Source organism: Balaenoptera ricei, unplaced genomic scaffold (assembly GCF_028023285.1).
Source record: "Balaenoptera ricei isolate mBalRic1 unplaced genomic scaffold, mBalRic1.hap2 scaffold_448, whole genome shotgun sequence".
NCBI classification, from domain to species: Eukaryota; Metazoa; Chordata; class Mammalia; order Artiodactyla; family Balaenopteridae; genus Balaenoptera; species Balaenoptera ricei.
Genome location: NW_026777643.1, coordinates 7,272 through 79,360, shown reverse-complemented (window position 1 = coordinate 79,360; position 72,089 = coordinate 7,272). Strand labels below are relative to the sequence as shown.

Below are 72,089 nucleotides of genomic sequence, written 5' to 3'. Positions count from 1 at the left end.
AGCTCTCTCCGCATCACAGGTATGTGACAGCCCCCAGCTGTCTCAGCATCACAGGTATGTGACAGCCCCCAGCTCTCTCCCCATCAAAGGTGTATAACCGTCCACAGATGTCTCCATATCACAGGTGAGTGACAATGCCCAGCTCTCTCCCATTCACAGGTGGGTGACAGCCCACAGCTCTCTCCCCATCACAGGTATGTCACAACGCCCATTGTCTCCACATCACAGGTATGTGACAACCACTAGCTGTCTACGCATCACGGGTATGTGTGAGCCCCAGCTCTCTCCCCATCACAGGTGTGTGACAGCCCCCAGCTATCTCCCCATCACAGGTGAGTGATAGCCCCCAGCTTTCTCCCCCTCACAGGTATGTGACAGAGCCCAGCTATCTCCGCATTACAGGTACCTGACAGACCCCAACTTTCTCCCTATAACAAGTATGTGTCAATCCCCAGCTGTCTCCACATCACAAGTATGTGAAAGACACCAGTTGTCTCCACATCATAGGTAGGTGACAGCCCCCAGGTCTCTCCGATCACAGGTGTTTGATAGTCGCCATCTATTTCCCTGTCACAGGTTTGTGACAGCCCCCAGCTCTCTCCCCATTTCAGGTGCGTAAGAGCACCCAGCTCTCTCCCCATCACAGGTAACTGTAAGCCCCCAGCTCTCTCCGCATCACAGGTATGTGACAGCCCCCAGGTGTCTCCATATCATAGGTGCCTGAGAGCCACCAGCTCTCTCCCCATCACAGGTGTTTGACAGTCCCCAGCTCTCTCCCCATCACAGGTGTTTTACAGAAACCAGCACTGTCCCCATCACAGGTGAGTGACATCGCCAAGCTCTCTCCCCATCACAGGTCTGTGACAGCACCCAGCTGTCTCCGCATCACAGGTGCCTGACAAGCCCCAACTCTCTCCCAATCACAGGTATGTGACAGCCCCCAGATGTCTCCACATCTCAGGTATATATGAGCCCCCAGCTCTCTCCATATCACAGGTGTTTGACAGTCCCCATCTCTCTCCCGATCACAGGTTTGTGACAGCCCCCAGCTCTCTCCCCAACACAGGTGACTGACAGCCCCCAGCTCTCTCAGCATTACAGGTATGTAACAGTCCGCATCTCTTTCCCCATCACAGGTAAGTGACAGCCACCAGCTCTCCCCCCATCACAGGTATATTACAGCCCTCAGCTATCTTCGCATCACAGGTGCCCGACAGCCCCCAGCTCTCTCCTCATCACAGGTGAGTGATAGCCCCCAGCTTTCTCCCACTCACAGGTATGTGACAGCCCCCAGCTGTCTCCGTATCACAGGTGCCTGACAGACCCCAACTTTCTCCCTATCACAGGTATGTGTCAATCCCCAGCTGTCTCCACATCACAGGTATGTGAAAGACACCAGCTGTCTCCACATCATAGGTAGGTGACAGCCCCCAGGTCTCTCCGATCACAGGTGTTTGATAGTCGCCATCTATTTCCCCGTCACAGGTTTGTGACAGCCCCCAGTTCTCTCCCCATTTCATGTGCGTAAGAGCACCCAGCTCTCTCCCCATCACAGGTAACTGTAAGCCCCCAGCTCTCTCCGCATCACAGGTATGTGACAGCCCCCAGGTGTCTCCACATCACAGGTGAGTGAGAGCCCCCAGCTCTCTCCCCATCACAGGTATCTGACAGCCCCCAGCGGACTCCTCATCTCAGGAGCCTAACAGCCCCCAACTCTCTCCCCATCACAGGTGTGTGACAGACCCCAGCTCTCTCCCCATCACAGGTGAGTGAGAGCCCCCAGCTTTCTCCCCATCACAGGTATGTGACAGCCCCCAGGTGTCTCCACATCACAGTTGCCTGACAGCCCCCAACTCTCTACCCATCACAGGTATGTGACAGACCCCAGCATCTCCACATCACAGGTATGTGACAGCCACTAGTTATCACCGCATCACTAGTGTGTGTGAGCCCCAGCTCTCTCCCCATCGCAGGTGTTTAACAGTCCCCATCTCTCTTACCTTCACAGGTGTGTGAGAGGCCCCAGCTCTCTCCCGATCACAGGTGAGTGACGGCACCCAGGTCTCTCCCCATCACAGGTGTGTGACACCCCCAGCTGTCTCTGCATCACAGGTGCCTGACAGCCCCCAAATCTCTCCCCCTCACAGGTGTGTGACAGCCCCCAGCTCTCTCCCCATCACAGGTGAGTGACAGGGCCCAGCTCTCCCCAAGATAGGTATGTGACAACCGACAGCAGTCTCCGCCTCACAAGTGCATGACAGCCCCCAACACTCTCCCCATCACAGGTATATGACAGTCCCCAGCTGTCTCCACATCACAGGTATGTGACTGCCCCCAGCTGTCTCCCCATTATAGGTATGTGACAGCCCCCAGTTGTCTCCACATCACAGGTGTGTGACCATCCCCAGGTGTCTCCATATCACAGGTGAGTGACAATGCCCAGCTCCCTCACCTTCACAGGTGGGTGACAGCTCCCAGCTCTCTCCCCATCACAGGTGAATGACAGCCCCCATTTCTCTCCCTATTACAGGTGAGTGACAGCCCCCAGCTCTCTCCCCATCACAGGTGAGTGACAGCCCCCAGCTCTCTCCCCATCACAGGTATCTGACAGCCCCCAGCTCTCTCCCCATCACAGGTATCTGACAGCCCCCAGCTGACTCCGCATCTCAGGAGCTTGACAGCCCCCAACTCTCTCCCCATTACAGGTATGTGACAGCCCAGATTGTCTCCACATCACAGGTATGTGACTACCACTAGCGGTCTATGCATCACAGGTATCTGTGAGCCCCAGCTCTCTCCCCATCACAGGTGTTTGACAGTCCCCATCTCTCTCCCCATCAGAGGTGTGTGACTGCCCCCAGCTCTCTCCCCACCACAGGTGAGTGACAGCCCCCAGCTTTCTCCCCATCACAGGTATGTAACAGCGCCCAGCTGTCTCTGCATCACAGGTGCCTGACAGCCCCCAAATTTCTCCCCATCACAGGTATGTGTCAACCCCCAGCTCTCTCCACATCACAGGTATGTGAAAGACACCAGCTGTGTCCACATCACAGGTATGTGACAGCCCCCAGGTCTGACCCCACCACAGGTGTTTGACAGTCCCCATCTCTTTCCCCATCACAGGTGTGTGACAGCCCCCAGCTCTCTCCCCATTACAGGTGAGTTACAGCACCCAGCTGTCTCCCCATCACAGGTGATTGTAAGCCCCCAGCTCTCGCCCCATCACAGGTATGTGACCACCTCCAGGTGTCTCCACATCATAGGTGCCTGACAGCCCCCAACTCTCTCCCCATCACAGGTATGTAACAGCCCCCATCACTCTCCCCATCAGAGGTGAGTGACAGCCTCTAGCTCTCTCCCCATCACTGGTATGTGACAGCCCCCAACTGTCACCGCATCACAGGTGTGTGACAGACCCCAGCTCTCTCCCAATCACAGGTAGGTGAGAGCACCCAGCTATCTCCACATCACAAGTATTTGACAACCCCCAGGTGTCTCCCCATTTTAGATATGTGACAGACACCAGATGTCTCCACATCACAGGTATGTGAAAACCCCAAGCTCTCTCACCATCACAGGTGTGTGAAGACCTCAGCTCTCTCCGCATCACACGTGAGTGATAGCCCCCAGCTCTCTCCCCATCACAGGTATGTGACAGCCCCCAGCTGTCTCCACATAACAAGTATGTGACAGCAACTACTTGACTCCGCATCACATGTATGTGACTGGCCCCAGCACTCTCCCCATCAGAAGTGTTTGACACTGCCCATCTCTTTCCCCTTCACAGGTGAGTGACAGCCCCAAGCTCCCTTCCCATCACAGATGTGTGACATACCCCAGCTCTCTCCCCATCCCCGGTGAGTGACAGCCCCCAGCACTCTCCCAATCACAGCAGTGTGACGGCCCCCAGCTGTCTTAGCATTACAAGTAAGTGACAATCCCCATCTCCCTCCCCATCACAGGTGTGTGACAGCCCGAAGCTCCCTCCCCATCACAGGTGTGTGATATCCCCCAGCTCTCTCCCCATCACCGGTGAGTTACAGCCCCCAGCTCTCTCCCTATTACAGGTATGTGACAGCCCCCACCTGTCTCAGCATCACAGGTGCCTGACAAACCACAAGTCTCTCCCCATCACAGGTATGTGAGAGTCCCCAGCTGTCTCCACATCACATGTAATTGACAATGCCAAGCTCTCTCCTCATCACAGGTGTGTGACCATCCCCAGCTGTCTCCATATCACAGGTGCCTGAAAGCCCCCAGCACTTTCCCTTCCACAGGTGGGTGACAGCCCCCATCTCTCTCCCCATCACAAGTGAGTGACAGCCCCCAGCTCTCTCCCCATCACATGTGTGTGAAGGTCCCCAGCTGTCTCCATATCACAGGTGCGTGAAAGCCCCCAGCTCTCTCCCCATCACAGGTGTGTGACCGTCCCCAGGTGTCTCCATATCACAGGTGAGTGACAATGCCCAGCTCTCTCCCATTCACAGGTGTGTGACTGCCCCCAGCTCTCTCCCCATCACAGGTGAGTGACAGCCCCCAGCTCTCTCCCCATCACAGGTATCTGAGAGCCCCCATCTGTCTCCGCATCACAGGAGCCTAACAGCCCCCAACATTCTCCCCATCACAGGTATGTCACAACCCCCATTGTCTCCACATCACAGGTATGTGACAACCACAAGCTGTCTACGCATCACAGGTATGTGTGAGCCCCAGCTCTCTCCCCATCACAGGTGTGCGACAGACCCCAGCTCTCTCCCCATCACAGGTGACTGATAGGCCCCAGTTTTCTCCCCATCACAGGTATGTGACAGCCCCCTGCTGTCTCCACATCACAGGTGCCTGAGAGCCCCCAACTTTCTCCCCATCACAGGTATGTGTCAACCCCCAGCTGTCTCCATATCACAGATATGTAACAGCCACCCACTTTCTCCGCATCACAGGTGAGTGACAGCCTCCAACACCCTTTCCAATCATAGGTATCTGACAGCCCCCTTCTCTCTCCCCAACACAGGTGTTTCACAGTCCCCATCTATCTTCCCATCACAAGTGCGTGACAGCCCCCAACACTCTCGCCATCACAGGTATGTGAGAGCATCCAGCCCTAAACCAATCACAGGTATGTGAGAGCCCCCAGCTGTCTCCGGATTACAGGTGCCTGACAGCCCCCAACTCTCTCCCCATCACAGGTATGTGACAGCCCCCAACTCTCTCCGCATGACAGGTACCTGACAGCCCCCAACTTTCCCCCCTTCACAGGTATGTGACAGCCCCCAGGACTCTCCCCTCACTGGTGTTTGACTGTCCCCATTTCTTGCCCCATCACAGGTGTGAGACAGCCCCCAGCTCTCTCCCCATCACAGGTGATTGTAGCCCCCAGGTCTCTCCCCATCACAGGTTTCTGACAGCCCCCATGTCTCTACACATGACAGGTGCCTGACAGCCCCCAACTCTCTCCCCATCACAGGTATGTGACAGACCCCAGTATCTGCACATCACAGGTATGAGACAGCCACTAGTTTTCTCCGCATCACCAGTATGTGTGAGCCCCAGCTCTCTCTCCATCACAGGTGTTTGACAGTCCCCATCTCTCTCCCCTTCACAGGTGTGTGACAGACCTCAGCTCTCTCCCGATCACAGGTGAGGGACAGCCCCCAGCTCTCTCCCCATCACAGGTGAGTGACAGCCCCCAGCTCTCTCCCCATCACAGGTATATGAGAGCCTCCCGCTGTCTCCGCATCACAGATGCCTGACAGCCCTCAACTCTCTCCCCATCACAGGTATGTGACAGCCCCCAGCTCTCCCCCATCACAGGTGGGTGACAGCCCCCAGCTCTCTCCCCATCATAGGTGTTTGAGAGTCCCTCTCTCTCTCCCCATCAAAGGTTTGTGACTGCCCCCAGCTCTCTCATCATCACAGGTGAGTGACAGCCCCCAGCTCTCTCCAAATGATATGTATGTGAAAACCCACAGCTGTCTCCGCCTCACAGGTGCGTGACAGCCCCCAACTCTCTCCCCATCACAGATATGTGACCGCCCCCAGCTGTCTCACCATTATAGGTATGTGATAGACCCCAGTTGTCTCCATATCACCGATATGTGACAAACCCAAGCTCTCTCCCCATCACAGGTGTGTGACGGTCCCCAGCTGTCTCCATATCACAGGTGCGTAACAACGCCCAGCTCTCTCACCATCACAGGTGAGTGACAGCCCCCAGTTCTCTCCAAATGATATGTATGTGAAAACCCACAGCTGTCTCCGCCTCACAGGTGCGTGACAGTCCCCAGCTCTCTCCCCATCACAGGTACCTGACAGCCCCCAACTCTCACCCCATCACAGGTATGTGACAGCCCCCAGCTCTCTCCCCATCATAGCTGTTTGACAGTCCCCATCTCTCTCCCCATCACAGGTACCTGACAGCCCCAAACTCTTTCCCCATCACAGGTGTTTGACAGCACCCAGCTCTCTCCCCAGTACAGGTGAGTGACAGCCCCCAGCTCTCTCTCCATCACAGGTGTGTGACAGCCCCCAGGTCTCTCCCCAAGACAGGGGGGAGAAAACATCCAGCTCTCTCCTCATCACAAGTATCTGACAGCCCCCAGCTTTCTCCACATCACAGGTATGTAACAGCCACCAGCTGTCTCCGCATCACAGGTATGTGACAGCCCCTAGCTCTCTCCCCATCACAGGTGTGTGACAGAACCCAGGTCTCTCCCCATCACTGGTTCGTGACAGCCCCCAACTCTCCCCCCATCACAAGTATGTGACAGCCCCCAGCTGTCTCAACATCACAGGTATGTGAGAGACCCCAGCTCTCTCCCCATTACAGGTATATGATAGCTCCCAGCTGTCTCCACATCACAGGTATGTGACAACGCCAAGCTTTCTCCCCATCAGAGGTGTGTGACTGTCACCATCTGTCTCCATACCACAGGCGTCTGACAGCCCCCAGCTCTCACCCCTTCACAGGTGGTGACAAACCCCAGGTCTCTCCCCATCATAGGTGATGGACAGCCCCCATCTCTTTCCCCATCACAAGTGAGTGGCAGGCCCCAGCTCTCTCCCCATCACTGGCATGTGACAGCACACAGCTATCTCACATCACAGGTACGTGACAGTCCCCATCTCTCTGCCCATTACATGTTTGGGACAACCCCCAGCTCTCTCCCCATCACAGGTGAGTGACTGCCCCCCAGCTGTCTCCGCATCACAGGTATGTGACAGCCCCCAACTCTCTCCGCATGACAGGTACCTGACAGCCCCCAACTTTCCCCCCTTCACAGGTATGTGACAGCCCCCAGGCCTCTCCCCATCACAGGAGTTTGACTGTCCCCATTTCTTGCCCCATCACAGGTGTGAGACAGCCCCCAGCTCTCTCCCCATCACAGGTGAGTGACTGCCCCCCAGCTGTCTCCGCATCACAGGTGTGAGACAGCCCCCAGCTCTCTCCCCATCACAGGTGATTGTAGCCCCCAGGTCTCTCCCCATCACAGTTTTCTGACAGCCCCCATGTGTCTACACATGACAGGTGCCTGACAGCCCCCAACTCTCTCCCCATCACAGGTATGTGACAGACCCCAATAGCTGCACATCACAGGTATGAATCAGCCAATAGTTTTCTCCGCATCACCAGTATGTGTGAGCCCCAGCTCTCTCTCCATCACAGGTGTTTGACAGTCCCCATCTCTCTCCCCTTCACAAGTGTGTGACAGACCTCAGCTCTCTCCCGATCACAGGTGAGGGACAGCCCCCAGCTCTCTCCGCATCACAGGTGTGTGACAGCCCCCAGCTCTCTCCCCATCACAGGTGAGTGACAGCCCCCAGCTCTCTCCCCATCACAGGTATATGAGAGCCTCCCGCTGTCTCCGCATCACAGATGCCTGACAGCCCTCAACTCTCTCCCCATCACAGGTATGTGACAGCCCCCAGCTCTCTCCCCATCACAGGTGGGTGACAGCCCCCAGCTCTCTCCCCATCACAGGTGTTTGAGAGTCTCCATCTCTCTCCCCATCACACGTGTGTGAAAGCCCCAGCTCTCTCGCCGTGAAAAGTGAGTGACAGCACCCAGCTCTCTACCCATCACAGGTGTTTGACAGTCCCCATCTCTCTCCCCATCACAGGTGTGTGACAACCCCGAGCTCTCTTCCCATCACCCATGCGTGAGAGCCCCCAACACTATCCCCATCAGAGGTATTTGACAGCCCAAAGCTGTCACCGCATCACAGTTGCATGTCAGCCCCCCACACTCTCCCCATCACAGTTGCGTGACAGACCCCAGCACTCTCCCCTTCACAGGTATGTGACAGCCTCCAGCTCTCTCCCCATCACAGGTGACTGACATCCCCCATCTCTCTTCCCATCACATGTATGTTACAGCCGCCACCTGTCTCCACGTCACAGGTATGTGACAGCAGCAAGCTCTCTCCCCATCATGGCTGTTTGACAGTCCCCATCTCTCTCCCCATCACAGGTGTGTGACTGCCCCCAGCTCTCTCATCATCACAGGTGAGTGACAGCACCCAGCTCTCTCCAAATGATATGTATGTGAAAACCTACAGCTGTCTGCGCCTCACAGGTCCTTGAGAGCCCCCAACTCTCTCCCCATCACAGGTATGTGACCGCCCCCAGCTGTCTCCCCATTATAGGTATCTGATAGACCCCAGCTGTCTCCATATCACCGGTCTGTGACAACCCAAGCTCTCTCCCCATCACAGGTGTGTGACGGTCCCCAGCTGTCTCCATATCACAGGTGCGTAACAACGCCCAGCTCTCTCACCATCACAGGTGAGTGACAGCCCCCAGCTCTCTCCAAATGATATGTATGTGAAAACCCACAGCTGTCTCCGCCTCACAGGTGCGTGACAGCCCCCAGCTCTCTCCCGATCACAGGTGAGAGACAGCCGCAGCTTTCTCCACACCACAGGTATGTGACAGTCCCCAGCTTTCTCCACATCACAGGTACCTGACAACCCCCAACTCTCTCCCCATCACAGGTATGTGACTGCCCCCAGCTCTCTCACCATCACAGGTGAGTAACAGTCCCAACTCTCTCCCCATCACAGGTGTGTGACAGGCCCCAGGGCTCTCCCCATCACTGGTTCGTGACAGCCCCCAACTCTCCCCCCATCACAAGTATGTGACAGCCCCCAGCTGTCTCAATATCACAGGTATGTGACAACGCCAAGCTCTCTCCCCATCAGACGTGTGTGACTGTCACCATCTGTCTCCATATCACAGGTGCGTGACAGCCCCCAGCTCTCACCCCTTCACAGGTGGTGACAAACCCCAGGTCTCTCCCCATCATAGGTGATTTACAGCCCCCATCTCTTTCCCCAACTCAAGTGAGTGGAAGCCCCCAGCTCTCTCCCAATCACTGGCATGTGACAGCACACAGCTATCTCACATCACAGGTATGTGACAGTCCCCAACTCTCTGCCCATTACAGCTTTGGGAAAAACCCCAGCTCTCCCACATCACAGGTGATTGAAAGACCCCAGCTATCTCCCCATCACAGGTGAGTGACAGCCCACATCTCTCTCCCCATCACAGGTGAGTGACAGTACCCAGCTCTTTCCCCATCACAGGTGAGTGACAGCCCCTAGCTCTCTCCCCATCACTGGTATGTGACCGCCCCCAGGTGTCTCCCCATTATAGGTATGTGATAGACCCCAGCTGTCTCCATATCACCGGTATGTGACAAACCCAAGCTCTCTCCCCATCACAGGTGTGTGACTGTAGCCAGCCGTCTCCATATCACAGGTGCGTAGCAACGGCCATCTCTCTCACCGTCACAGGTGACAGCCCCCAGCTCTCTCCAAATGATATGTATGTGAAAACCCACAGCTATCTCCGCCTCACAGGTGCGTGACAGCACCCAGCTCTCTCCCCATCACTGGGGAGAGACAGCCGCAGCTTTCTCCCATCACAGGTATGTGACAGCCCCCAGCTGTCTCCGCATCACCGATGCCTGACAGGCCCCAACATTCCCCCCTTCACAGGTATGTGACAGCCCCCAGGTCTCTCCCCATCACAGGTGTTTGACAGTCCGCATTTCTTTCCCCATCACAGGTGTGTGACAGCCCCCAGCTCTCTCCCCATTACAGGTGAGCGACAGCCCACAGCTCTCTCCTCATCACAGGTGATTGTAGCCCCCATCTCTCTCCCCATCACAGGTCTGTGACAGCCCCCAGGTGTCTCCACATCACTGGTGCGTGACAGCCCCAAACTCTTTCCCCATCACAGATGTGTGACAGGCCCAAGCTCTCTCTCCGTCACAGGTGTTTGACAGTCCCCTTCCCTCTCCACATCACAGGTGTCTGAAAGCCCCCAGCACTCCTGTCATCAAATGTGAGTTACAGACCCCATCTGTCTCCCCATCACAGGTGTGTGACAGCCCCCAGCTCTCCCCCCTTCACAGGTGCGTGACAGCCCCCAGCTCTCTCCCCATCACAGGTATGTGACAGCCCCCAGCTGTCTCCACATAACAGGTATGTGACAGCCGCCAGCTGTGTCCACTTCACAGTTATGTGACAAACCCAAGCTCGCTCCCCATAACAGGTGTGTGACCGTCCACAGCTGTCTCCATATCACAGGTGCGTGACATCGCCCAGCTCTCTCCCCTTCACAGGTGGGTGACAGCCCCCGCTCTCTCCCCATCAGAGGTGAGGGACAGACCCCATCTCTCTCCCCATTACATTTGAGTGACAGCCCCCAGCTCTTTCCCCATCACAGGTGTTTGACAGTCCTCATCTCTCTCCCCATCACCGGTGTGTGACAACCCCCAGCTCTCTTCCCATCACAGGTGCGTGAGAGCCCCCAGCACTCTCCCCATCAGAGGTATTTGACAGCCCCCAGCTGTCACCGCAACACAGTTGCCTGACAGCCCCCCACACTCTCCCCATCACAGGTGTGTGACAGACCCCAGGTCTCTCCCCATCACTGGTTCGTGACAGCCCCCAACTCTCCCCCCATCACAAGTATGTGACAGCCCCCAGCTGTCTCAACATCACAGGTATGTGAGAGGCCCCAGCTCTCTCCCCATTACAGGTATATGATAGCCCCCAGCTGTCTCCACATCACAGGTATGTGACAACGCCAAGCTCTCTCCCCATCACAGGTGAGTGACTGCCCCCCAGCTATCTCCCCATCACAGGTGAGTGAGAGCCCCCATCTCTCTCCCCATCATAGGTGAGTGACAGTACCCAGCTCTCTCCCCATCACTGGTATGTGACAGCCCACAGCTGTCTCCGCATCACAGGTGCGTGACAGATCCCAGCTCTCTCCCCATCACAGCTGAGTGACAGAACCCAGCTCTCTCCCCATCACAGCTATGTGACAGCCCACAGCTGGATCCGCACAACAGGTGCCCGACAGCCCCCAAATCTCTCCCCATCAAAGGTATAGGACAGAACCCAGCTGTCTCCACATCACAAGTATCTAACAGCCACTAGCTGTCGCCGCATCACAGGTATGTGTGAGGCTCCAGCTCTCTCCCCATCACAGGTGTGTGACAACCCACAGCTCTCTCCGCATCACAGGTGAGTGACAGCCCCCAGCTCTCTCCCCATCTAAGGTATGTGAGAGCCCCCAGCACTCTCCCCATCACAGGTATGTGTCAGCCCGCAGCTATCTCCGCATCATAGGTGCCTGATAGCCCCCAACTCTCTCCCCATCACAGGTATGTGACAGCCCCCAGCTGTCTCCACATCACAGGTATGTGACAGCCACCAGTAGTCACCGCATCAAAGGTATGTGACAGACCCCCGCTTCTCCCCATCACAGGTGTGTGACAGCTACCATCTCTCCCCGATCACAGGTGAGTGACAGCCCCCAGCTCTCTCGCAATCACAGGTGAGTGACAGAACCCAGCTCTCTCCCCATCACAGGTGATTGTAGCCCCGTGCTCTCTCCCCATCACAGGTTTGTGACAGCCCCCAGGTGTCTCCACATCACAGGTGCCTGAGAGACCCCAACTCTCTCCATCACAGTTATGTGACAGCCCCCAGCTCTCTCCCCATCACAGGTGCGTGACAGCCCCCAGTCCTCTCCCCATCACAGGTATGTGACAGAACCAAGCTCTAGCCCAATCACAGGTATGTCAGAGCCCCCAGCTGTCTCTGGATTACAGGTGCTTGACAGCCCCCAACTCTTTCCCCATCACAAGTATGTGACAGCCCCCAACTGTCTCCGCATCACCGGTGCCTGACAGGCCCCAACTTTCCCCCCTTCACAGGTATGTGACAGCCCCCAGGTCTCTCCCCATCACAGGTGTTTGACAGTCCCCATTTCTTTCCCCATCACAGGTGTGTGACAGTCCCCAGCTCTCTCCCCATTACAGGTAAGTGACAGCCCACAGCTCTCTCCTCATCACAGGTGATTGTAGCCCCCAGCTCTCTCCCCATCACAGGTTTGTGACAGCCCCCAGGTGTCTCCACATCACTGGTGCGTGACAGCCCCAATCTCTTTCCCCATCACAGGTGTGTGACAGCACCCAGCTCTCTCCCCATTACAGGTGAGTGACAGCCCCCAGCTCTCTCCCCATCACAGGTGTGACAGCCCCCAGGTCTCTCCCCAAGACAGGGGGGTGAAAGCCTCCAGCTCTCTCCCCATCACAGGTATGTGACAGCTCCCAGCTTTCTCTACATCACAGGTATGTAACAGCCACCAGCTGTCTCCGCATCACAGGTATGTCACAGCCCCTAGCTCTCTCCCCATCACAGGTGTGTGACAGACTCCACGTCTCTCCCCATCACTGGTTCGTGACAGCCCCCGATTCTCCCCCCATCACAAGTATGTGACAGCCTCCAGCTGTCTCAACAACACAGGTATGTGAGAGACCCCAGCTCTCTCCCCATTGCAGGTATATGATAGCCCCAAGCTTTCTCCTCATCACAGGTATGTGACGCCAAGCTCTCTCCCCATAAGAGGTGTGTGACTGTCACCATCTGTCTTCATATCACAGGCGTCTGACAGCCCCCAGCTCTCACCCCTTCACAGGTGGTGACAAACCCCAAGTCTCTCCCCATCATAGGTGATTGACAGCCCCCATCTCTTTCCCAATCACAAGTGAGTGGCAGCCCCCAGCTCTCTCCCCATCACTGGCATGTGACAGCACACAGCTATCTCACATCACAGGTATGTGACAGTTCCCATCTCTCTGCCCATTACATGTTTGTGACAACCCCCAGCTCTCTCCCCATCACAGGTGAGTGACTGCCCCCCAGCTATCTCCGCATCACTGGTATGTGACAGCCCCATGTGTCTCCCCATCACAGGTGAGTGAAAGACAACATCTATTTCCCATCACAGGTGAGTGACAGCCCCCATCTCTCTCCCCATCACAGGTATGTGACACCCCCAGCTCTCTCCACATCACAGGTGCCTGAGAGCCCGCAATCTGTCCCCATCATGGCTATGTCACAGCCCTCAGCTGTCTGCACATAACACCTATGTGACATACACGCGCTGTCTCCGCATCACAGGTCTGTGACAGCCCCCAGCTCTCTCCCCGTCACAGGTGTTTGACAGTCCACATCTCTCTCCCCATCACAGGTTTGTGATAGCTCCCAGCTCTCTCCCCATCGCAGGTGAGTGACAGGCCCAAGTTCTCTCCACATCACTTTTGTGTGACAGCCCCCAGCTCTCTCCCCATCACAAGTGTGTGAATGTACCCAGCTCTCTCCCCATCACAGGTATGTAACAGCCCCCATCTCTCGCCCCATCACAGGTGAGTCACCGCCCCCAGCTCTCTACCCGTCACAGGTGACTGACAGCCCCTAGCTCTCTCCCCATCACTGGTATGTGACAGCCTCTAGCTGTGTCCGCATCACAGGTGCGTGACAGCCCCGAGCTCTCTCCCCATCACTGGTATGTGACAGCCCCCTGCTGTCTCAACATCACAGGAATGTGACAGCCCCCAGCCCTCTCCACATCACAGGTATGTGACAACACCAAGCTCTCTCCCCATCACAGGTGTGTGACCGTCCCCAGCTGTCTCCATATCACAGGTGCGTAACAGACCCCAGTTCTCTCCACTTAACAGGTGGCTGACAGCCCACAGCTCTCTCCCTATCTAAGGTGTGTGACAGCCACCAGCTCTCTCCCCATCTCATGTATGTGACAGCTTCCAGTTGTCTCCCCATTATAGGTATGTGACAGCCCGCAGCTATCTCCGCATCATACGTGCCGGACAGCCCCCAACTCTCTCCCCATCACAGGTATTTGGTAGCCCCCAGCTCTCTCCCCATCACAGGTGTGTGACAGACCCCAGCTCTGTCCCCATCACAGGTATGTGACAGCCCCCAGCTGTCTGCATATCACAAGTATGTGACAGCAACTACCTTACTCCGCATCACAGGTATCTGACTGGCCCCAGCACTCTCCCCATCAGAAGTGTTTCACAGTCCCCATCTCTTTCCCCTTCACAAGTGAGTGAGAGGCCCAAGCTCCCTTCCCATCACAGGTGTGTGACATCCCCCAGCTCTCTCCCCATCCCCAGTGAGTGACAGCCCCCAGCTCTCTCCCAATCACAGCAGTGTGACAGCCCCCAGCTCTCTTACAATTACAAGTAAGTGACAATCCCCATCTCTCGCCCCATCACAGGTGTTTGACAACCCCAAGCTCTCTCCCCATCACTGGTATGTGACAGCCCCCAGCTGTCCCCGCATCAGAGGTGCCTGACAAACCCCAAGTCTCTCCCCATCAAGGTATGTGACAACCCCCAGTTGTCGCCACATCATAGGTATGTGACAACGCCAAGCTCTCTCCTCATCACAGGTGTGTGACCATCCACAGCTGTCTCCATATCACAGGTGCGTGAAAGCCCCCAGCTCATTCCCCTTCACAGGTGGGTGACAGCCCCCAGCTCTCGCCCGATCACAGTTGATTCACAGCCCCCATCTCTCTCCCCATCACAAGTGAGTGACAGCCCCCAGCTCTCTCCCCATCACAGGTGTGTGACCGACCCCAGCTGTCTCCATATCACAGGTGCGTGAAAGCCCCCAGCTCTCTCCCTTTCACAGGTGGGTGACGGCCCCTAGCTATCGCTCCAACACATGTATGTGACAGCCCCCATCTCTCTCCCCATCACAAGTGAGTGACAGCCCCCAGCTCTCTCCCCATCACAGGTGTGTAACCGTCCCCAGGTGTCTCCAAATCACAGGTGAGTGACAATGCCCAGCTCTCTCCCATTCACAGGTGTGTGACAGCCACCAGCTCTCTCCCCATCACAGGTGAGTGACAGCCCCCAGCTCTCTCCCCATCACAGGTATCTGAGAGCCCCCAGCTGTCTCCGCAACACAGGAGCCTAACAGCCCCCAACTCTCTCCCCATCACAGGTATGTCACAACGCCCATTGTCTCCACATCACAGGTATGTGACAACTACTAGGTGTCTACGCATCACAGGTATGTGTGAGCCCCAGCTGTCTCCCCATCACAGGTGTGCGACAGACCCGAGCTCTCTCCATCACAGGTGAGTGATAGACCCCAGCTTTCTCCCCATCACAGGTATGTGACAACTCCCAGCTGTCTCCACATCACAGATGCCTGACAGCACCCAACTTTCTCCCCATCACAAGTATGTGTTACCCTTAGCTGTCTCCACATCAGAGGTATGTGAAAGACACCAGCTGTCTCCGCATCACAGGTATGTGACAGCCCCCAGGGCTCTCCCCATCACAGGTGTTTGACAGTCCGCATGTCTTTCCCCATCACAGGTGTGTGATAGGCGCGAGCTCTCTCCCCATTAGAGGCGAGTGACAGCCCCCAGCTCTCTCGCCATCACAGGTGTGTCAGTCCCCAGCTCACTCCCCATCACAGGGGAGTGACATTCCCCATCCCTTCCCCTTCACAGGTGTGTGACAGCCCCCAGCTCTCTCCTGATCACAGGTAAGTGACAGCCCCCAGCTCTCTCCACATCACAGGTGTGTGACAGACCCCAGCTGTGTCCGCATCACAGGTGCCTGAAAGCCCCCAACTATCTCCCCATCAGAGGTATGTGGCAGCCCCCACTTGTCTCAACATCACAGGTATGTGACAGACCCCAGCTCTCTCCCCATCACAGGGGTTTGACAGTCCCCATCTCCCGCGCCATCACAGGTGTGTGACAGCCCCCAGCTCTCCCTCCATCACAGGTGTGTGACCGTCCCCATCTATCTCCATATCACAGGTGCGTGACAACGCCAAGCTCTCTCTCTTTCACAGGTGGGTGACGGCCCCTAGCTATCGCTCCAACACATGTATGTGACAGCCCCCATCTCTCTCCCCATCACAAGTGAGTGACAGCCTCCAGCTCTCTCTCCATCACAGGTGTGTGACCCTCCCCAGGTGTCTCCATATCACAGGTGAGTGACAATGTCCAGCTCTCTCCCATTCACAGGTGTGTGACAGCCACCAGCTCTCGCCCCATCACATGTGAGTGACAGCCCCCAGCTCTCTCCCCATCACAGGTGTCTGAGAGACCTTAGCTGTCTCCGCATCAAAGGAGCCTAACAGCCCCCAACTCTCTCCCCATCACAGGTATGTCACAACGCCCATTGTCTCCACATCACAGGTATGTGACAACCACTAGCTGTCTACGCATCACAGGTATATGTGAGCCCCAGCTCTCTCCCCATCATAGGGGAGTGACAACCCCCAGCTCTCTCCCCATCACAGGTGTGCGACAGACCCCAGCTCTCTCCCCATCACAGGTGAGTGATAGGCCCCAGCTTTCTCCCCATCACAGGTATGTGACAGCCCCCAGCTGATTCCGCATCACAAGAGCCTGACAGCCCCCAACTTTTTCCCCATCACAGGTATGTGTCAGCCCCCAGCTGTCTCCACATCACAGGTATGTGAAACACACCAGCTGTCTCCGCATCACAGGTATCTGACAGCCCCCAGGTCTCTCCCCATCACAGGTGTTTGACAGTCCCCATCTCTTTCCCCATCACAGGTGTGTGAAAGACCCCAGCTCTCTCCCCATTTCAGGTGAGCAAGAGATCCCAGCTCTCTCCCCATCACAGGTATATGAGAGCCCCCAATTTTCTCCGCATCACAGGACCATAACAGCCCCCAACTCTCTCCCCATCACATGTATATCACAACCCCCATTGTCTCCACATCACAGGGATGTGACAACCACTAGCTGTCTCTGCATCATAGGTATGTGTGAGCTCCCGGCTCTCTCCCCATCCCTGGGAAGTGACAGCCCACAGCTGTCTCCCAATCACAGCAGTGTGACAGCCCACAGCTGTCTTAGCATTACAAGTAAGGGACAATCCCCATCTCTCTCCCCATAACAGTGTGTGACAACCCCAAGCTCTCTCCCCATCACAGGTGTGTGACATTCCACAGCTCTCTCCCCATCACTGGTTAGTTACAGCCCCCAGCTCTCTCCCCATCACAGGTATGTGACAGCCCCCAGCTGTCTCCGCATCACAGGTGCATGACAAACCCCAAGCCTCTCCTCATCACAGGTATGTGACAGCCCCCAGCTCTCTCCCCCTCACAGGTGAGAGACAGCCCCCATCTCTCTCCTCATTACAGGTGAGTGACAGCCCCCAGCTCTCTCCCCATCACAGGTGAGTGGCGGCCCCTGCTCTACCCGTCACAGTTACGTGACAGCCCCCAGCTGTCTCAGCGTCACAGGTATGTGACAGTCCCCATCTCTCTCCCCATCAAAGCTGTGTGATAGCCCCCAGCTCTCTCCACATCATAGGTGAGTGACAGACCACAGCTTTCTCCCAATCACAGGTATGTGACAACTCCCAGCTGTCTCCACATCACAGATGCCTGAGAGCACCCAACTTTCTCCCCATCACAGGTATGTGTTAGCCCTTAGCTGTCTCCACATCACAGGTATGTGAAAGACACCAGCTGTCTCCGCATCACAGGTACGTGACAGCCCCCAGATCTCTCCCCATCACAGGTGTTTGACAGTCCGCATGTGTTTCCCCATCACAGGTTTGTGATAGCCGCGAGCTCTCTCCCCATTAGAGGTGAGTGACAGCCCCCAGCTCTCTCCCCATCACAGGTGTGTCAGTCCCCAGCTCTCTCCCCATCACACGTGCGTGACCGTCCCCAGTTGTCTCCATATCACAGGTGCGTGAAAGCCCCCAGCTCTCTCCCCTTCACAGGTGGGTGACAGCCCCAAACTCTCTCCTGATCACAGGTGAGTGACAGCCCCCAGCTCTCTCCCCATCACAAGTATGTGACAGCCCCCACCTGTCTCCACATCACAGGTATGTGACAGCCCCCAGCTCTCTCCCCATCACAGGTATGTGACAGCCCCCAGCTCTCTCAGCATAACAGGTATGTGACAGTCCGCATCTCTCTCCCCATCACCGGTGAGTGACAACCCCAGCTCTACACCCATCACCGGTGTGTGACAGCCCCCAGCTGTCTCAGCATTACAAGTATGTGACAATCCCCAACTCTCTCCCCATCACAGGTGAGTGATAGACCCAGGCTTTCTCCCCATCACAGGTGTGTGACAAACCCAAGCTCTCTCCCCATCACAGGTGTGTGACATCCCCCAGCTCTCTCCCTATCACCGGTGAGATACAGCCCCCCGATCTCTCCCCATAACAGGTATGTGACAGCCCCCAGCTGTCTCCGCACCACATGTGCCTGACAAACCCCAAGTCTCTCCCCATCACAGGTATGTGAGAACCCCCAGCTGTCGCCACATCATAGGTATGTGACAACACCAAGCTCTCTCCTCATCACAGGTGTGTGACCATCCCCAGCTGTCTCCATATCACAGGTGGGTGACAGCCCCCAGCTCCCGCCCCATCACAGTTGATTCACTGCCCCCATCGCTCTCCCCATCACAAGTGAGTGACAGCACCCAGCTCTCTCCCCATCACAGGTGTGTGACCGTCCCCAGCCGTCTCCATATCACAGGTGCGTGAAAGCCCCAGCTCTCTCCCTTTCACAGGTGGGTGACGGCCCCTAGCTATCGCTCCAACACATGTATGTGACAGCCCCCATCTCTCTCCCCATCACAAGTGAGTGACAGCCCCCAGCTCTCTCTCCATCACAGGTGTGTGACCGTCCCCAGGTGTCTCCATATCACAGGTGAGTGACAATGCTCAGCTCTCTCCCATTCACAGGTGTGTGACAGCCACCAGCTCTCGCCCCATCACAGGTGAGTGACAGCCCCCAGCTCTCTCCCCATCACAGGTGTCTGAGAGACCTTAGCTGTCTCCGCATCAAAGGAGCCTAACAGCCCCCAACTCTCTCCCCATCACAGGTATGTCACAACCCCCATTGTCTCCACATCACAGGGATGTGACAACCACTAGCTTTCTGTGCATCATAGGTATGTGTGAGCACCCAGCTCTCTCCCCATCCCCGGTGAGTGACAGCCCCCAGCTCTCCCCCAATCACAGCAGTGTGACAGCCCGCAGCTGTCTCCACATCACAGGTATGTGACAACGCCAAGCTCTCTCCTCGTCACAGGTGTTCCACCATCCCCAGCTGTCTCCATATCACAGGTGCGAGGAAGCCCCAGCTCTTTCCCCTTCACAGGTGGATGACAGCCCCCAGCTCTCGCCCCATCACCGTTGATTGACAGCCCCCATCTCTCTCCCCATCACAAGTGAGTGACAGCCACCAGCTCTCTCCCCATCACAGTTGTGTGACCGTCGCCAGCTGTCTCTATATCACAGGTGCGTGACAGCCTCCTACTCTTTCCCCATCACAGGTATGTCACAGCCCCCAGCTGTCTCCCCATTATAGGTATGTGATAGACCACAGCTGTCTCTATATCACAGGTATGTGACAAACCCAAGCTCTCTCCCCATCACAGGTGTTTGACCGTCCCCAGCTCTCTCCATATCACAGGTGAGTGACAACGCCCAGCTTTCTCCCCTTCATAGGAGGATGACAGCCCCCAGCTCTCTCCCCATCACAGGTGAGAGACAGCCCCCATCTCTCTCCTCATTACAGGTGAGTGACAGCGCCCAGCTCTCTCCCCATCACAGGTGAGTGGCGGCCCCCAGCTCTACCCGTCACAGGTATGTGACAGTCCCCATCTCTCTCCCCATCAAAACTGTGTGATAGCCCCCAGCTCTCTCCAGATCATAGGTGAGTGACAGACCCCAGCTATCTCCCAATCACAGGTATGTGACAACTCTCAGCTGTCTCCACATCACAGATGCCTGACAGCACCCAACTTTCTCCCCATCACAAGTATGTGTTAGCCCTTAGCTGTCTCCACAGCAGAGGTATGTGAAAGACACCAGCTGTCTCCGCATCACATGTATGTGACAGCCCCAGTTCTCTCCCCATCACAGGTGTTTGACAGTCCGCATGTCTCTCCCCATCACAGGTGTGTGATAGCCGCGAGCTCTCTCCCCATTAGAGGTGAGTGACAGCCCCCAGCTCTCTCCCCATCACAGGTGTGTCAGACCCCAGCTCTCTCCCCATCACAGGGGAGTGACAGTCCCTATCCCTTCCCCTATTCAGGTATGTGAGAGACCCCACCTCTGTCCCCATCACAGGTGTTAGACAGTCCCCATCTCCCGTGCCATCACAGGTGTGTGACAACCCCAAGCTCTCTCCCCTTCACAGGTGTGTTACATGCCCCAGCTCTCTCCCCATCACTGGTGAGTTACAGCCCCCAGCTCTCTCCCCATCACAGGTATGTGCAGCCCCCAGCTATCTCCGCATGACAGGTGCCTGACAAACGCCAAGTCTCTCTCCATCACAGGTATGTGAGAGCCCGCAGCTGTCGCCACATCACAGGTATGTGACAACGCCAAGCTCTCTCTTCATCACAGGTGTATGACCATACCCAGCTGTCTCCATACCACAGGTGCGTGAAAGCCCCCAGCTCTTTCCCCTTCACAGGTGGGTGACAGACCCAAGCTCTCGCCCCATCACAGTTGATTGACTGACCCCATCTCTCTCCCCATCACAAGTGAGTGACTGCCCCCTGCTCTCTCCCCATCACAGGTGTGTGACCGCCCCAGCTGTCTCCATATCAGAGGTGCGTGAAAGCCCTCAGCTCTCTCCCTTTCACAGGTGGGTGACGGCCCCCAGCTCTCGCTCCAACACATGTATGTGACAGACCCATCTCTCTCCCCATCAACAGTGAGTGACAGCCCCCAGCTCTCTCCCCATCACAGGTGTGTGACCGTCCCCAGGTGTCTCCATATCACAGGTGAGTGACAATGCCCAGCTCTCTCCTATTCACAGGTGTGTGACAGCCACCAGCTCTCTCCCCATCACAGGTATCTGAGAGCCCCCAGCTCTCTCCGCATCACAGGTGCCTAACAGCCCCCACCTCTCTCCCGATCACAGGTATGTCACAACGCCCATTGTCTCCACATCACAGGTATGTGACAACCACTAGCTGTCTACGCATCACAGGTAGGTGAGAAACCCAGATCTCTCCCCATCACAGGTGAGTGACCATCCCCAGCTGTCTCCATATCACAGGTGCGTGAAAGCCCCCAGCTCTTCCCCTTCACATGTGGGTGACAGCCCCCAGCTCTCGCCCCATCACAAGTGAGTGACAGCCCCCAGCTCTCTCCCCATCACAGGTGTGTGACCGACCCCAGCTGTCTCCATATCACAGGTGCGTGAAAGCCCCCAACTCTCTCCCTTTCACAGGTGGGTGACGGCCCCTAGCTATCGCTCCAACACATGTATGTGACAGCCCCCATCTCTCTCCCCATGACAAGTGAGTGACAGCCCCCATCTCTCTCCCCATCACAGGTGAGTGACAGCTCCCAGCTCTCTCCCCATCACAGGTATCTGAGAGCCCCCAGCTGTCTCCGCATCACAGGAGCCTAACAGCCCCCAACTCTCTCCCCATCACAGGTATGTCACAACGCCCATTGTCTCCACATCACAGGTATGTGACAACCACTAGGTCTCTACGCATCACAGGTATGGGTGAGCCCCAGCTCTCTCCCAATCACAGGTGTGCGACAGACCCCAGCTCTCTCCCCATCACAGGTGAGTGACAGACCCCAGCGCTCTCCCTATCTCAGGTACGTGACAGCCCCCAGGTGTCTACGCATCACAGGTGCCTGACAGCCCCAGCTCTCTCCACATCTCACGTATGTTACTCCAACTGTCTCCACAGCACAGGTATGTAACAGCCACCAGCTGTCTCCGCATCACAGGTATGTGACAACCCCCAGCTCTCACCCATCACAGATGTGTGACAGCCCCCGGCTCTCTCCCCATCACATGTATGTGACAGCCCCGAGCTGTCTCCCCATCACAGGTATGTGACAGCCCCCAGGTATCTCCCCACTACTATTATGTGATAGCTCCTATCCTTCCCCACATCACAGGTATGTGAACAACCACAAGCTCTCTCCACATCACAGGCGTGTGACCGTCCACAGCTGTCTCCGTATCACAGGTGTGTGACAGCCTCCAGCTCTCTCCCCATCACAGGTATGTGACAGTCCCCAACTCTCTCCCCATCACAGGTATGTGAAAGCCCCCAGCTCTCTCCCCATCACAGGTGTTTGACAGTCCCCATCTCTCTCCCCTTCACAGGTATGTGAAAGTCCCCATGTCTCCCCCCATCACAGGTGTGAGACAGGCCCCAGCTCTCTCCCCATCACAGGTGAGTGACAGCCCCCAGCTCTCTCCCCATCTCAGGTATATGACAGCCCCCAGCTGTCTCCGCATCACAGGTGAACGACAGCCCTCAACTCTCTCCCCATCACATGTATGTGACAGCCCCCAGCTGTCTCCGCATCACAGGTATGTGTGAGCCCCCAGCTCTCTCCTCATCACAAGTGTTTGACAGTCCCCTTCTTTATCAGCATTACAGGTATGTGACAGGACCCAGCTGTCTCCGCATCACAGGTATGTGACAGCCATCAGCTGTCTCCGCATCACAGGTATGTGACAGCCCCCAGCTCTCTCCCCATCAAAGGTGTTTGACAGTCCCCATCACTCTCCCCATCACAGGTGTGTGACAGCCCCCAGTTCTCTCCCCATCACAGGTGAGTGACAGCCCCCAACTCTCTCACCATCACAGGTATGTGACAGCCCCCAGCTCTCTCCCCATCACAGGTGTGTGACAGCCCCTACCTGTCTCAGCATTACAGGTATGTGACAGTCCCCATCCCTTTCCCCATCACAGGTGAGTGACAGCCCCCAGCTCTCTCCCCATCTCAGGTATGTGACAGTCCCCAGCTATCTCCGCATCACAGGTGCCTGACAGCCCCCAACTCTTTCTCCATCACAGGTAAGTGACAGCCCAAAGCTCTCTCGCTATCTCAGATGTGTGACAGCCACTAGCTGTCTGCACATCCCAGGTATGTGACAGCCTCCAGCTCTCTCCCCATCACAGGTATGTGACAGCCCCCATCTCTCTCTCCATCACAGCTGAGTGACAGCCCTCATCTCTCTACCCATCACAGCTGAGTGACAGCCCCCATCTCTCCTCCCATAACAGGTAGGTGACAACCCCCAGCTCTCTACTCATCACAGGTGTCTGAAGCCCCCAGCTCTCTCCCAATCACAGGTGAGTGACAGTACCCAACTCTCTCCCCATCACAGGTATGTGAGAGCCCCCAGCTGTCTCCACCTCACAAGTATGTGTGAGCCCCCAGCTATCTCCCCATCACAGGTGTTTGACAGTCCCCATCTGTCTCCCCATCATAGGCATGTGAAAGTCCCCAGCTCTCCCCCCATAACAGGTGTGTGACAGCCCCCAACTCTCTCCACATCACAGGTGAGTGACAGCCCCCAGCTCTCTCCCCATCACAGGTGTGTGACAGCCCATAGCTGTCTCAGCGACACAGGTATGTGACAGTCCCCATCTCTCTCCCCATCCCAGGTGTGTGACAGCCCCCAGCTCTCTCCACATCACAGGTGAGTGACAGCCCCCAGCTCTCTCCCCATCTCAGGTATCTGACGGCCCCCAGCTGTCTCCGCATCACAGGAGCCTGACAGCCCCCAACTCTCTCCCCATCACAGGTATGTGAAAGCCCCCATTTTCTCCACATCACAGGTATGTGACAGCCACTGGCTCTCTTCCCATCACAGGTGTTTGACAGTCCCCATCTCTCTCACCATCAGAGGTGTGTGACAGCCCCCAGCTCTCTCATCACAGGTGAGTGACAGCCCCCACGTCTCTCCCATCACAGGTGTGTGACTGCCCCCAGCTGTCTCCTCGACACAGGTGCCTGACAGTCCCCACCTTTCTCCCCATCACAGGTATGTGTCAGCCCCCAACTGTCTCCACTTCACAGGTATCTGAAAGACACCAGCTGTCTCCACATCACAGGTATGTGACAGCCCCCAGGTCTCTCCCCATCACAGGTGTTTGACAGTCCCCATCTCTTTCCCCATCACAGGTGTGTGACAGCCCCCAGCGCTCTCCCCATCACAGGTGAGTGACAGCCCCCAGCTCTCTCCCCATCATAGGAATGTGACAGCCGCCAGCTGTCCCCGCATCACAGGTGCCTGACAGCCCCCAACTCTCTCCCCATCACAGGTATGATACAGCCCCCAACTGTCTCCACATCACAGGTATATGACAGCAACCAGCTGTCTCCCCATTATAGGTGACAACCCCCAGCTGTCTCCACATAACAGTTATGTGACAACCCCAAGCTCTCTCCCCATCACAGGTGTGTGACCTTCCCCAGCTGTCTCCATATCACAGGTGCGTGACAACGCCCAGCTCTCTTCCCTTCACAGGTGGGTGACATCACCCAGCTCTCTCCCCATCCCAGGTGAGGGTGAGCCCCCATCTCTCTCCCCATTACAGGTGAGTGACAGCCCCCAGCTCTCTCCCCATCACAGGTGAGTGGCAGCCTCCAGCTCTCTCCCCATCACAGGTATGTGACAACCCCCGGGTGTCTCATCGACACTTGTATGTGACAGTCCCCATCTCTGTCCCCATCAAAGGTGTGTGACAGCCCACAGCTCTCTCCACATCACAGGTGAGTGACAGCCCCCAGCTCTCTCCCCATTTCAGGTATCTGACGGCCCCCAGCTGTCTCCGCATCACAGGAGCCTGACAGCCCCCAACTCTCTCCCCATCACAGGTATGTGACAGCCCCCATTTTCTCCACATCGCAGGTATGTGACAGCCACTAGCTCTCTTCCCATCACAGGTGTTTGACAGTCCCCATCTCTCTCACCATCAGAGGTGTGTGACAGCCCCCAGCTCTCTCCTCATCACAGGTGAGTGACAGCCCCCACCTCTCTCCCATCACTGGTGTGTGACTGCCCCCAGCTGTCTCCTCGACACAGGTGCCTGACAGTCCCCACCTTTCTCCCCATCACAGGTATATGACAGGCCCCAGCTGGCTCCATATCACAGGTATATGACAGCCCCCAGCTGTCTCCCCATTATAGGTGACAGCCCCCAGATGTCTTCACATAAGAGTTATGTGACAACCCCAAGCTCTCTCCCCATCAGAGGTGTGTGACCTTCCCCAGCTGTCTCCATATCAGAAGTGCGTGACAACGCCCAGCTCTCTTGCCTTCACCGGTGGGTGACAGCATCCAGCTCTCTCCCCATTCCAGGTGAGTGAGAGCCCCCATTTCTCTCCCCATTACAGGTGAGTGACAGCCCCCAGCTCTCTCCCCATCACAGGTGAGTGGCAGCCTCCAGCTCTCTCCCCATCACAGGTATGTGACAACCCCCAGCTGTCTCATGGACACATGTATGTGACAGTCCCCATCTCTCTCCCCATCACAGGTGTGTGACAGCCCCCAGCTCTCTCCTCATCACAGGTGAGTGACAGCCCCCACCTCTCTCCTATCACTGGTGTGTGACTGCCCCCAGCTGTCTCCTCGTCACAGGTGCCTGACAGTCCCCACCTTTCTCCCCATCACAGGTATGTGTGAGCCCCCAACTGTCTCCACTTCACAGGTATCTGAAAGACACCAGCTGTCTCCACATCACAGGTATGTGACAGCCCCCAGGTCTCTCCCCATCACAGGTGTTTGACAGTCCCCATCTCTTTCCCCATCACAGGTGTGTGACAGCCCCCAGAGCTCTCCCCATCACAGGTGAGTGACAGCCCCCAGCTCTCTCCCCATCATAGGTATGTGACAGCCGCCAGCTGTCTCCGCATCACAGGTGCCTGACAGCCCCCAACTCTCTCCCCATCACAGGTATATGACAGCAACCAGCTGTCTCCCCATTATAGGTGACAACCCCCAGCTGTCTCCACATAACAGTTATGTGACAACCCCAAGCTCTCTCCCCATCACAGGTGTGTGACCTTCCCCAGCTGTCTCCATATCACAGGTGCGTGACAACGCCCAGCTCTCTTCCCTTCACAGGTGGGTGACATCACCCAGCTCTCTCCCCATCCCAGGTGAGGGAGAGCCCCCATCTCTCTCCCCATTACAGGTGAGTGACAGCCCCCAGCTCTCTCCCCATCACAGGTGAGTGGCAGCCTCCAGCTCTCTCCCCATCACAGGTATGTGACAACCCCCAGCTGTCTCATCGACACATGTATGTGACAGTCCCCATCTCTGTCCCCATCAAAGGTGTGTGACAGCCCCCAGCTCTCTCCACATCACAGGTGAGTGACAGCCCCCAGCTCTCTCCCCATCTCAGGTATCTGACGGCCCCCAGCTGTCTCCGCATCACAGGAGCCTGACAGCCCCCAACTCTCTCCCCATCACAGGTAGGTGAAAGCCCCCATTTTCTCCACATCGCAGGTATGTGACAGCCACTAGCTCTCTTCCCATCACAGGTGTTTGACAGTCCCCATCTCTGTCACCATCAGAGGTGTGTGACAGCCCCCAGCTCTCTCCTCATCACAGGTGAGTGACAGCCCCCACCTCTCTCCTATCACTGGTGTGTGACTGCCCCCAGCTGTCTCCTCGTCACAGGTGCCTGACAGTCCCCACCTTTCTCCCCATCACAGGTATGTGTCAGCCCCCAACTGTCTCCACTTCACAGGTATCTGAAAGACACCAGCTGTCTCCACATCACAGGTATGTGACAGCCCCCAGGTCTCTCCCCATCACAGGTGTTTGACAGTCCCCATCTCTTTCCCCATCACAGGTGTGTGACAGCCCCCATCTCTCTCCCCATAACAGGTATGTGACAGCCCCCAGCTCTCTCCCCATCATAGGTATGTGACAGCCGCCAGCTGTCTGCGCATCACAGGTGCCTGACAGCCCCCAACTCTCTCCCCATCACAGGTATGTGACAGCCCCCAGGTCTCTCCCCATCACAGGTGTTTGACAGTCCCCATCTCTTTCCCCATCACAGGTGTGTGACAGCCCCCATCTCTCTCCCCATAACAGGTATGTGACAGCCCCCAGCTCTCTCCCCATCATAGGTATGTGACAGCCGCCAGCTGTCTGCGCATCACAGGTGCCTGACAGCCCCCAACTCTCTCCCCATCACAGGTATGTTACAGCCCCCAGCTGTCTCCACATCACAGGTATGAAACAGCCACCAGCTCTCTCCGCATTACAGGTATGTGACAGCCCCCATCTCTCTCCCCATCACAGCTGTGTGACAGCCCCCAGCTCTCTCACCATCACAGGTGAGTGACAGCCCCCAGCTCTCTACCCATCACAGGTGCCCGACAGCCCCCAACTCTCTCCCCATCGCAGGTATATGATAGGCCCCAGCTGTCTCCACATCACAGGTATGTGACAGCCCACTGCTGTCTCCCCATTATAGGTGACAGCACCCAGCTGTCTCCACATAACAGTTATGTGACAACCCCAAGCTCTCTTCCCATCACAGGTGTGTGACCTTCCCCAGCTGTCTCCATATCACAGGTGCGTGACAACGCCCAGCTCTCTTCCTTTCACAGGTGGGTGACAGAACCCAGCTCTCTCCCCATCACAGGTGAGTGAGAGACCCCATCTCTCTCCCCATTACAGGTGAGTGACAGCCCCAAGCTCTCTCCCATCACAGGTGAGTGGCAGCCTCCACCTCTCTCCCCACCACAGGTATGTGACAGACCCCAGCTGTCTCAGCGACACAGGTATGTGACATTCCCGATCTCTCTCCCCATCACAGGTATCTGACAGCCCCCCGCTGTCTCCACATCACACAGCAGACTGACAGCCCCCAACTCTCTCCACATCACAGGTATGTGACAGCCCCCATTGTCTCCACATCACAGGTATGTGACAACCCCTAGCTTTCTCCCCATATCAGTTATGTGACAGCCCCCACCTGTCTCCACATCACAGGTATGTGACAGCCCCCAGGTCTCTCCCCATCACAGGTGTTTGACAATCCCCATCTCCTTCCCCATCACAGGTGTGTGACAGCCCCCACCTGTCTCCACATCACAGGTATGTGACAGCCCCCAGGTCTCTCCCCATCACAGGTGTTTGCCAATCCCCATCTCCTTCCCCATCACAGGTATGTGACAGCCCCCAGACGTCTCCACATCACAGGTATGTTACTGCCCCCAACTGTCTCCCCATCACAGGTATGTGACAGCCCCCAGCTGTCTTCCCATCACAGGGGTGTGACAGCCCCCAGCTCTCTCCCTATCACAGGTGTGTGACAGCCCCCCTTCTCTTCTGGCCACCACTCCCCCATTTCGCCACAGCCTCCTCCTTCCCGATGCCCCACAAATTCCTCACATCTATTCACTTTACCCTGGGACCCAAACTTCCCCAATGTAAGGCATAGTCACAGCCAAGCCTTGTTCTCGAGAACAGAGGGTTCGCTGGGCTGCTAAGCTCCGTGCTCTTCTACAGAACATATCTTCCATGGATTCTGTCTCTACATGGCTTTGTGTCCTTGATCCTGTCACTAGATCCCTTAGGATCTCAGACCGCTGTCCTACAAAACTAGACCAAACCCAATGGCCTCTAAAGCCCCTTCTATTTCTGAGACCATGATTCTGTGTTTTCTCCACAGTAGTCTCCCCCGGTCCTCTCTGTGACCCTTTTGTGTACCGTGTGAAGGTTCAGGGTCATACAGGTGTTCTGTTGTTCCTCCCTCTGCATCTTCAGGTGAGGCCACACACCTGTGTCTTGTCGACACCTCCCCCGAAAGGTTTCCCTGTCTTTGTCCTCTCCTATATGAAGGTCATGAATGAATCACCAATCCCCAAATTCCCTGGCAAATGCCGGTGCTATCAGACAGAGCCTGTGAAAACAGCCTAAATCAAGCCTGTGCTTTGCAGAAGAGATTTCCGACTTAACCATGCAGATTGCGGAAATGAGCAAGAATCTTCAGGAATTGGAGAAGACCAGGAAGCAAGTGCAGCAAGAAAAGTCAGACCTCCAGGCTGCCCTGGAAGAGGTGGAGGCACGTGTCTGAGATGTGAAGGAGGGCGGGGCGCTGAGGAAGGGGACTAGACCACCCCCAGGGGCCCTTCCTGCAGGAGGCACTGGGGCTCCAATGGGAAGAATCCAGCCCCACCCCCGCCCTGGGGGTGGACCAGCTGCTCTCTGCTGCCTCGCCTCATGAGTGTTCTCTAGTCCATCGTATTTCTCCTATTGAATAAATAAACTTGTTCATTATGTCCTCAACGTCTTCCTCTCAGAAAGCAAGAACTCAATCACCAAACATCCTGAGAGCCAGCTCAGAATCCCTTAGTTTTAACAGAGAGTTATACAAGGTCATCTTTGGCTGCTGGGAATTCTGTGTGGTCCAAAGAGTGCAGGATCCTGATGCTATCGCCAGCTGTGGCCAGTGAGGGGCGGATGCTTAAGAGGGTCTAGGGAAATTTGCCCTATGCAGGATAACAGGAGAGCAATTCCTCGTCTTTCTCTGTCTTTCTTGAGCAGAGGTTGGCTCCTGACTTATGGTCACTATTTAAAAAGACACAGTAATCAAAATTTTTACTAATTGAAAACGATGCTCTGTCCTTCTCAAGACATAAGATTGTTAACAACAAAGCTTCAGTTCTAGTTTCATTACTAGTAACAATTTGGGAGCAAACTGTTTGACCTTTTTGAGTACTGTTCTATTTATTTGTAAAATGAGCCTAATAATACCCTTTTTATCCTAATGGGGATGAAAAACCTCATTCAAGAAAAGGTGGCTGCCCCCGGCAATCCCAATCACTCCTTTACTTTTATCAGGGTTCCTTGAAGCGTGAAGAGGGCAAGATTTTGCGTGTCCAGCTAGAGTTGAACCAGCTGAAATCTGAGCTTGACCACAAGATCACTGAGAAGGAAGAAGAAATCGAGCAGCTGAAAAGAAAGAGCCAGCGGGCAGCAAAGGCCATGCAAAGCGTGCTGGATGCTGAGATCTGGAGCCGGAATGTTGCTCTGAGGCTGAAGAAGAAGATGGAGAGAGACCTCAGTGAGATGGAGATTCAGCTGGGCCACTCCAACCGCCAGGTGGCAGAGACCCAGAAACACCTGTGCTCAGTCCAGAGCCAGCTCAAGGTGAGTGCACGGCCCCTGGAGGACCTGGCGGGACCTCAGCCTGCCCTGGGCTCCGGTCTCACCACTGGTTTCTCGTGAACGACTCCCAGCTGCATCTGGATGACGCCCTGAGGAGCAGCGAGGACCTCAAGGAGCAGCTGGCCCTCGTGGAGCGCAGGAATGGCCTCTCGCTGGAGGAGCCGGAGGAGAGGAAGGTGGCCCTGGCGCGGACGGAGCGCACCCGCAAGCTGGCGGAGCACGAGCTGCTGGAGGCCAGCGACCGCGTGCAGCTCCTTCACTCCCACGTGTGTCCGTCCTCACTCCACTCTGGGTCCACCCTGGAGGCAGGCAGGACCCAGGCTTGATGGAGAGGAGTTCCCACCGCTCCTTCCAGGCTAGCGGTCAAGACAAACTTTCATTAGGCCTAGTTCTTGGAATAACTTGGTCTCTAGATGGACAGATTGCTGAGCTTTCTTTTATCTGAAGATAAAAGATCATGGGGAAATCAGAGCAAGGCATGACAAATTATTGCATAAAAGGGCTGGAAAAGGCTTCACAGAGGCAGTAACATTTAAGCTGCAAGCTTAGAAAATTAGGATTGTCTTTTGAAATAATTACTTTTAGGAAAGTTCAAGAATTCCTTGTTTCATTTCTTATTTTTTTGGACCACACCACATGGCATACAGGATCTTAGTTCCCCAACCAGAGATCAAACCCGCGCCCTGCGCAGTGGAAACACAAAGCCCTAATCACTGGACTGCCAGGGAATTCCCCCAAAATTCCTTGCTTTAAAAACTATTTTTTGAATTAGCCAAAAAACTAGAAGAATACCAACCATATTGTTAGCATTTTGGGATCTCCTATTCTAGGCTCTTGTTTCTATACATAAATATGATATTTTTTGTAAACGTGATCAATCCTTTTGCAACTTTTTTTCATTTAACAACGTGTTGTGAACATATTTCTATATTTTAAAATAGTTTTCTATGATGCAGTTTTTTAATGGCAGAAAAGCAGTCCATTTTAGTTGTGTATTATGGCACATTTATTTAATCAGTCTTCTACGGTTGGATATTTTTAGACTGTTCCCAATAAAAATTTTTATGATTAGAAGATTGTATGACTAAGTTCTTCATAACTAAATTTTCACATATATCCATGATTACTATTTCCTTCATATTCCTAAAAGTAAGTAAATTCCTGGAAGTATATATTCATGGTCAAAACAGCAAAGACATTTATGATATGTTGTAAATTGGTCTTTAACAAAGTTGTCCCAATTTTTACTCCCATGGGGAAAATAAGTGAGAGTGCTTAGCTATTATTTTTTTTAATCTTCACCGATTTTATGGTTGAAAATGCCTCATTTTAAAAATTCTTATTTCTTTGATTACTAATGAGGTGGAACATTTTGTCGTATTTGTTGGCTATTTGTATTTCTTCTGGTGTGTCTTAGCTATTTGTACTTTTGCCCTTTTTTCTTAATGATTTGTCTTTTTTACATATTAAGGAAGGAACTATTTTTTCAGTAATGCACATTGCAAATGTTTCCTCGTTTGTCATCATCCTAACAACTCTGTACAATGTTTTTGTTTTGTTTTGTTTTGTTTTTTAAAGATTTATTTACTTATTTATTTACTTATTTATTTATTTATGGCTGTGTTGGGTCTCTGTTTCTGTGCGAGGTCTTTCCCTAGTTGCGGCAAGTGGGGGCCACTCTTCATCGCGGTGCGCGGGCCTCTCACTATCGCGGCCTCTCTTGTTGCGGAGCACAGGCTCCAGACGCGCAGGCTCAGCAGTTGTGGTTCACGGGCCCAGCCGCTCCGCGGCATGTGGGATCTTCCCAGGCCAGGGCTCGAACCCGTGTCCCCTGCATTGGCAGGCAGACTCTCAACCACTGCGCCACCAGGGAAGCCCTGTACAATGTTTTGATCATGAGAATTATTTTTCATTTCACATAGTTACGTCAACCATTTCCTTGTTCCAGCACCTTTAACTAAATAATTTATCCTTCCTCAAATATTTAAATGTCCACATTTATCATTTACTCAATTCTTTTATGTACAATTCTCGGGCCTGTTTTGGGATATCTGTCTATCAAAAAGGAAAGTCTTTTTAATTTTTTTTCACCTGTGTGAAAAATAAGAAATGGAACGTTCTCGAGCTTGACTTCTTTCCCCACCCAACCCTCTCCCTTCCAATCGTTGTAAGTGTCCAAATGTAGCCCGAACCTCTTATCTAATTTTTCTTGTAGAACACGTGCCTGATAAATACCAAGAAAAAACTGGAAGCTGACATAGCCCAATGCCAGGCAGAGGTGGAGAAGTCTATCCAGGAGTCCAAAAATGCAGAGGAGAAGGCCAAGAAGGATGTCACGGATGTGCGCTCCATTCTTTCTTATCAGAGATGCTGTCTGGAGATAAGAAAGGGGCTTCTACGCCGCCCCTTTGGGACCTGCAAGTAGGTTTCCTCTCCTCACCCCTGCATTCAGTCAGTGGTGGCTTCCCGGAGAGACGGAAGGAGACGGAGCCTCAGCAGAGGCAAAGTGGGAGGGGAACCATGCAGCATCAGCGGTGGCTGCAGCAAGGAGGAAAGCATCAGCGTGCCTAGTGCCAGCCTCACAGCACCCTCCGTGTGCCCGCATAGGAGGGGTGGGTGGCCCACTGCTGCCTCTTGTGAACTTAACCAGGCGGCCATGATGGCCGAGGCGCTGACAGAGAAGGAGCAGGACACCAGCGCCCACCTGGAGCGGATGAAGAAGAACCTGGAGCAGACGGTGAAGGACCTGAAGCACCGCCTGGACGAGGCTGAGCAGCTGGCCCTGAAGGGTGGCAAGAAGCACATCCAGAAGCTGGAGGCCAGGGTGGGTCTCTCAATCTCTCTGAATCCGGAAAGTGAAAACGGCACTCCCCGATCCTTCTCTCTTCTTGTATATTGACTCCCATCCTTATCCTGTGGCTGGGGACAGCCACCCAATATCGTCAGTAGGTCCTGAGGTAATTAACATCCCCCAAAACTGACTATATAAGTATCTTTCTTGATTGTAGGTACGTGAGCTTGAAGGAGAGGTTGAAAGTGAGCAGAAACGTAATGCTGAGGCTGTTAAAGGTTTGTGGAAACACGAGAGAAGAGTAAAGGAACTCACCTACCAGGTAAGAGGAAGAGCTTTCTAGAATATCCAGACTTCCTGCACAAAGGGAAATTGAAAACCTGGTGACTATGTGGTACTCACAAATAGCTACATGTTAACTCGATATACATAAGGGGCAAATGACACAATCACCTATCACAGACCCTTTCCTAAGCTAGGAAAATCAGGAAGGCCTTTAGAAAATCGTGTAAGTGAGGAAAGAATACAGGTTTCAAAGACAGATAAACTGGTATTAGTCCTAGTTTGGCCTCTTACTTTTTAAACTCGGATAGGTTACCTAACACTCTCAACCTTAATTCATCACCTGTAAAATAGAATAAAAACATCTACTCACCAGAGTAGGCAGGTAAGGATTAGAGACGTGTATAACTCTCCAATATAGTGCCTGCACACAGTGGACATTTAACAAGAGTGGCTACTGTTAATACTATGAAGGAAGCCTCAGAGTTGACCACATTTACCCCAGGCCCACCTGCCATCATATCAAAGTGATTTACTTCACCACCTGTAGTGGGTTGATTTTGTTGGATTCAATGCAGACCATTTTTTTCAAACTTCCAGACTGAGGAAGACCGCAAGAATGTTCTCAGGCTGCAAGACCTGGTAGATAAATTACAGGCAAAGGTGAAATCATACAAGAGACAAGCTGAGGAGGCTGTAAGTATCTTTAAGCCCTTGAGGGAAGAAGGAAACTTCGTTGGGGGTAGAAAGTATATTAAGAGAATGTGTTAATGAGAAAGAAAGAGACCAAGTAAGAATATGTCATTCTTATTTTAAGAGAGAGGATATAAATATGAATTTACCCCCAAATCCTAATTATAGAATAAGACCTCAAGACGAGATATTTTTATTATTAAGCAATTTGTAGGGGTTGGGGGAAAAAAAGAAAATTCCAAATAACCCACCTTACTTGATAGCTGCAAAGAATATCCAGCAGAAAATCTAACACCATGATAAATATTCCTCTCCCTCTAGAAATGCACAAAATCAATTGTTCCCAAAAGCCAAACAGAAATCTTTTACCCCAGCTGACTCCTTCCCTCACTACCACTGTCATCAGCAGGGACTTATCCCTGCACATTCGCTGTAGCAAATTAGGATGTGTTGGGAGATTCTCCAGCTTCACTTTTCCTGGTTGTTCCCCACTCTTCCAGACACAATGTAGTGGGTAAGAGGTAAGAAAAGGGAACACGAAAGGGAGAGGCACAAATGGTAGTAAGTGCAACCAACAAAGGGCATACTTTCTTCCTATCCCCATCCCCCCACCCGCAGCGTCTCTGTATACCAGAGTCAAAATATATGGCAAAAACACTTCAACTGGGATTTTCCCAAAGTTAGAATTTGACCTTACATTTACTGTCTAACCTCTGTGAGCGAGCGCACGTGGGTCTCTTCCTCCTTTCCACTCAGTCCATACATCGTAACTAGACTTCACGTATACATGGGTTTGACATAATGAGCTCGTCTCTTCCATTTCAAAACTATTTCTTCTTTCATTCTTTAGAGTAAAAAATGTAACTGAAGTTACAAGTTCTGTCTGGATTTGAAATCCGATATGACAAACAAACCGTAAGGAGGAAATATCTGAGTTGAGGAAATAATCCTGTTTGTGACAAGTGCAATGAGAACCACAAAGTCTAACTCTCACAACTTTATTCTTAGGAGGAACAATCCAATGCTAATCTTGCCAAATTCCACAAGCTCCAGCACGAGCTGGAGGAGGCCGAGGAACAGGCTGACATTGCCGAGTCCCAGGTCAACAAGCTGCGGGTGAAGAGCCGGGAGATTCACATACAAGTCAGTGCAGAGTGAACACATCTGCCTGATGCTGCCAAGGGGCTGAAGAAATGCACAAAACGTGCTATTTTGGGTCACTTGCTTTGTGATGTTTTTCTCTTCATGTTGAATAAATAAAAACTACAGTGAACTGATAAACTGAACCAGACTCATTTACTTCCAAAATTACTTATTCTCAAACACAGTTCTCACCTAGCTATTATTATTCTAACATTATATATGGCTTTGTGGAACATTCAATATCTGTACCTCCCTCACCACCCCGCATCCCCTTTCCCATCTCCAGCTCCACCACACACACACACTATTATCTTTTACTGGACTTAATTTTATTAAGTCTCTCTAGACTGTTACAAATGACTAAGGAAACCACTCACTGAGGTTACGCCTTCAGACAGGACACACTCATGCACCCACTCCGCAGGTGGTTACTGAGCATCTACTATGCGCCGGGCCCTGCTCTCAGTACTATGGGAATAGCAGTGAACAAAGCATAGTTCCCTCCCTCTGGGAACTTATATTCTGCAAGGAAAGAAAGGCAGTCAACAAATAAGAAGCTGTGTCTACTATATTTAAAATAGATAATCAACAAGAACCTAGTGTATAGCACAGGGAACTCGGCTCAGTATTCTCTAATAACCTAAACGGGAAAAGAATTTGAAAAAGAATGGATACTTGTATGGGTATAAGTGAATCACTCTGCTGTACACCTGTAACTAACACATCATTGTTAATCAACTATACTCCAACATAAAATTTTTGTAAAAAGATCTACAAAAAAAATAAGAAGCTGCGTAATGTGTCAGGTAAGTGCTCATGAGAAATAAAAAAAGTAAGAGGGAGGCAGTTAGTACTATGTAGAGAGGAGTCAAGCAAGGCCTCTCTAAGAAAAACACATTTGAGCTGAGACCTGAAGGAAGCAAGAGTATTCCAGGCAGAGGGAACAAAAGAAAATGCAAAGGCCCTGAGGCAGGGGCAGTTTGGCATGGCCCAGGGACAGGAAGGAGGCCAGCAGGGCTAGAGGAGAATGAGCAAGATAGTCACGGCATAAGAGAGGAACCTGGGACCCCAGGGATCATGTAGGGCTTCAGGGCCACCTGAGGACTTTTCTCTTCACTCAGAGTGAGATGGGAAATCTTTGGAGTGTTTTGAGCAGAGGAGTGATATTAACACACATTCTAAAAGAATCACTCTGGGGACTTCCCTGGTGGCGCAGTGGTTGAGAATCTGCCTGCCAATGCAGGGGACACGGGTGCGAGCCCTGGTCCTGGAAGATCCCACATGCCGCGGAGCAACTAAGCCCATGCACCACAACTACTAAGCCTGTGCTCTAGAGCCTGCAAGCCACAACTACTGAGCCCGCATGCTGCAACTACTGAAGCCCTCACACCTAGGGCCCGTGCTCCACAACAAGAGAAGCCACCGCAATGAGAAGCCTCTGCACCGCAAGGGAGAGTAGCCCCCTCTCGCCGCAACTACAGAAAGCCCGTGCGCAGCAAAGAAGACCCAACACAGCCAAAATGAATAAATAAATAAGTCTTTAAAAAAAAAAAAAAGAATCACTCTGCTGCATTGAGAATACACTGAAGGGGGCAGAGGTCGAAACTGTGAGACCAGTTAGGAGCCTACTGCAAAATAAAAGATAAAAAATGACAGTGGCTTAGACCAGAGAGATAGGCACTGGGAGATGACGAGAAGCAGATGGATTCTAGATGTACTGTGAAGGTGGCGCACATAGGGTTTTCTGACAGATTGGATGGATGAGTGGGTGAGAGAGAGAGAGAGAGAGAAAGGACTTATGAAAAGAGGAAGGATAAAACAAGATAGATTTAGTGCAGTATAAACATGAGGAGTTTGGTATCTAGAAAGAGAGGAAGCATTAGAACAAAAATGCAATCTAGACAAAAATTGTACTTTATGCACTCCTGTCCCTCTTCCACCTTCTACCATCCACACTCCCTTGCCTCTCAACCCCTATCAGCCTCACTCCTTTACAGTATAAACTGCACAGGCCTCAATCGCAAAAATGTCTAAAATTAATAACAGTTTAAAACAAAAAAATTCAAAATACTCTCCTAAATTAAATTTTGGATCAAAGAGGAAACCAAAAGTAGAATCACAAAAACTTCTAGAAGTAAACATAAGAGTAAATCTTTGTGACCTTGGTTTACACAAAGATTTCTCAGATGCCAACACCAAAAGCACAAGCCATGAGAGAAAAAATTGATAAACTGGATTTCATCAAAATTCAGTTTCTGCACTTTGAAAAACACTGTTAAACAGAATGAAAGGACAAGCCACCGACTGAGAAAAAGTATTTGCAAATTATACCCCTGATAAAGGACTTGTGTCTAGAATACATACAGAAATCTATATCTTCACTAAAAAGAAAACAAATCACCCAATTTTTAAAGAACCAAAAGATTTAAACAAACATTTCACCAAAGAAGATATACACAGAGCACATGAAAAATGCTCATCATGAATCATTAGGGGACTAATAATTAAAACATAATGAGATATCACAACACACCTATTACAATGACTAAAAGTCCAAGTGTTGGCCAAGAGGTGGAGGTACTGGACCTCTCACACCAGCTAGTGGTCATGTAAAACAGCATAACCATTTTGGAAAATAGTTTGGCAGTCTCTTAAAAAGTTAAGAAATTACCCATTTGTTCCAGTCGTTCCACTTCTAGGTATTTACTCAAGAGAAATGAAAACGTATGTCCACACAAATATTCACAGCATATTTATCTGTAATAGCCCCAAACTGAAAACCACCCAAATGGCCATTAACAGGTGAATGGATAAACACATTGTGGTAAATCCATATAATGTAATACTACAAAATGATAAAAAATAAACTATTGGGCTTCCCTGGTGGCGCAGTGGTTAAGAATCCGCCTGCCAATGTAGGGGACACGGGTTCGAGCCCTGGTCCAGGAAGATCCCACATGCCGTGGAGCAACTAAGTCCATGCACCACAACTACTGAGCCTGCGCTCTAGAGCCCGAGAGCCACAACTACTGAAGCCCACGCACCTAGAGCCCGTGCTCCACAACAAGAGAAGCCACCGCAATAAGAAGCCCGCACACCGCAACGAAGAGTAGCCTCAGCTCGCCGCAACCAGAGAAAAGCCCGCCCGCGGCAACGAAGACCAAATGCAGCCAGAAACAATAAATAAATAAAATAATAAAATAAATAAATTTTTTTTAAAAAATGATAAAAATAAACTATTAACACACACAAAAACATGGATGGATCTCAAAATAATAATGCTGATGGAAAGTAGCCAGACCAAAAAAGTGTAGACTCTATTATTCCATTTATATAAAATTCTAGGGAAAAAAAAATGAATCTATAGTGACTGAAAGCTGACTAGTGGTTGCCTAGGGATAGAGAGGCAGGATTTATGGGAGGCACAGAAGGACAGTAGGATGTATTACAAAGGACCAGGAGGAAACTTTGCGGGTGATGGACATGTTCATTATCTTGATTCAGATGATGGTGTCACAGTGTCTACATGTGTCGAGACTCTTTAAATATGTACAGTTCGTTATACATCAATTATATCCCCATAAAGCTGTTAAAATTTTTCATTGGGGGAAATACTACAATTATAGTGCTTTGGGAAAATAATAATTAGGATACTGTATGTCCAACTTTAAAGCCAGAGTTATAATTTTTGATAGGAATTACATTAAATCTATTTACCAGTTTGGGGGAAATTAGCTTACTATATTGATTCTTCCAATTCGTGAATAAAGTATGTTTTTCCATTTATTCAGATCCTCTTCAATTTCTGTCTTCCTTGTTTTACAGTTTCCAGCATACAAGTCCTGTACATGTTTTGTTAGATATACACCTAAATTCTTTTTCTTTCTTTTTGTTTTTAAGTAATTGTAAATTGTATTGTACTTCTTGTTTTTGTTTTTGTTTTTGTTTTTTTGGCTGCATTGGGCCTTTGTTGCTGCACGCAGGCTTTCTCTAGTTGCAGCGAGCATGGGCTGCTCTTCATTGCGATGCGCAGGCTTCTCACTGCGGTGGCTTCTCTTGTTGTGGAGCACGGGCTCTAGGCACACGGGCTTCAGTAGTTGTGGCTCTCGGGCTCTAGAGCATAGGCTCAGTTGTTGTGGTGCACGACCTGAGTTGCTCCATGGCATGTGGGATCTTCCCAGACCAGGGATCAAACCTGTGTCCCCTGCATTGGCAGACAGATTTTTAACCACTGCACCACCAGGGAAGTCCCTGTATTTCTAATTTTGGTGTCCACATGTTCACTGCTAGCATACAGCCTAAAGAAATACAACTGATTTTTGTATGTTTATGTTATACCCTGAAACCCTACTGAACTCACTTCATAGTTCTGAGTTTGGGGGGAAATTCTTTGGGATTTTCTACATCAACAATCATGTACCTCAGAAAACAACCACTTAAGGTGAATCTAAATTAATTAAAATGAAGTCCAAAATTACACAGTAAATTGTGGGGAAAAAGTCTGATTGGGATTTTATCATAAAAATCAAGCCAGAACCACTGAAATAAATTTATTTTCTCTTATACTTCACAAGATTTACGTTACAACTGCATCTCTGTTAATTCTTAGAACAAAGAATGAATCAATGTTGGAGTTGGGAGGAAAGGAACATCCTTCTCACAATCTTGTATGATGTGGCACCCTTTATGTTTAACTTTTGCAATGCAATCATAAAGAATGCCCTTTTTTGCAAAAACTGTATGATGTCTTCATTGATATTTTAAGGGTCTTCCTAATCCTTTGATCCTAAACTCACTCCCTTGAAGCACTTATTGGATCATCATTGTCCATGTTCAGAGTTTTATAATTATTAACTAGTTCAGTGCTGCTGCATCACCCTGGCCAGCGGCTTTGCAAAATTCAAGCAGGTTTCTAATACCACTTTCATCAACTTCATTAAATTCTGAAAATTTTGCAGTATTTGTCATTTTATTTTGCAGTCATGTTGCACTGACTATTGCATATTTACAACACCTGATAATCAGTATGCTCATGTACTAGGGAATAACAAAACTGACTCCATATCAGATCTGTTTCTTTTACTTTAACCTTTGTACTTTGTTTTTGCTACAACTTAATGTTGTCTATAGCCTGAAATATACAGGATAGCCAATTCTCAAGGCTCTGGCCTTTACAGGTGTAACACTTTTCCATTCATAGAGAGATAAAAAGTTGCAGAACAGAGAATAACGTTTGTCTTGTTGGGAGGTTTACAGGAACAGCATGACCTGACCTAAGTGGACAGCTACAAGAACAAAGGATTCCGACACCAAGTTTGCAACAGCTAACAACACTCCCTCCCCTTTTAGTATAAAAAAAGCCTGAATTCTACCTCGGGGAAGATGGTTCTAGCCCATCTTACCTGAGGACCCTAGCCCACCATCTTCTCGGTCTGCTGGCTTTCCGAATAAAGTCACTATTCCTTGCCCCAACCACTCGTCTCTCGATTTGTTGACCTGTTGTGCGGCAAGCAATATGAGTTTGGGCTCCGTAACGATCATTAGAGAATACTTATTGTTTTCTTATGCCACATCACTACTGTGGAGACTCTAATAACAGGCATTGTACTACTGCAAACCTTAAAACAGTCATACCCTTTGCCCAGAAAGTCTATTCTATAAATATCGTCAAGATATGCATAAACATATGCACACATATGTTTACAGGAATATTTAAAAGAAAAAAAAATTAGCGCACCCTAAGTGCCCCAAAATAGAAAACTGAGTACAGTCATAGGATGGAACGATATGTAACTATTAAAAATCATGATGTAGAAGAAGAGTTAATATCATGGTAAAATTTCCCAGAATCTGTTAAGTTGCAAAGGCAGAATACAAAACCATGCTTACAGGCTGATACCCTAATTGTGTATTTGTTTAAAGCACGTGTTTAAAAAAACAAAACAAAACTGTGTATGTGTTTACAAACATAAAAAAAAGTGTAAAAGGACTTAATCCAAATTCCGGTAGAGATTACTTCTAAGCTAAAATCTTAGGAGTGATTTAAATTTTTCCTTCAGTATGTTTGATTATGTTTTTCAATCTTTCTACAATGTGTACCTCACTTTGGGAATTTTTTTAAAGGCTCGTGTTCTTTAAATACAATAAATAAAAGGAACGTGCTTCTTAAGAGGACTTCATATCCAATTCTCGTCAAAGACATGGGTATAACTGACAAGAGAAAGGTGAAGAGGAGAGGGTCATTTGATGAACGAGACCATTAGCACAACTACTAAAAGCTGTTGCCTTTCAGCCAAGTTTTCCATAAGCATTACCATTCCAGGGCTAACACAGCAGCTGTCGGTGAGCAAACTTAAATTCTGCCTCCTGGCTGTGACAGAGGTTTGGGCACATGTTACATTGACACCAGTGTCCCCAGGCACCTTCACTGCGGACTTAGTCGGTCCCATTTTCCTAAGTGGGAGGCTGAAGAATCAGCTGTGGGCAGATGCAAAGAACCTTACTTCCTTAAGGATGGAATTTACCAGCCTGATTCCTCCCTCCTGGCTCCAAGCGCCACCAAGATGCTGCTTCCGGAGCCCACGAGAGAAAAAGAAAGCCTCTTCGCTGATGAAGGAGAAAAACATTCCCCTTGGGGAACACACCCAAAACAGGGCTTTTCTTATATTATAGTAGCCTGACCTTCCCAAGAGGGCGGGCTATTTTCTCAGCTCCTCACAGAAACAACAGCTTATGGCTCTCTCTCGGGGAAACTGAGGTACAACACAGGGGGAGCCCTCAAATTATGAAAAATGTTGTTAAGAGGATGGATGGGAAAGGTGGTATCTTTGGAGCAACAGAATCATATTTTTTTCCGGTATATTCTGAAAAATAATTCTATTGATACCCACAGTTTTTAGTACCCAAAAATGGATTTAGCCCTATATATTACATAAGTACATGTATATGCAATGTAATAAAATGCCTATAAACGTACTGAAAAACTTCAAATGGAATTTGGCGACTTGAGAATTTTCAGAAATTTCCTTGTGGCCCAGTCACGTCAAGTGCCTGGGGTTCGAATTCCCTCACCACTTCCGGCTTCACACCCTCCCACCACACGCACAGTTAAGCTCTGGAATCGCGGAGCTGACGAGAAAGGCCTGCCTCTCTCACAAACTCCAAACGTACACTCACCGGCCAGGGCCCCTCACCGTCTCCAGGCTCGTCCCAACCCTGGCGGAATCACTCCCAGCCTTTCCTTCCCCGGTGGCGCACTCCTCCCATGATGCCCCAGGGCCCACCCCTCCCATGATGCCCCAGGGCGCACCGGAAGCAACTCCTCACCTCTCTGGGAAATTGAAACTGCCTTTCTTCTCGGTAGTTACCGGCTGTTTCCTTGGAAGTCCACGGCTGCTGATTTTTTCACGTGTTTTCAATACTGTGATCCACCCACCCTCCCCGAACTAGATGGTAAGCTGTTGGAGAGAACCAACTTCTAATCCCCAATGCCTGGAACGGTGTCTTTATAAGCCATTTGCTAAATGAAGAGCAGCTAAACGTTTTGTTTGACAGAGTGAAGCAAAGCTGAGTAGAAAAACAGCAGATAACAGAGCCAACGCTCAGCAGAGAATACGGAAGAATAGCGTTACCTTTATAATAACAGCTGGCATTTAAAACCCTAAATCCTTACCTTAGTTTGCAAGGCTCTAAGCATCTGGCCCCTAGCCGCTTCTGCCACTTCATTCCTTGCTACTGTATCCCTGGCTCCTTTCATCCCTGCCCTACTGGCCTTTATTCTCTTCCTGTGCAGGCAAGTTCCCCTCCCAGAGCCTTTGCATTTGTTTCCTCTGCCTGGAATACTGTGCCCCGTTGATATTCGCCTGGCTTGCTCTTCCTCTAAGTGCTCAAATACCATCTCTTTAGAGAAACTTATCCTGATTGATCCATTTCAAACCCACACAGCCACTGTTTCCTTATCCTAATTTTCCTTTCCTTCAGAGAATTTATCACTAATTGACATTTGATATCTGTTTGTTTGTTGTCTGTCCCCACATACACACACACTAGAATAGAGTTTCCATGAGGGCAGAGACTTTGCCTGTTCTGTTCCCTAGTGCTTAAAATCTTCCCAGCATATAGTAAGCCCTCAATGAATGTTTGATGAATAAACAATTGAATACGTGCATGCTCCCTGTAACCGGCTCTGTGCATTACAGCTTCAAAATTAGCAATTCCATATGTGAATTTCAGCACCATCCTGGTTTTGTGAGAGATCTCAAGCTGGTTCCATCTAGCCCCATCTTGGTCAAGTTTGAGGATTTTGCCATCATACCCCCAACCACCTTTTGGGTAGGGTGATAAATTTATCTGGGTTTGCCCAGGATTGTCCTGATTTTAAAACTGAAGTCTCAGGAATCTCTTCAATTCCAAGCAAATTAGGAAGGTTGGTCACCCTGCTTTGAGGTATCTAGGCTCCATCTTCCTCGTCTTGTTTTATTGTTGTGAGTGTGTGGAATGAGGGGGTGGGGGGTGGGGGGTGGCAGTGACTTAAGAGTGTTCTGGGCCATCTGGAGAGGAAATTGGCTATATGTAGTGGGTAGAATGGGAGGGCTGGATGGCCAGTAGTGAGGCTGTGGTCAGCTGATGGGCCTTACCAAACAGCAACAAAAAAGAGATGAAAGAACAACATAGAAGATGCTGTCCTGGCTCCCAGAGCCCTCTGGCACAGGCAATGGTTGGTACATTCTCTAGAGAAAGTTCCTGGCTTCTAAGTCTCAGGCTCTGCTGTTGACATGGCCTCACCCACTCCATGTCACTTTCAAAAAGTAGTCTATCATGCATTTATTAACTCAGTTGTCACAGGAACCCCATGAGTTAGGTATTGTTATTATCCCCATTTTACAGATGAAGAAACTGAGGCTCAGAAAAGTAGAATAAGTTGCGCAAATTCAAATAGTTTAAATAGTGAAGTCAGGATTTGAACCTCAGTATTCTGACTCTCAAAGTCCACTCTTAGTCACTACATTATCATGCAGCTCTTAACAATGTAAATATGCATTTGGGCTATGCCTAGCCAAGGGCATAAAATCTTTTTTTTTTTTTTTTAGGCTATGTTGTTTCATACCCCAACAGTTGAAATTAAAAGTAATTGATCACGCGTTTCTTAGTTCTAATGAGGCTTTAAGCACTGAAGAAACCAACAAAAAAAATACAACTACTAGACAAAAAAGGGCAAATGACATGGACCCTAAGTCTCACAGGCATCAGTCAAGATTATGAGGCCAGATAAGAAAGTCTCCAGTTTACTGGACAGACCTAACTGGTAGAATTTCTTCTCTGAACACAATGTTCCCAGGCCATGCACACACTCTCTCCATGATATTTTCAGAGAAGGATGCCTCGTTTGCGTGTAATTCTGAGAAGCATGTATAATTCTGAGAGCGTTAGTGTCTTAACAGGATCTTGCAAAGCCAGAAACAGCTGTCTTGTAGTGAAAGCACAAACTGGACTTGGATTCAAACCAGACTTGTTCTAGCTCCCATTCTGCCACTTACTAGCTGTATGACTAGTCACTTAATCTTGCCAAGCCTCAGTTTTCCAACCTGTAAAACTGATAAATCTATGTCCTCACTGATTGAAGGAAAATCAGTTTAAATATTTCTCTGGATAATCCCCCATCAACTTTTTGCTTTGCAAAATTGTAGTGTAGAAAGGCCAGCAGTGGGCTTCCCTGGTGGCGCAGTGGTTGAGAGTCTGCCTGCCAATGCAGGGGACACGGGTTCGAGCCCTGGTCTGGGAAGATCCCACATGCCGCAGAGCAACTGGGCCCGTGAGCTACAACTACTGAGCCTGCGCGTCTGGAGCCTGTGCTCCGCAACAACAGAGGCCTGCGCACCGCGATGAAGAGTGGCCCCCGCTCGCCGTGACTAGAGAAAGCCCTCGCACAGAAACGAAGACCCAACACAGAAAAAAATAAATAAATTAATTAGTTTAATAAGTAAATAAATACATTTATTAAAAAAAAAAAGAAAGAAATGCCAGAAGTATGGAAGTTTATGTATTGCACTTGAAAGAGTTCTGAACTAGCGCTCTTGGATCTGAGAGTAGAATGGGAAGGGGGACTGTCTAATTAATTAGCATTAATTAGGTAACCTGTCCAGAACCTCAGTTTCTGATTCTGTAACATCAGGGTTAGATTAGGTAATATTCAAGGTTCCCCTGTAGTTCTGGATCTAATATTCTCACTCAATATTTTTAATTAGGCGATTCAATATAAATTTGTATCATTCACTAATATACCTGTCCTGTGACTTTTGCCCAGAAATTTCTGTTTCTGGCTGGGGAACTTCTTGCTGCTTTTGGAAATTTCATCTGTTACATAGCTCTTAGATAGTTGTAACGGGTAAGGGATGATCCTCCTATCAGCACAATTAACTGCCCTTTCTTCTCAAGTAGCCCTCTGCGGAATGAACTTGATTACACTTGTTTCCTGAGCCTCTCTATTTGGCCCTGCTGCTGCTTTCTCCATCCAAATCTGCATTTCCTCTGAATGTGCCTTATATAGTGATTGGTGGAGAGATTTGCTCCCGGGGAAATCAGGAAAATGTTTTCCTCCTCCTTAACACCTGCTCACTCCTTAATCCTTGCCTTCAAAGCTTCCACCCCCACCATCCTGCTGACATTAATGTCAGGATCACCTCTCTGACTGACCCAATGCCCTTTTCATGGTCCTCCTTTTCTCCATCTTCTCTGTAGAGCTTTTTACTATATCCTCTCTCTTGAAAATACCACCTTCTCGAAGATACCACCTCCCTTGACTTCTTCTGACACTAATAATGAAGTTCCCATCACTTTAGAGTTGACAAAATGATTTTGTAACAAGACTGGAGAAAACCCTCATCGACACAACTCCTCTCAGGGTTGGGAGAGATGGAATGATGGTGTGGGGTGTGAGCTGGGGACTACAGGGCATAGTGGTGGGATAAAGATGAAGCTCCCAAGGGGAATATGTGAGTAAAAATAGGTGATCACCAAACTTGCTAAGGATAAAAGTGGTGTTCTTTACTTGAGGACTTCTATTTTGTTGAGTAACCAGATGAGTAGGCATGCAGGTCAATGGCAGAGCTAAAGGGCCCCATGTAACAGAGGAACAACTGAGTACCCGTAGGGGTCGGGCAGACACCTCAGGGGAAGAAAGGAAATCAACCACCTGCATCAGTGTGACGGAAAATGGACTTCGTGGAAGTCATTGCTGATGGAAACTGAATACTTTAGGGGATGTAATATAATCCTCTTCTAGTCTGCTCTACAAAATCTTCAGTAAAGCCTGCATTGCTCACTTATGTTTTTTGTGCTAGTGGATTATTTGCCAAGGTCTGTGTCAAGGTTGAAAGAGATTGAAGCATACTGTTTGGCACTGGCTGGAAAGAGACTGCCTGCGGAGACAGCCACGTCTTGACAGTATCTCATTTGATCCCCACACTATCCCCATGACTTGGGCAGAAACAGAATTATGTTTCTGATTTTGCAGCGGAAGGAGAAAACATCACAGCTGCGAAGACAGGTGATGGGACTTGCCATTTATGGCAGTAAATGACAGAAGTAAAATATGGATCCACGTGGCTCTTTTGACTCCAGCAAGATCTCACTCAGATATTTGTTTACCTGAAGAATAACCTTTTTTTTTTTCCACTCTTTTTGTCTTCATTTCCGCCTCTCACCTCCTCAACATGCAGCCTTTCTCTGAGAACCCAGCTTCCTTAATAAGTTCAACTATCAACTGCATACAGGTGACACCCTCATACTCACAGACCTACATCTTCAGTCTTAATGTCTCCTGTATGTAAACTTTGAATCCTTATCTCTACCTACTTAGCTGGATATCACCATCATCTCAATCTCAATCTGTCCAAAATCGAAATTCTTATTTCCCTCCCTTCACTATTTCTCCTGGGCAGGTATCATGCCCCTAGATTTCTAGGCTGCAATGCGGGCTGGATGAAAGGTAGGATCCTCTGATTCCTTTTTCCTCCTCAAAGTCGGCATCATCAAAGTCTTGTGGATCCTGCTTTCAGGGTATCCCTTGGGTTTTCTCTTTCCTTTTACATCTCATTTCTGTACTGCTTAATCAAGGCCCTCTTCATTTTACACCATGATTATTTTTATATTCAATGCAAATAGATATTACTTGCATGTTTAATATTATGTTGAGAGGATTGTAATATATTAATGTGGGATAGGGCCTCGAAAAATAAGTCTAGAGGACTTCCCAGTGGTCCAGTGGGTAAGACTCTGCACTCCCAATGCAGGGGGCCCGGGTTCGATCCCTGGTCGGGGAGCTAGATCCCACGTGCATGCCACAACTAAAGATCCCGCATGCCACAAAGAGGATCTCACATGACGCAACTAAGACCTGGAGCAGCCTAAATAAATGTTAAAAATAATAATAATAAGTCTAGAGCTCAGAGAGGTCTTAAATGAGAGAAACATATTCCTTTCACCTCCTGGGGTTCTCTTTTTGCCAGGCCTAAATGGGACAGTGAGGCAGACAACTTCAAGCCCACACAATACTCTTCTTGAACCTATGGGATGGACCCGGAGATACCAGAGGACAATCACTGGGAAAGCCAGCCCTCTGGTGCTATGGAGAATTTTAACACACATCTGAATTTATAGGGTCATCCAGGGGTTAATTCTAACTGCCCACCTACTCCCATAAATCATATCAGAGCCTGTATAATCATCTTGGCAAGTTGTACACCAAGATTTTCTAAATAGTTGCTAAGTGGTTCTAGGACCTCAGGTTCTCCCTCTCCATTATATCCTACCATCAGTTCTATACTAATCTTCAGATATATGTGTGTGTCTACACACACACACACACACACACACGTTCACTTTTCTGCTTAAAACCTTGAAAGGTTCCCCAGTGATCTCAGAATAATGTCCTGACTCCTTCCATGGGCATTGGGAGCCTATCACAGACAAGCCCAGCCCACTTCTCCAGCCTCACCTCCGTGTTACCCCCAACCCTTCCATCCAGGCTTGCCCATTCCACCTTCCTGAAACACACCCTGGGAAGTCTTGTTTCTAACCACAATCCCTACGTTCCCTAAGCCTGGAACCTCCTCCCTGTACTCTTAAAATCTGCCTCCTTTAAGAGAGAGTAGAGGATAGAGGAAAAGGCGAGGCTTTGGAATCAGCAAACTGGGATTCCAATTCTGGCTCCATTGCCTACTAGCTGTGAAGCCTTTTGGTCAATCCCTTAACTCCCTTAGGCTTCAGTTCCCCATATGGACAATGGGAATAATAAGAATATAAACAGTATAACCCCCTAAGGCTTGCAGAGAAAAATAAACATAATAAAATATACAAACGTGCTATGTAAACTAGAAAGAACTACAAAAAGCATTATTATTATTTTTTATTATTATTATTATTATCTCCACAGTCACCATCCCCTTCAGATCTCTCCTCCAAAGCAGTATCATTATCATTAATAACAATTCGAGAATATTTTACATACACAACATACCTTACGGGTTTTAAATACCTTGTCCATACATCTAGTCCACTGTGCATCTCACTCATCTTGGCACTTAACCTTAGAAAAGTAATTTATCTTTTCGTGTCTATGTACTCTCTTCCCATGTCCATTATCACCTCCTTTGGAGCAATGTCCCTATTTCATATCTCCTTTCCCCATTGCCAGCACTCAAAAGTGATGGGCTTGCAAAAGTGAAAGTTTATAGGCATTGGTTCTAGAGCCAGAGAGGATTTGAATCCCATTTCTGCCACTTACTAGTTGTGTGGCCTTAGGCAGTTTATTTAAACTCTCAGTGGCCCAAATTTCTTCAGCCATAAAATGGGAATAATGTTAGCATCTACCCCACAAAACTATTATGATGCTTAAGTGAGCCAATATGGATAAAGCCTGGCACGTAGTGAGTTCTTAATAAATATAAACTATTACTATTAAGTGAGACTGAGTCTGATTCCATTCTTTTCTGCCTTATCACTTCAGCCCTCTTTCAACACAGATTCCCCATGAATCGTCCTTATTCATTTATACACAGGAACAAAATCTACTGAGCATCTGTTACATACAAAAGACTGTCCCTTGGATAAAAGCAGCTGTGTTTATGCCTGATCACTCTCTGTTGCTTTCTCCTGGGCCAAATGGTACTAAGAATGAGACGAGTTCTCTGTGGATTGCAGCCTTCAGCCTTCTCCTCTTGTTTTCTCAAGCAGGGAGTAAGATGGTGTTCCAACATCAGATCACCAGGTACAAAAATTTCTTCATATTTTTTTACTGAAAGGCTTCTCAGGCCCCTTAACATGCTAGTATTTATGGTGAATCTCCAACAACAGGGAATAGAGTTGGCCACATTTCCTGAACTCATTTAGCCACGGGACCTTTTATTTCACAGTTTCTCTCAGAATCAGCATTCTGTCAAATCTACTTTGGAAAATGCTACGTGGAAGTCCTATTCCTATCTGTTTCTCCTTTGTCCACAATTTCATTTTGACTAATGCAAACTGTCCTTGGAAATGCCTCACCTATATGAGACTACCCACTGGAAGACTAGAGAATCTTTTTTTCTTTTGAATTGAAGTATAGTTGATTTACAATATTGTGTTAGTTTCAGGTTTACGGAAATGTGACTCAGTTTTATTGTTTTCAGATTATATTCCATTATAGGTTATTACAAAATATTGAGTATAATTCAGTACACATTGATCATATACAACATAAACAAGTCAGGCTGTATTGCTGTAAATGGCTCTAACTTCTAAAATGTATGGTAATTCCTACATAGTCAAACATTACTTATGTTTCAGCCAAAAAACAACCCCGAGCAACCATAAGAGTTGTCACAAAGACCATGTATTTCCATTAGGACTTCTAGAACTTCCCATGGAACTTATGACTCCTTTTTTTTGTTTGTTTTTTCCTTTAGCTTGCTCATCTGTTTCCCATTCTATAGCAGATTAGAAAAAGGAAGATTGGGCTCACAGAGGCAAACACACTAACCACAGACAGAATACAGCTGAGTACCTTGCCGTGAAGGTGTAGATATAAAAACTAGAAAGGTGACACAAAAATTCATTGCAACCTAGGAACAATTAGTGCAGGGTAAAATCCGCGAAGAAACTATAATATCCCTGACGACTTTATTACATCACCTCCCAGGCCCCTGAATGATCAAGGAAAAGTTGAAGTCTATTCAAGATACTAGATTAAATAAATCAAGATAATATATAATACATTTTAGAAAGTTTTCCATCTACAATGGATTTTTTAACAAAATAAATTAATGGCTAAGAATAGATGGGTTAGATGGACCTAGAGATTATCACACTAAGTGAAGTAAGCCAGACAAAGACATATATACGATATCGCTTATATGTGGAATCTAAAAAAAAAAAAAAAATGATACACATGAACTTATTTACAAAACAGAAGTAGACCTACACATATAGAAAACAAATTTATGGTTACCTAAGGGGAAAGGGAGTTGGGGGATAAATTAGGAGTTTGGGATTAACACATACACACTACTATATATAAAATAGAAAAACAACAAGGACCTACTGTATAGCACAGGGAACTATACTCAGTATTTTGTAATAAGCTATAAGGGAAATGAATCTGAAAAAGAATATATAGATATATGTGTGTGTGTGTGTGTGTGTGCGTGTGTGTGTATATATATATATATATATATATATATATATATATATATATATATACACATACATGAATCTCTTTGCTGTACACCTGAAACTAACACAACATTGTAAATCAAATATACTTCAATTAAAAAATAATGTTTAAAAAAAAAAGAATGGATGTGTTAAATGGCCAATCTTATGTTTTCCGGAGATTTCTGAGGAGAGGCGCACACCACCTCATGTTTACGATGCTGGGTAAAGGAGACGTACTTAGTATCCATGCTATTGATCATCCATCGCTTGACAATTCACCCTGTGGCTCTGCCCTTCACTGACCTTCTTAGCACACTCTGCCCCAGTTCTGCTCGGCCTCTAGGACTCTCTAAGTCTCAAAGATCTGTGTCCAACGTCAAAATCCCTACGCAGCTGACTTGGCATTATACAGCCTCCGCTGGTCATTTATCCAAGTAACTTAACAAGAGTGAAGGATCAGGGCTACGATGCATTTACATCTAAGGAATAAATGGTGATCCCCCAATACAGCCACGTTAGAGTGCTGGGCTTGCGCATTTGGGAGTATAAAGGGAGCTGGGGGCCACACTTTCGAAACTGCTTCGACCACAGCACCGCAAGGTAAGTGCTCACAAGTGCCCGCTTTTTTGCTCCATGTAGCTGTGATTATACCTGATCAGGTTACCTGGAGAGGAGAGAAGGCAACACAGCAGCCTTTGCTGAGGGCCTACTAAGCGTAAGGAACTGTGTTAAGGGCAATATGGGAAACAAGATGGCGAGGCCTTTCAAGAAGCTTCTACAAAGAGTAAAAAGACAAGAATATAAGCAATTATGACACCAAAAAAAAAAAAAAAAACTAACCTGCAGGATATAAAGCTGAATATAATACGTACTTACCCCTCTAATTGTTTAGGTCAGTATTATAATTGCAGTTAACAAATAAACATGCTAATTTGTGATATCTCTTCTGTGATTGCCTTGAAGTATTATTTGAAATTTTTGTGGTTGGTTATGTAAACTTTTTCTTATGTCAGGATTTCTGGGAGATGATTGCGGGAAGAAATTCTCCCATGCATTTGATCCATCTCAGAATGCATCCTCGTTTGCTTATTAATGACCAGTGTCCAGACTGCTCATTCATGGCATGCCTTGTGGACTTTGGGCTGGGTCGTGTCTGACTCTGCAGGAGCGTCCCTCAGAGGGATTCTGTAGCTCTAGGAGCTTGCGATGCTTCGATTTCTGGCCACCATCTTCACCAGAATACCTTCTGTCAGACATTCACAGGGTTAAGAGAAACCTTGGGGATTTTCTGGTCCAGCTGTCTCATTTACAGAAGGAAACCAAAGCTCAAGGAAATTACAACAGCTACTTTACAGAGCTGGCATTAGAAAACCGAGGTTCTGCCTCCAAGTGTGATTTCGTTTGAACCAAGGATTCAGAATATGACACTTAATCATTTAATCTTTTCCTGAGAAAGTTGTGAGAATTTTAGGATATAGCTGGAGATTATTAGAGACTCATAAAAGGTAGAGACCAAGAGTACGCGACCAAAGTAGGAAAGCAAGTGTTGAAATGTCTCTTCCTGCCTAAATGGTATTTCACGACATGTTCCCCAGGTTCCATAAAAGTACTGTGTGGTAAATGGGAAGTTTAAGTTAAATTTGATATTGAAAATTATTCAGACTCTTATGGTATCCTGAGATCTTCATGTAGGTTATAAACTTCTGGACTGAGATTCCTTAGTCCCAAATAAGTTATCAGCTACCCTACCTTCATCTTCTCCAAGAGAATATAGGATATTTAAGAGAGTGCCCTTCCTAGACCTCTTAAAGAAGTCTTGCCCATAATTCACAACTTTTCTCTCATTGACAAAGAATTCAACTTCTGGTCTAAAAGCATCCAAGTTACAATCCGGATCATTCCCCTCCCTCCCTCCTTTCTTTTTTGACCCCTCACGGCCCCCTACCCTCAGCCGGAAGCATCATCTCTCTAAGTCCCCATAACACTTCATTTAGTGCTTACAGAATTTGTATTATTCTTTCTTATTCAAAGATTTATTCGAGCATTTCTCTTAACTGTTCCTAAATTTTGCATTCCTTTAGGGTAGAGACTGTCTTTATCCTTTTTTATACCCCCTTAAGGAGCTGACATGGTACTTTGCACACACAGAAGATACTCAAAAAAAATGTTAATCAGTGCTGTAATTACCCAATTATTTAAAGAATGATGACTTAACCGAAGGGAAAAATGGAAAATGTATTTCCATCCCACACCATCCACTGTGTACTATTTAAATGTAGCTAAACTTAGAAAAGTACAATTTCTAGATTTATTTAAACTCTTCATAGTTCATTTGTTCTTTGTTTTGTTTAGTTTTGATTTCTGGAATCACTCTCTCAGAAGCCACTTCATTCCTGAAGGACACTAACCATTGCTTTGGAAACCAAGAAGGTAAGAGTCACTTTCATCTTGATTGGGAATACAATAATTGAAATTAGCAAACAGTGTTTTACACATTCTCATTCTTGCCACACTCATAGGAATCTGAAACTGATGACATTAAAATCCATTACTTAAGTATTTCTAAAGGCAGATTACAAAATATGCAGCTAAGGAAGCAGGTCTTCCCAAATTTGCTCATCACACTAACAGGAATAAAACACACTGCAGAACTTTGACACACAAGCTCCAGGTCAATATACTTAGGTTGGCCCCAAACATGATGTTCGTAGGCTCAAGATTCAGTCTTCACACAAGTCTAACTTTGCTGTGTTTTCAGCAGAGGCCGCACCCATGAATCCCCTCAGCTGTGTCTTTACTCACAAATGATGCTGAGAGAATAAGGAGAAATGGATTCAAACCTATGTCCACTGTAGTAATAAAAAAAAATTACTCCCCCACCTCAAGATTTGTGTTTATTGGAAGTAATTCTAGACGAATTAGGACCAAGGAAACCAAAGTATAATTAAGTCATGACCACACCATTGCTGACAAGATGCAGTAGCTGAGAAGTTCCCAGGAGAGGACTGAAAGTTGAGAGCAGTGTCATAGCGCACTGACAGCAGTAAGAGGGGTTGGGGAGCACTCAGAAGGTGGTGCTGGAGGTCAGGGAGACTGGGATGGCCATCCCCATTGGAAGACCCCTAAAGACAGGAACAGAGGGGATGGTTGGAGGGACACAGCTGTGTAGGGCTGGAAGCAGGTCAAGCTCTCAAAACCAAGAAGCAGATAATTAGGGGACTTTCTGGGGGTAGAGTTTCCAGGGACACCATGAGTCATGCCAAGAGAGTTGGATGAGACCTAACAAGGGAAAGTTTTATCAGCCAAGAATACATGGTTTTAGCCCTGGGTCCCAGAGTACAGTTGTATAAATATGGGGACAAGATCTGACTTAGCAACCGGACGCACACAGCGTGCATTGAGGGGCTTTGCTTGATAGTGAGTGGTGAGCCATCGGTGTGAGGAGGCTGCCAGAGGGCATGACACCTAGGTCAGGAGAGGTGAGGGCACATGCTGATGGAGGACAACATGTGGTCTGGATGTCACACTTAAGAGATTAACAGGAGTGAGCTCACTGTGATGGTAAAGGAGATGCAGAAGCACATCACGGAAGAAACAGATGAAGACAGCACTGGGGCCACTTAGCCTGGAAAAGAAAAAGCTAAGGAGGGACTTCCCTGGAGGTCCAGTGGTTAAGACTTCGCCTTCCAGGCTCAATCCCTGGTCTGGGAGCTAAGATCCTACATGCCTTGCAGCCAAAAAACCAAAACATAAAACAGAAGCAATACTGTAACAAATTCAATAAAGACTTGAAAAATGGTCCACATTAAAAAAAAAAAAAAAAAAAAAAGCTAAGGAGAATCCAGAGCAGCCACCAAACGGGTGAAGAGTTGTCTTGTGGGGAGAAGGTTTGAACTCTTTCTGTTGTTACCAAGAGCCGAAAGGAGGATCAAACATCCTGAAGTCACAGAGAGCCAGATTTCAGATTAAAGCAAGAAGTATCTTTGGCCTGCAGAAACTACCCCAAATGATTTTCCAAAATTTTCAAAAGGGAAAAAAGTCATCTTGAAGGCATTTGAGTAGGCTGGACAACACATTTGCAAGAATATCGCTGAGACAACTCATGCATCATCTAGGCAGTAAAAGTAGGAGATACTGGATTCTGAGTCATGGTTAGAGCTGTGGGTGGAAGAAGAAAAATCTTCCCCTCAACACACGCAGTGACTTGAATCCCAGACGGAAAGTCTTGTTTTTCTAAGAGACCTAAAGGTATAGTTTGACCATGAGTCATTGTAGTCTTTCCCCAACTTCAGACTTCATTCTTATACTACTATCACAAATTTTGCAATACCCATTTAAGACCAGTACTGCTAATTCACTTAATATTTTGATTTACCTTGATTCCTTTTACTTCTTAGATGTGTTTTTCAAAGTTAGCCTATATGCTTGCTATGAAAGTCCGGACAGTCTATCTCAGCATCAGCTGAGACATTTAGATATTCAGAATCTCAAACTCTACTCCAGCTCTGCTGAATCAGAATATCTATTTCAACAAGATTCCCAGTTGGATTCCTATGCCCACCAAAGTTTGAGAAACACTGCTTTATATCACTACTATAAACAGATATTTCACTGTCTCTAAGTCGTTAGCACATATTATTCTATTTTATTCTAACTTTCTTCACATTTTCACAAAATATTATCTCTAAACTTGGGATGCATCTTATAATCAATGAAAGGAGTACTGTAATTAGCAGGGTGTTTTCCTTTATTAGTGGGACACAAAATAGGTTATCTTACAATCGATGGCATCTTACATTTTGCTAAAATAAGGTAATAGACTTTAATATAACTATTAAAATTAAGAAAGAGTTGCCTAAAATCATTTTGTATTGGACCATTGGGACTATGCCATGGTTTTGGAAAGAGTGGCTTTATAAAAGCAAAATAATGCTCCCAAACATCACTGTGTTTGAGGCCCTTGAGAACAATTCAGTTTCCTCAGTCCCAACCACAGAGATTCTGTTGCAGATGATTTTGATGTGGATCAACTTTCGACACTTTGGGTAGCAGGCTGAACACTAAGTCAAGCTAAATGACATCAGATCATACACTTGCAGCCTCATGAGATTCCCTCACACTATAGTGCAACCATTCTCAAACTGTGGCCCATGGATCCTTGGAGATTCCTAAGAACTTTTCAAGAGGTACATGAGGTCAAAACAATTTTCATAATACCCAGATGCCATGTGCTTTCTTCACTGTGTTGACTTAATGATGCAAAAGCAAGGATGGATAGACGATCTGACACTTTATTACAAATCAACACATGGCACCAAGCTGTACTAATAGTCATAGTATTCTTCACAGCCATACACTGACAGTGAAAAAGAATTTTTTTTAATTTAAAAAGCCAGCTTCAGGACTTCCCTGGTGGCACAGTGGCTAAGAATCCGCCTGCCAATGCAGGGGACACGGGTTCGAGCCCTGGTCCGGGAAGATCCCACATGCTGCGGAGCAACTAAGCCCGTGAGCCACAACCACTGAGCCCGTGTGCCACAACTACCGAAGTCCGCATGCCTAGAGCCCATGCTCCGCAACAAGAGAAGCCACTGCAATTAGAAGCCCGCGCACCGCAACGAAGAGTAGCACTCGCCGCAACTAGACAAAGCCTGCACGTGCAACAAAGACCCAACGCAGCCAAAAATAAATATAAATAAATAAATTTTTTTTTTTAAAAGCCAGCTTCATTGAAAAATGACCTAAAATTTGCAGCAGTGGAAAGTATTAATTTGACTACATCTCAAATTTATCCACATCTTTATAATATTCTACATGATCAAACAGGAAGTCCATGAAAAGCACTCCTTTTGCACACTGGACTTTGACATTTGTCTCAAGGAAAAACACATGTGCAGTTGTCTGAGTTGCAAGATGAACCAGCCACTTGATTCATGAAGCACCATTTTTACTTGAAAGAATGACTAGAGGACAAACTATTGTTTCTCAGACTTGTATATCTGGCACACAGTTTCTCAAAAAGCAGTCAAGTGTGTTTATCCTTTCAAGGAAAACTACTGACAGTATTTTTTACTAATGATATAGTTGAGTTTTCAAGCAAAACTTAAAATTTTGTAAGAATTGTATCTACTATCATTAGCTTGACAACGTCCTAATATTTGAATTTTCTAATGAGATCAGTACTGATATTAATGATTGTGATTTTTTATACTGTATAATGAAACGTGCCAATATGTGGAAGTTCTGTATAATTCAGTGAACAATATTTTCCAAATGATCAATGTATGATGTTTACACATGGGTAAAAGTTTCATTCAAAGTTCAACACAGACCAACAGATCATAATGTTTGTTGATATGGTTTCAGATTCCACATTGCAACTAGCCTTTAAGGAACTACCACAGAAACTACCACGTGTCAAGTTTTGGTATAGTATCTAAAAAGAATTTCCACAATTATGTGAAAGGGCAATTAAAATACTCTTTCCTTTTCCAAATTATATATCTGTGAAAGATTTTCTATATCTAGTTTAACCAAAAAACAAAAAACCATACAGCAACAGACAGAATACAGAAGCAAGCATGAAAACCCATCCATCTTCTACTCAGCAGACATTAAAGTGAGTTGCAAAAATGAAAAACAACGGTACTCTTGCCACTAATTTTTTTGTTTTGGAAAATATAGTCATTTTCATAAAAATATGTCATTAATGTTAACATGCAATGAATTTGATAGGAACTTTAAATGAATTAGATTTTCTCAATTTTGACTTCTAATACCATAAATATTGGTAGATATGACCTGCATAAACCAAACTCACTGGGTTCTCAATGGTTTTTAAGAGTGTGAAGGGGTTCTGAGAAAACAAAGCTTGAGAACTGCTGCTGTCATAAAACTCACTTAAGCCACAAAAGTAGGGACTATCTTCACAGATGAGGAAACAATATGGATGAATTCTTCCTCTCCACCAGGCAGTAACTGAGAAAATTTAAACCGCATGAAGCCTGCAAGCCAGAGGTCCTCTTTGCGGTGCTATATTGAGCTCCAATCTCTTAACTATGAAAACTTAACCACGAGCACACAGATGGTTCAGCAGAGCCGCTGGCCAAAGTAAAATCGAAATGCAACTTATCCTGAATAAGATCCAGAGGGAAGCAGTTGCTCCTCTTTCTGTAGGACTAGATCCCCCCAGAATCTCAAGGAGGGATATTGAAACAACAGTCAGTTACCAATGAAGAGTAATTTCATAAAGTGTAAGATTGAGGGCGGGGGAAGTTCCAAGAGACAACCATAAAATGTTCAATTTTCCCACTTTTAATAGGAAACATAAAAGGCTTTATTCAAAACATATGACCTATTTCTTAAGAGAGATATGGGGATACATGTGTGTAATTGAACTCCATTTTATGGTCACTTACAGAAGAATGTATGGAAAGGAAAAAGCAGAGAAAGAAAGGGAGAAAGGGAAGAGTTGTGGGGAAAAGAAGTAGAGGGTCAGGAAGGATACGGGAAGACGTCCAGAGGGAACAGGAAAAGCAAATGCAGATGAGGAAAAGGAACCAGAAAAGTCACACAACCTGCAGGGGCCTTAGAAATGAACTAGGCTTGCTTCTTCATTTTAAGTGAAATTAGTGGCCCAAAGAAGTTAAGTGGTTTGACCAAGTTCAGTGCCGGGACTTTAAGCCAAATTTTTCTAGCTTCTAAGCAAGGAAAACACATACAGAGAAGGTCTATGAAAGGGGATGGTTTGGAAAGAAGTGACGGGAGGGATGAGCGGGAGGGTGGACAGAGAGAGAGAGGCAGAAAGATACATAAACACACCATACACATACATGCACACACACACACACGCTAAGCAGTGAGTTCTAAAGCAGGTATTTAATTAAACACTGTTTGTCACACCCCGACACTGCTACACATAACTAAAGTTTGGAGACCCCTGCCTTAAGCCCAGTACTTCTCAACTCTACTATGCCTAGAAATCACCTGGAGATCTTGTTAAAGTGCAGATTCTGGTTTTGTAATGCGGGGTGGTTCTGAGATTCTGAATGTCTAACAACTCCTCGGTGATGCTGATGCAACGTGTTCAAGGACCACTCTTGGAGTCAGAAGGCCCTACACCAGCAGTTTTCAGAGTGTGGTCCCTGGACCACAATGATGAATTCACCATCAGCTGATGAATTCACCACGAGCATTGCCTAAGAACTTGCTAGAAATGCATATTCTCAGGCCCCATCCCATACCTACTGAATCAGAAACTCTGGGGGTGAGGCCCAGAAATCTGTGTTTTAACAAGCTCTCCAGGTAATTCTGGCGCATATTAAAGTTTGGAACCATTGCACTAGGCCATAATGTCTCCTATCACCTTGTTGCCTGTAATTGGCTAAACAAGTGTGGCAGTACTTTATGTTCAAGTCATTACTTTTCACTGGGCTATCTGAACTTTCTACTAGGAATTATCAACATTCCAGTAATTCTTTTCAGACACCCTTAAGATTTGGGAATGACACCGAGATCATGAGGCTCAAATGTGATGTGTAATTAAGGAAGTATTTTCTGAGGCCTCCTTTATTAGGCTCAGCTTGTCTTCCTCTAATTGGTTTAGACTTCCACACCTGGAGCTGGACTAAGAGATGTCCCCTCAAACTTTTTTCTTGGAGTAAAATATCTCCTTTAGCTCACCCCCACTTGCCCACTCTAGGCCCCTATACCAGGTCCTGGATTCCTCAGAACGTAGGTTAATCCCAGGAACTTTTGAATCTGGCCCCCTGTCTGAATGGAAATAACAGGATGGAGCTCCCCAAAGTTCCAGATTCAGCAGCCCTGGTCTTCCCAGCCCCTGCAGTCATGAGCTCTGATGCAGAGATGGCCATTTTTGGAGAAGCAGCTCCCTACCTGTGGAAATCAGAGAAGGAGAGAATCGAGGCTCCAAATCGCCCATTTGATTCTAAGAAAGCTTGCTTTGCAGTGGATGATAAGGAATTTTATGTGAAAGGTATGATCCAGAGCAAGGAAAATGACAAAGTCACAGTCGAGACCCTCGACAACCGGGTAAGTGTTGATCTCAGATGTCCTTGCTAACATGGGCATCCCCCTTTGCCTTTGGAGTAGAATAGTAGAAATTGCATACTGGCCCATAGGAATCTGAAGATAGAACAAGACTCACATTGATCTACTCTGAGTGAAGTCGCAGGTAAAAACTGCCATGGCACATACCTTTCCTCTGGCTCTTTCCTTGGGCTTTGAGAGTTTTTATGATGTTTGCTTTGGAGAAAGGGGAAGGTGGTGGTGGAAGAGTTTGGACTGTTTAAGGGAGAGATTGATACAGATTGCTGCTGGATGGGCGAATATACCAAATAGAACTCTCTAGGCTGCAGAGTGACTTACAGAGGGAGCTCCAGAGGCAATGCCTAATTTAATGCAGAGAATTACAGAGCACAATTCAATTCAATCCTTACTGGACACACACCATGTCTAGGTCACAGTGTCTATCACTCTGCAAATATGAGCAAATCTCAGTCCCGCTTCCCCAAAGTTTATCATCTAGTGTAGGAATCAAGAGTACATGGTGGGTATGGGGACTTCCCTGGTGGCACAGAGGTTAAGAATCCGCCTGCCGATGCAGGGGACACGGGGTCAATCCCCGGTCCCAGAAGATCCCACATGCCGCGGAGCAACTAAGCCCGTGTGCCACAACTACTGAGCCTGCACTCTAGAGCCTACGAGCCACAACTACTCAGCCCGTGCACCACAACTACTGAAGCCCGTGTGCCTAAAGCCTGTGCTCTGCAACAAGAGAAGCCATGACAATGAGAAGACCGTGCACCGCAACGAAGAGTAGCCCCCACTCGCCACAACTAGAGAAAAGCCCGTGTGCAGTAAGGAAGACCCAACGCAGCCAAAAATAAATAAATAAAATAATTTTTTTAAAAAAGAGTACATGGTAGGTATGAATCGCAGTTCACAAATTCAAGCATACAAGACAGATGACGATGACGATGATGATGATGATGATTGTTATTATTAAACTTAACCTCTGGTGTCAGCTTCTTTTCACAGGGCCGGAAATAAATTTTCTGGAGTTACTACTGGGGTCTCCTCCCCAGAGCCATGCCACATTTTCAGTAATACCACATGGGGTGTCACTGCCCCCCTGAAGGATTGCTAAGAAACAAGCCCCAGTTTCTTTTCTTTTTTTTTTTTTTTTTTTGGAAAAGATTTTTTTATTCAGTGTTTAAGTAAGATTAAAAACTACAAGATTTTGCTTGCAGCTGATGAGCAAGAAGAGAAAAGTTAAACCCAAATTATCATCTGATTGGCTAGTTAAAACGCTCTGACTCAAGATCAAATTATTCAGTGACACACCAGTTACTTTGTGTGGGCTGAGGAGTTCTGGAGCAAAACAGCCCTAAACAAAACATATCATCTGAGAGCACAGGGCTAATGGGCATATGAAATACTAAACAAGAAAGCTGATAAAGGGAGGCTGTCGCAGACCTTTTGCTATTTTAGGCTTCTAGCAGTTGCTTACCATATACAAGGACCTAGCAGCCAGTTATTTTATCTCTTGACTTATCTGAGGTTAAACAACTTTAACCCACTAAGCAGGAATAAAGAGACACTTTGTAGATGAGTTGGAAAACATAAAGCAGTCCCACTTCTCCAGTAGAATTTTAGTTGAATTAAATCATAAGAGAAACAATGATTACTGCACATATTGTACTTGTCACACTGCATCTGTTGAGTAGAATTTCCATTCCAAGTGTTGTTTTCATCTTCACCATCGTCTTGAGTCCTCAATCTATATATCTTGCCCTCCTTTTTCAAGTCTTCCCCCCGTTTCTCCAGCACTCTTTTTCTGACTGGTTCCCTTTTTTCTGAGTTGCTAGAGGATGCAAGGTTTGAGGATTCCAATGATGCTGCTCTCACCGAGGTCTGTGCAGGAGGAGGATTACCAAATAAGAAGTTGCTAATCAATCTCCAGATGGCAAGGAATGGGTAAAGTACTGTCCCCAAGAATGTCCAAAAGTCGCCACTGGAAGAATGTACCATGGATGTAGTTGGTCTTCCTGCTGACAACAGTACCACTGAAGCACTTGGGGCAAGTTCCAAATCCAGTAATTTCTTTTTATAATCTTCTTTGGTAAATTCCCTCCTGGGAAACATTGTCGCTAATGAAAAATTACCGTAAGTGTTGCCAACAGTCTGTGCAGCAAACTGCCTTGCTGCTTCTAGAGGAGCATCAGAAGGGAACTGATTTGTGAAGGAAGAACCATCAGGAAGACGGAATTGAATTCTCGCAACACTGCTTCCTTCTGTTGCGGAAGAGTCTCTCTTGACTTCCATTTCTGCCTGTTTGGCCAGCAGGGCTGCAGCTTTAGCAGCTTCTACTTCTTCCTTTGTCTTTGCAAAACGAGCAGCTCTCTCTGCACGGTCCAGTGCAATCTTCTGTTTTATACGCTCTCGAGCTGCCCTATCTTCTGCCTTTTCTCTGTTCCTTTCCTCTAACACTCTTTTTGTTAATTCTTCTTCTTGCTTTCTTTTATAATCCAACATTTCTTTTCCAGTTTTCCTCCTCTCAATTTCCTCCTTAATCTCTCTCTGTTCTTCCTCTTTCCTTTTCTCTTCTCTCTTTTCTTCAAGTTTTTTGGTTAGTCTTTCCACTCTGACGGTGAGCTCCTCTGTAGGTCTCTGATTTGAACATCCACCAGGCTCTGGAGACACAGTGGCCTGGCCTGAAATTTCTCCTCCTGTTGCAGAATCTGACTTTGTATCAGAAGTGGGTGGTGTCTCACAGAGCTCTACATTTCTGGACTGACAGTTTTCAGAAGTGTTGTTCTGATCAAATGAGGTGGATGGAGTAGAGACTGAACTTTCTCACTGGCCACTATTTGCCACTGATATTTCACCTTTTAACGAGTGCATCTGCCGGACTTTGTGGATTCTGCTAACAAGTTCATCTGCAGGAACACCTCCTGCTATTACTTCCAAGGGAATTCCACTGTCTCCAATAAAGAAACTGGATGGAACACACACTACAGGATAGATCTGTGAAAACTGTAGGCAGGCTTCACTTTTGGTATCGATTTTCACAGCAACAAAACTGTTGGAAGATGCTTCTGTCACTTTCTCATCTTCCCAACTTGCAGCCATCCGTGTAGCCTGTTCATCATCACCTGCCACGAACACCACGCAGACCGCGCCGCTCCTCTTGGCCGACGCGATGGCGGCCGGAATGGCGCCCCGGAACCACAGCATCGCTGCCCTCGGGCACAGGCGCTCGCTCGGCGTGTTGCCGCCTCGGTCCCGGAGCCGGCCCCGCCTTCTCTGTCTTTGGGCCCCCGCGGACCGCCTCCGGCTCCGCACCGGCGCGCGGGCCCATCAGTGGCTCCCAGGACGCATGAAGCACGCAGGCCGCGGCGCGCCCCGCGACGCATGACGCCACGCGTCGCCATTGGCAGCGCGCCCCCGTCCTTTGTCTCGTTGGCAAGTCGGTGCGTGCGGGAGCCCGGGAGACCGCAGGCCCTGCAGTCCCAGAAGTGGAAGGAGCGCCCCAGTTTCTGAACCTTCAGGACACACAGATTTTTCCATCTTCCTTATGCTATTTTGGATGTCCCTCTCTCTCTAGTTTAGGGCGGTGGGGCAGAAGGGCTTCCTTTCCTCAAGAGATTTGGTCTATATCAACAAATCTCCTCCCTTTTATCTTTTTGGTAAAACCCTCAAAGCTCTTCTGAGGATTCGGGCTTTTGGAAAACAAACGCTAGAAAGGCTTACAGGCTCTCTCGCTTTTATGCCCTATTTTCTACCTTTCCTGAGTAATGGAGTGCCAGTTGTATGCTTAAAGGGGAGGGAAAACAGAGAGGGGAAAATTAGGTAATAGTCTCAAAATACTGTTCAGGCATGGACCATGCTTCAAGTCCAAATGTTTTAACTATTAGGGCAGCGGTGCAAGGAATTCTGGAAGCCTTGAAAAGACAGGGGAGAGCAGAAACAGGTCATGGAAGAGGTGGCACTTCAGAAGAGCTTTGAAGGTTGCTAGATGTAATTTCAATGTAGATATATTCCAGACAAAGGGACCCACATGAGCAGAGGTATTGAGGTGGAGATTTACAGAATACACTGGAAGAGTTTTTTCCAATCTTCCAAGCTTGATCTCATTGCAGCACTCATAGCAAATGGGGTAAACAGAGGCAAGCTGCTGTGGCCTTGGCCATCCTGAGTTCCACCTGGCCACCCTGAGGCTGAAGGGCTCTATAACTTTGCACACCTGTAACCCTCTTCTGGCACACAGAATAGCATGCTGACTTGGGGGCATCAGACCAGAATTGGTTATACAGTTTGACCAGTCTTAGATTTATCAAGAACAGTTATTTACAGATCATCTCTGGACACAGAAATGATCCATAAAGTTAACCACGGTAATGGGGTAATCTCACCACAATATCTCACCATTTTCACCCCACTGGTAGGTCACCACATCGGCTCTCCCACTCATCATGTGATTTTCCTCTCAATATCCAGACACTCACTCTGAACAGTGACCAAGTCTTCCCCATGAACCCTCCCAAATTTGACAAGATCGAGGACATGGCCATGATGACCCACCTACACGAGCCAGGAGTGCTGTACAACCTCAAAGAGCGTTACGCAGCCTGGATGATCTACACGAGTACCCTTCAACCTCTCTTTATTCCATTTCCTTCTCTTAGTAAAGTCAAGATCCATAGGTTGAATTTTGATTTTCTCAGACCTACTCAGGCCTCTTCTGTGTCACCGTCAACCCCTACCAGTGGCTGCTGGTGTACAACCCTGAGGTGGTGACGGCCTACAGAGGCAAAAAGCACCAGGAGGCCCCGCCCCGCATCTTCTCCATCTCTGACAACGCCTATCAGTTCATGATGACTGGTGAGTAATTTCTTTAATCCATATTTTAAAAAATAGTTTTAGTGAAGTATTCAAGTCCTTTAACTGCACTGGTTCTTAGTTAATTACTCGAGCCCTTCACAGGCTTTGGTCATCCAAACGGTGCAATGACCAAAGTGACCTCAGTACATTCAGAGGATGTCAGGATGGAAAGCCAGGGGCGCAGTATCTTCCATTACCAGTCACGGTTCTTAAGCCAGAGCTTGGGACTGAAGCCACACTAAGTACATGCTTCTCTGGGGGTGGATGTGAAGCACAAGGAGATGCGCTGCCCCCAACTCCAAAGAAACCCCCAACAGGAGCACACTTGGAAGAGAGACTATATTAGTAGCCACTTAGGAATGCAAAGTTGGAGAAATGGGCACAGCAACTTCCCTTCACCTGTTTTCTCAGGCTCCCTCTTTCTCCTCCTTAAATTTCCAGAATAGCAGATGAAATAGCAGAGATGTGGTAATACTGTCACCCTTGTCATGCCTAACATCACTTCGGTCTGTTCCACTTTCACCTGATTTGACTTGGTGCAGAGAGAAGAAGTAGAAGCAAGCATCTGAGATCTGAAGATGCTTAAAAGTCATCCAGGACAATGTTGCCCAAACTTCAGCCATTCCAATGTCACATTCGCAATCCTGGCCATTTCTGCATATTTAAAATCTTTCCTTATAGTGACTGAAGTTCCGTCCATTTCAAAAAGGAAGAATAGGGAATTCCCTGGCGGTCCAATGGTTAAGACTCTGTGCTTCCACTGCAGGGGACACGGATTCGATACCTGGTCAGGGAACTAAGATCCCACATGCCACGTGGCGTGGCCAAAAATAAAAACAAAATAGGAACCGAACAAATCTGCCCTTTGATCTGGAGGAAAACTATTTTTTAAAAAAAGGAAGAATAATATCACTATTAGTATTAGTTTCTTAGGACTGCCGTAACCAAGTACTACACACTGGGTGGCCTAAGCAACAGAAATGCATTGTGTCACAGCTCTGGAGCCTGGAAGTCTGAGATCAAGGTGTCAGCAGGGTTGGTTCCCTCTGAGGGCCGAGAGGGAGAATGTGGTCCAGGCCACTCTCCCAGCTTCCGGTGGTTTGCTGGCCATCCTTGCCATCCCTTGGCTTATAGAATCATCACCTTGATCTGCACTTTCATCTTCACATTGTGTTCTCATCTGTCTCCAAATTTCTCTTTTTATAAGGACACCAGTCATATTGGATTAGGGGCCCACCTACTCCAGTATGACCTCATCTTCACTAATTACATCTGCAATGACCCTATTTCCAAATAAGGTCACATTTTGAGGTACTGGGGGTTAGTTAGGGCCTCAACATATTAGTTTGTTGGGGGGAACACAATTCAACCTATAACACTCTTGTAAATGGAAAACCACGGTCACTGTCCACAAGTAGAAAGTAAAGGTGAAAGAAAAAGGCAATGACAACAAATCAGTGTCCATAAATTCTAATTAGAAGCTGTGGTTTCTTTCAAGTTCTAAGTCTGAGACTTGCTCTCTTTTTTGAAAAGGGAGATAAGAAAGCGCTATTGAGGAGGTAAAGATCTGTGAACACGAATAACTTCCACACTGTGGGACTCACTGTTCACTTCCCATGCTGCCCACGTTACACATCCAGCATTTGGGAAATCTGCACAAATTGTCTCCAAGAAGATTCGACATGCCCAAATCATCACACCACTAGTTAATGGCAAATCCAGAACTAGAACTCATGGGCTCTGTCTACCCCCAATGTTGCCTGATTTGTATATCCTGCCTGTATGTTGTTTATTTATTCTGTCCTGCTTCCTTCTGCATTTCTAGATCGAGACAACCAGTCCGTCCTCATCGCGTCAGTAACCTGTGTTGTTGCCATGATGACTTGGAAGGGGCTGTCCATTCCTTCTGCTCTCCTTTAGCTCACTTACTTTTTTAAAAAAATTTATTTTATTGAAGTATACTTGATTTACAATGTTGTATTAATGTCTGCTGTACAGCAAAGTGATTCAGTTATACATATATATTCCTTTTCATATTCTTTTCCATTTTGTTTTATCACAAGGTATTGAATATAGTTCCCTGTGCAATGCAGTAGGACCTTGTTGGTTATGCATTCTATATCTAATAGTTTGCATCTACTCATCCCAAACTCTCAATCCATTTGTCCTCCATTCCCCCTTTCCTTGGTCCCCTTGGCAATTACAAGTCTGTTCTCTATGTCTGTGTATCTCACTTTATTTTATTTTATTTTACTTTATTATATTTTATTTATTTTTGGGTGTGTCGGGTCTTAGTTGCAGCACTCGGGATCTTTTGTTGGGGCGCGTGGGCTCTTTGCTGTGGTGTACAGGCTTCTCTCTAGTTGTGGCGGGCGGGTTTTCTCTTCTCTAGTTGTGGCACGCAGGCTCCAGAGTGCGTGGGCTCTGTAGTTGTGGCACGCAGGCACCAGAGCACGTGGGCTCTGTAGTTTGTGGCACGTGGGCTCTAATTGAGGTGCGCAAGCTCAGTAGTTATGGCGTGCGGGCTCGGTTGCCCCGCGGCATGTGGGATCTTATTTCCCTGACCAGGGATTGAACCCGCGTCCCTTGCATTGCAAGGCGGGTTCTTTACCACTGGACCACCAGGGAAGTCCCTCTCACTTACTTTTAAATCAACAGCGGAGAATCCGGGGCTGGGAAGACAGTGAACACCAAGCGTGTGATCCAGCACTTTGCAGCAATTGCGGTCACTGGGGAGAAGAGGAAGGAGCAGCGGCCGGGCAAGATGCAGGTGAGCAGCTTCCTGCACCTGGAAGGCTTGCTGGAATGAGTATAACTGAAACCCCAGGTGAGCCCCAAGTGTCTGCAGGGCTTTGTGCACAGCACGAGGTCCTGCCCCAGGGGGTGTTTACGGGGCAAGGCAGGAAATGGCTCCACCTTGTGGACTCGGGCTCTAGCACCAGCTCCATCAGCAACAGCCGAGTGACCTTGAACAACTCCACATCCTCCTTTGGAGAAGGAATGGTTTAGGCCAGTGGTTCTCAAACTGGAGTGCACGTCAGAATCACCAGGAGGGTTCGTTAACAACGGATTGCTGGTCCCCAGGCCCAGAATTTCTGACTGAAATTCCTGTCTCACATTCAAAATCCTGGCATGTTGCATTTCTGTCATGTTCCCATTGTTCATGCCCTGTCCAGGGATCACACTTTGAGAACCACTGGGCTGGACAGTAGTTTCCAAACAGCTCTGAAGTCAGAAAGGCAAGCAATCATGTGGGGAAGGGGGAAAGGTGAAAACTCTGCTTTCTATAAGTGGATTTCTACGTAATAATTCTCACAAAATATTTTATGCAACTTAAACATTTTTTTTGAGAACCACTGTTTCTATCATATGGGTCACTTTCATTGCTCACAGTCTGTTTCTACTTCTGAACCCGAATATCTGTATAAATGGGTCCTGGTGCATGCAGGAACAGAGGTCTATATTTTACAAATCCATAATTTATGATAAAATGTTATCAGAGAAGAAAGGCCTTCTGGGAGATTGAGAGGTAGCGGGTAGGGCTCCAACCTGGAATCTGGTGTGGCCAGAAGCCACTTTGATGCTGTGCTAAGACTCCTTCTACGATGGGACCTTGAAGCCTCCTTGGGTGGGGTGGGGATGGGCCTGTGGGTACTCAGCACAACTGTACCTGCCACCAGCCTGAGCTGGGCGACATCTCTCCCTGGGACCTTCCCAGAGCATCCACACTTTTGAGTCACTGGGAAGTTACTTCGGAAGACGTCCAAAGTCCTCTCTTTTCCTCTTCTCACTTATTATTAGGGAACCCTGGAAGACCAGATCATCCAGGCCAACCCCCTCCTGGAGGCCTTTGGAAATGTCAAGACCGTGAGGAATGACAACTCCTTGAGATTCGTTAAGACTCAGTCCAATTGTCAATGACCCCCAGAAAGAAAACCCTCTCCTCCAATGCTGAATATGAAAAATGGCCACATAAACTAGGATATACCTGGCCTTAGTCTACCCCCAAGCGCTTCAGATCAAGCTGCCCAACCGGGATATTCTGATAACCCTTCAAAGAACATTTTGTCTTATTCCCAGCCGAAGGAAGATTTAGCTGTCCTTCCCTAACTAATCAGCATCACCTCAGAGCCTCCTGAAGTCACAAGGATTCAAGATTCAAATTCCACAAGTACAAAATGACTTCTCTATGCTAAAATTGGTCTCTTCAGGTGGAAGCATTTTAAAATACATAAGTCCATTGAACAGTATCCACTGACTTATTAGCCATGAAAACCTTAGTGTGAAGTTAGTTAGCAGATCTGACCTTCTCCAAGTCAGGAGGTGCTGGGAGGAGGGAAAACCTGGTGGAGGCAGCAGAGCTCAAAAATTGGGAAGAAGTTGATACTGAAGATACTGAAGGATATGTCCCATCCTTCAATGTTTCACTTAGGATTAGCTCAACCAAAGAGGCATTTACTTCCGACACTGGCAAATAAACAAGTATCCAGTCTCCTATCTAATTTCACTGGCCAGTAGAGCAAGTACCCAGAGGCACTTGCATTCAGCAGCTAGAACTCCTGAAGAGCGAACACATAATTCACATAAACCTACACTGGTCCTTCATTAACTCTTCTTAGGCTTCATTCAGAGAATACTGAGAATACTACTGAGTATGTACTACATTCCAGGGTCTGTGGGTGAACAGGCAAGGCAATATTTTTGCCCTCCAATTGGCTCACAGAGTGGTAGCGACCAATTAAGCAGATGATGTAAGAAGGGAGTATACACACACACATATATACTATATATAATTTCACCCCTCACTCCCCAAGATTGGGGGAACCCAAGTGCTGAGTGGGTCTTTGGGGAGCCAGGAGGCCTGGCCTGGGGGCTAGGTTTGCATGTAGTAAGTAGTAAGGAAAACTGAGGCAAGAAATCTCAGAAGTAACATCCAGAGGCAAAAAAGAAGTCAGATAGTCCAACCAGGTTATCAGTTCAGAGGTGTTACAAAGAGTTTGAGCAGGATAAAGACCAAGGAGACAGTCAGGTGTGAGGTGGTCCCAAACAGAGACTTGAGAGGGAGCCTGCAGGCATCCCCAGAGCTGTGGGAACAGGGCCAGGTGCTTTGGGCAGAGCTACCTGAGTCTTGGCTGAGCCGGCGTGGGGACCAGATGCCAAGCAAACAGAGAGGAGGAAGGTCCTCATGCTTCTGGCATCACCTCCTCCGTGAGCCTACACAGCCCACCCATCCTCAGTAGTACCTAACAGAAGCTGGCTACAGTACCATAGAAAGAAAATAACTGTGTTTTTCAATCTGTCTTTGGACAGGGGACGTTCATTCGCATTCACTTTGGAGCCACAGGAAAGCTGGTGTCAGCGGACATTGAAACCTGTGAGTCCAAACACTCTATCTGGCACCTTGGCTTTGGCCACAGAGGCATCTCCTGGGGACCCTAAAATCACATCGTTTTTTGTTATCTTAGATCTCTTAGAAAAATCCAGGGTGGCATTTCAGTTATCCCGTGAGAGAGGCTATTATATTTTTTACCAAATCATGTCAAACAAGAAGCCGGAACTTATGGGTAAGTTCCTTGGTTATCATTCTCATCTTCCAAATCGATCACATTGGAAAAAAACTCAGAGTCAGTTGTGCATAAGATGCTAAAGGGATCCTTCTGCTTCACAGACCTGCTTCTCATTTCAACCAACCCCTTTGACTTCCCCTTTGTGAGCCAAGGAGAGGTCACCGTGGCCAGTATTGATGACAGTGAGGAACTGTTGGCCACTGATGTAAGTATTTTGTGTGTTTATTTACTTACGTAAGGAATTGTTGAATTTATGAACTGAGAGGTACCCATGATCTCAGGAGGAAGCTGGGATGCAGGGATGCTCAGTGATTAGACCCAAGAGCTCAGAGAATTAGTACAGATCACACCCCTCCCCCACTTGGTTCCATTTCAGAAGATTCCAGGAAATGGGAATACAGAAAGTTCTCCAAAATAGGCCTTCAGTTCCATTCTCCAGCTTTTTAGAGTAAATGTTTGCATGGATAAGGTCTTTAAAGTTTTTGTTGGAAGTTTTCAGGGTACAAAACCATCTACATGGTTCTTTTAAGAAAATCTAGAAAATACAGAAAAGTCTAAAGCAGGAGAAAAACAGTCCCGCTCTGCAGCAGCCGTTCCATTCCTCCGGTTACCTGCCACCTCCGGCTCACAGTAGGCACCCACCTCCTCAATACACCTGTCAGGCCTCTGGCCTTTAGCTTTGGGGAGTATCTCCAGGGTCAATAACCGTAATATTAACTAAGTGCATTGAGCACTCACGCATGCTAGGAACTGAGAAGAGAGCTTTGCCTCAACAAAACCTCTGGGATCAGCACCACTGCTACCCCCGTTTCATAAAGGTAGAAGCTGAGTCTTAGAAAAATAACACACGATTTGCACGAAGACAGTTTGTAAACGACGGTCTGAACCCAGATTTGCCCAACCCCAGAACTTGCATTTTTAACCCTAACCCTAACCCTAACCCCTAACCCTAACCCCTAACCCTAAACCCTAAACCCTAACCCTAAACCCTAAACCCTAAACCCTAACCCTAAACCCTAACCCTAACCCTAAACCCTAACCCTAACAACCCTAACCTTAACCCTAACCCGAACCCTAACCCTAACCCTCTAACCCTAACCCTAACCCTAAACCCTAACCCTAACAATCCTAACCTTAACACTAACCCGAACCCTAACCCTAACCCTCTAACCCTAACCCTAACCCTAAACCCTAAACCCTAACCCTAACCCTAAACCCTAAACCCTAACCCTAAACCCTAACCCCTAAACCTAACCCTAACGACCCTGACCCTGACCCTGACCCTGGCCCTGGCCCTAACCCTAACCCTAACCTCATAGTGTTGCTGACCCTTCCATTGATATAATTGTATGTAATTGAACTTATTCAATATATCTATTAAACATCTGCCCTCTGCCCAACACCCTCCCAGGTGTTGGAAATGCAATGAAAATACTCCATGAGGTGCGCACCTGGTGGGCACATTGTTAACAAAAGGCTTTTACATTTTCACCAGTAGTTTCTCCTTAAGGTCATCACTTGCCAATTAATGACCATGCTGTTTAGGAAGCTCATTAAACACCCAGGAGTCACGGTTCCCTGCAGGCTCTCCCGTTCTCCCTCGGGCACTCTTCCACCCTCTCTAGGTTTCAGTTTCCAGGAACTCGAGCCTATTGAGAGAGTGCGGAAATAGCTAATCTGGTTTTTGGATGA

At 48.3% G+C, this 72,089-nt stretch overlaps 2 protein-coding genes and 1 pseudogene across 2 annotated transcripts in view; 2 read left to right on the top strand and 1 right to left on the bottom strand.

Moving 5' to 3' along the window:
* The first annotated feature begins 29,925 nt into the window (after positions 1-29,925).
* Positions 29,926-35,250, top strand: LOC132358883 (myosin-8-like). The gene is made up of 8 exons (XM_059912144.1): positions 29,926-29,955; positions 30,000-30,308; positions 30,398-30,592; positions 32,542-32,667; positions 32,977-33,150; positions 33,335-33,439; positions 34,000-34,095; positions 35,101-35,250. The coding sequence occupies exons 1-8, from the start codon at positions 29,926-29,928 to the stop codon at positions 35,248-35,250; spliced, it is 1,185 nt and encodes a 394-aa protein (XP_059768127.1).
* A 24,522-nt stretch (positions 35,251-59,772) lies between these two features.
* Positions 59,773-72,089, top strand: part of LOC132358882 (myosin-13-like) — a 13,723-nt gene continuing 1,406 nt past the window's right edge. The window contains exons 1-9 of the mRNA XM_059912143.1: positions 59,773-59,976; positions 64,447-64,590; positions 64,674-64,830; positions 66,656-66,683; positions 67,489-67,600; positions 68,632-68,724; positions 70,141-70,204; positions 70,296-70,394; positions 70,499-70,606. Coding sequence (XP_059768126.1) covers positions 59,773-59,976; positions 64,447-64,590; positions 64,674-64,830; positions 66,656-66,683; positions 67,489-67,600; positions 68,632-68,724; positions 70,141-70,204; positions 70,296-70,394; positions 70,499-70,606 — 1,009 coding nt within the window. The remainder of the gene's footprint in view (positions 59,977-64,446; positions 64,591-64,673; positions 64,831-66,655; positions 66,684-67,488; positions 67,601-68,631; positions 68,725-70,140; positions 70,205-70,295; positions 70,395-70,498; positions 70,607-72,089) is intronic.
* LOC132358885 (UBX domain-containing protein 4-like) lies at positions 61,498-63,183 on the bottom strand (annotated as a pseudogene).

Coding starts and splice junctions, on each gene's coding strand:
- LOC132358883 (XM_059912144.1), top strand. CDS start 29,926: ATGGGGATGAAAAACCTCATTCAAGAAAAG. Junction 29,956..29,999: donor AAAACCTCATTCAAGAAAAG/GTGGCTGCCCCC, acceptor TACTTTTATCAG/GGTTCCTTGAAGCGTGAAGA. Junction 34,096..35,100: donor AGAGACAAGCTGAGGAGGCT/GTAAGTATCTTT, acceptor CTTTATTCTTAG/GAGGAACAATCCAATGCTAA.